General features: G+C 33.0%; 1 protein-coding gene across 1 annotated transcript; it reads right to left on the reverse strand.

Moving 5' to 3' along the window:
* Positions 1-21,500: 21,500 nt before the first annotated feature.
* On the reverse strand, positions 21,501-35,044 carry Phlpp (PH domain leucine-rich repeat protein phosphatase). Its single transcript, XM_075294143.1, has 2 exons — positions 34,894-35,044; positions 21,501-24,797 (listed from the first exon to the last, which is right to left on the reverse strand). The coding sequence occupies exons 1-2, from the start codon at positions 35,012-35,014 to the stop codon at positions 22,204-22,206; spliced, it is 2,715 nt and encodes a 904-aa protein (XP_075150258.1). The 5' UTR covers positions 35,015-35,044; the 3' UTR covers positions 21,501-22,203.
* Between the last annotated feature and the right edge of the window lie 37,045 nt (positions 35,045-72,089).

Below are 72,089 nucleotides of genomic sequence, written 5' to 3' on the forward strand. Positions count from 1 at the left end.
ATATCGCAATTGTCTTTAAATTGTTACCTTTTTGCATCTTGACTACAAAGCAAAAAAGTGTTCAAAAATAGGACATGTTTTTCAAAACTTTATTTTAAAGACGTTATTTACTGGAAGTCGAGTCTGAATGTGAAAATTTATGTTGTCGTTAACAGGTTTGTAAAGGACGTTGATAACATATGAAGAAAAAAAAAACGAACACTTAAAAATTGATTCCTAGAATCAAGTACGCAAAACCTAAAATTAAAAGTGAATTGCGTCTTAAAGGTATCCTTACTTGAATTCTCCGCTTCTTTCGCTCAGAACTAATACTAAAATCATTAGGGTAAAGACAAAATCTTTGGAACCGGGCATGCTTCTTTCAGGGTAAGTTTAGTATTTCACTGTACTTAAAAAAAAGTCGGGCAAATGTAAGGTCCCCTCCCCGACAAAATATCGAAAAAAAGTAGCGGTTCTTTGTCTAGACGCCACCTTCAATCATCTCTGAAAGTTTCACGCCAATCGAAGAATTTTAGGCCAATTTTTAAAAAGGTGGGCAAGGGGGAGGTCCTCTTCCTGGACCACATGTCAAAAACAGATATTATTACATAAGCTTCCACCCACGTCCATTGTAAATTTCAAGGAGTTTCGATTTTCTACTGTACTTAAAAAAGTCGGTCAAAGGGTAGACCCTCTCTACAATCGAATATCAAAAAATAAAGTTGCAGATGTTTTCATAGACCTGAAAATTTCAAGTAAATCGGAAACTAAGGCACAATTTTTAAAAAGTCGGGCAAGGAGTAGACCCCCTCCCCAACTAGGTGTTAAAAATTAGGGACCCAAAGTTTGTCATAAAAATAATACACTTTTCTTCCAAACTAACTTTAGCCTCTTTTAAGTGGAACAAAAATAGAATTATGGCATTACAAAAATCCATCACAAAAAACAAAATAGTACACTGAAAAAAACAGTGAATCCACCAGGAAGAAAACTTTTGGTTAAATTTAGAAAATTTGGAATATTTTTAGAAAATTTTAACTAAACAGTATTACAAACGCTCGCATCACGCCGATATCACAAAAATAAGTAAATATTTTTCGAAAAATTTAAGAAAATTTATTAGACATAAATAATTTTTTTTTTCACTTTGGAAAGAAAATTTTGTAGTTTAAAGGACAAAATTGGAGTTCGAAATTGCAAGAATGTCTTTAGTGACATAGGAAGTTCATGATGGACGCATTTGTAGTAAAATTTACAAATTTAAAGATATAATGAACTATTTTATGAGAAATACGAATTTAATAAATCTTTATGCATAATTTGTATATAATTTTTCCAGTTTTTTTGTTCATTTAACTAACGTACGCAAAAATTATTAAAGTAAAGGAAACTTTCTCCAAACATAATAATTCCATTAACTAAAATAAATTTAAATTTTATTGGTCCTAGATTTAAAGCCAGATAGGTTGCTAAAAATTTCTTTATTTTAAAGAAGCTATATCTTTGGCTCGGAATCAATACCAAAACCCTTAAGGGAAGATCAAAATCTATGTTATGGATCGAAGTAAACTTTTTGTTGAGTGTTGCAAATCTTGTGATACCAATATATCTCCAATACTTGGTTTTACAGAATTAATATACCACCGAAAATTGAGTCCATTATTATAAGAGGAAATCGCTAAATTGAATAAAATGTATGTTTGTCTAAAATTTTTTATGAGAGGAGATTTTTTGTTAACGTAATTATTTATAGAATTATGTCAACCATTATAATTCTCTATAATAATTTTGTTGTTTTTGATTTCAGCTTAAAACCATGCATTATCTAAACTAGAAGTGTAGCTTAACCAACAGAGGAAACGAATGTTTGTCAAATTTATTTGGGCAAAGCCCTATAGACTGCAAGATGGTTGGATGGACACACGTTTCGGAATTACGACATTCCTCATCTGCATCCTCTACTTGCAGCAAAACTATCGACCAATTATCAGAACCTTCCACCAACTTGAACCTTCCGAAAAAAGGTTTATGATAGCCGGCCTTTCCCGAAATAAATTTGTACAAACATATCTCTTTTCCTTTGCCACTGTCAAATCATCGATAATTGGTTGATAGTTTTGCTGCAAGTGGAGGATGCTGATGAGGAATGTGGTAATTCCAAAACGTGGTTTATAGTTTTGCTGCAAGTAGAGGATGCTGATGAGGAATGTGGTAATTCCGAAACGTGCGTCCATCCAACCATCTTGCAGTCTATAGGGCTTTGCCCAACCAAATTTGACAAATATTATTTTCCTCTGTTGGTTAAGCTACACTTGTATTTTAGTCAATGCATGGTTTTAAGCTGAAATTAAAAACAACAAAATGATTGAAGAATAAACCAACAATAACAAAACAAAATTCTCTATAATTTTAAAACCAAGCCTCCAAAACCACAGTGCAAATTTTAGAAATTCACATGGATTTCTTTGCCCCCAAAGATTTGAAGTTTGTTTTCCACAAGTCCTTTGTCAACCATAATAAATCGAAGTTTGAGCAGGTCCTTTGGTCCTAATACGAGTGTGTATCGCAGTCGATACGTCGGCATTGCTCTCATAAAGAAAGTGTATGCATCCATTTCTTTCTCGTTTTTACTCTTTGCCACACAAAAACGATGGATTTTCTCTGTAAACTTTACAATTCAATATTTGTCTTTCATGTTTTCTTCTTCTTCTTCAGATTTTTTTAAATTCACCAAAAAAACACTTGCACGCAGTGCAAAGGAAGTCTCTAAAACGCAGAAAGAAAAATATAAATGTTTTAGCAAATTCAAATTTACACACACACACACATACGGAAATCTATATCAATATGTACACCAGAGATGGGTATTTTAAAAATGTAAACGAAAATTAGAAATGTTCAGTAGGTAAAAGGATGTACTAAGTTCGTGTTGAACAAATGATATTAAATTATTTCGAAACCAAGGCGTTATTAAAGATTACGCAACCTAAATTTTAGGATGCGTAATTTACAAAATATTAAGGACAAATTTCTTTAAAATAACAAAATTTTAGCTTTTAAAGCAACGGTTATACCTAAAAATTTTAAATTTGGAACATCCGTTAAAATCGTATATCTTTGAACAAAGGCAAATATTCCTTAAAGTAAAGAAATACATTTTTGATTCAAAGAAATCGTCTCAAAATTAACTGAATAATTGAATCTTTAGATTTAAGATAAAAACGCTTCAAATATAGGCTAAGACTTATTTTGAGGAATTAGCTCATTTAGAACTCATTTCTTACTTCGCAGTATCCGTTATTATTTAGAATTTTAAATTGACATTTGTTTGTACGTGAATAGCTTTATTAATACAGTAGGTAACAGATATAAGCACATCTCATATAAGAAAAGAACGGATATAAAAAGATGTAACAAAAACACCATCTATTTTTGCTGTGTTTTCGTGCGAAAATTGTTTCATGTAGAAAAAAAAGTGTGGCAATCACATGAAACCAAAATCTCATTATAAAAAGTTCCTATAAGAAACTTTTTATATGTAGTTATTTAATATCATTTATTATTTTAAGATTCTTTTAAATTGTAGTTAAGCAATTAATGAACTTGTGGTATCACAAAAGACTATAAAACAAAGCCCCTTTAAAAAGTACATGTTGCCTGATTTTTTTAAGTATTGTTTATTATACCCACCACCGTTAAATGATGACGGGGGTATAATAAGTTTGTTCAGACTATGTAAAGTATATATATTCTTGATCAGGGAGAAATTCTAAGACGATATAACCATGTGCGTCTGTATGTCTGTTATAATCACGCTACAGTCTTCTATAATGAAGCAATGGTGTTGAAATTTTGCACAAACTCGTCTTTTGTCAGTAGACAGGTGGGCTATATCGGTCCAGGTTTTCATATAGTCCCCATATAAACCGACCTCCCGATTTGGTGTCTTGGGCCTATAGAAATCATAGTTTTTATCCAATTCGCCTGAAATTCGAAAATGATGAGTATCGGTCCATGTTTTAGTATAGCCCCCATATAGACCGATCTCCCTATTTTATGTCTTGGGCTTAAAGAATCCGTAGTTTTTATCCAATTTGCCTGAAATTGGAAATCTAGAGGTATTTTAGGACCATAAAGAGGTGTGCCAAAAATGGTGAGTGTCGGTCCATATTTTAAAGGGTGATACGATCAAAATTTGGTCAAGGGAAAACGCGTGTAAATCGGTGAAATCGTTTATTTAAAAAATCAAATTAAATTTCTTTTTCAAGTTCAATTAGTATAAAATTCAGGAAAAATATTCAGTTAGGCTTTCGCTTTTCCAAATCCGAATTGCCGGGCCTCACGCTTGACACCTGCCATCAGATTTTGTGCAGCCACCTTGTCCACCTTCTTCGCCACAGAAAGCCAGTTTGCCTTGAACTGCTGCTCGTCCTTAGCAGTTTTTTGGTCTTCATTAGGTTCCGCTTGACAATAGCCCAGTATTTCTCAATTGGGCGGAGCTCTGGCGTGTTGGGAGGGTTCTTGTCCTTGGGAACCACCTGCACGTTGTTGGCGTCGTACCACTCCATGGCCTTTTTACCGTAATTGCAAGATGCCAAATCCGGCCAAAACAGTACGGAACAACCGTGTTTCTTCAGGAAAGTCAGCAGACGTTTATTCAAACACTCTTTAACGTAAATTTCTTGGTTGACAGTCCCGGAAGCTATGAAAATGCTGTTTTTCAAGCCACAGGTACAGATGGCTTGCTAAACCAGATATTTCTTTGCGAACTTTCACAGTTTTATGTGCTTGAAAATATCTGCTACCTTTCCCCTTCCTTTTGCCGTATAAAACTCCTGTCCCGGAAGCTGCTTGTAGTCGGCTTTGACGTAGGTTTCGTCGTCCATTACCACGCAGTCAAACTTCGTCAGCATCGTCGTGTACAGCCTCCGGGATCGCGCTTTGGCCGTCGTATTTTGTTTATCATCGCGATTTGGAGTCACTACCTTCTTGTAAGTCGATAGTCCGGCTCGTTTTTTGGCTCGATGCACGGTTGTAGACGATACACCCAGCTTATTTGCGGCATCTCGGAGAGAGAGGTTAGGGTTTCGCTTGAAACTACCGGCAACTCTCTTTGTCGTCTCAGCGGCTTCCGGTTTTCGATTTCCCCCCGATCCAGACTTCCTGGCTGTCGACAAACGTTCCCCAAACACTTTAATTACATTTGTAACGGTTGATTTGGCAACTTTTAGCGATTTTGCCAGCTTTGCGTGCAAGTAGCTCGGATTTTCGCGATGCGCGAGCAAAATTTTGATACGCTGCTCTTTTTGCTTGGACGGCATTTTGACAACTGAAGAGTGAATTCCAAAATCAAAATAGGAGCAACATTCTACAAACACACACCTTCAAAATGAGGGGTGTTCAGGTTTTTTAAATGCAAAATTGAAAGAAATACGTCAAGTTTATATTGACCAAATTTTGACAGTATCACCCTTTAGTATAGCCCCCATATAGACCGATCTCTCGATTTTACTTCTTGGGCTTCTAGAATCAATAGGTTTTATCCAATTTGCCTGAAAGTCGAAATCTAGTGGTATTTTAGGTCCATAAAGAGGTGTGTCAAAAATGGTGTGTATCGGTTCATGTTTTGGGATAGCCCCCATATAGACCGACCTCCCGATTTTATTTCTTGGGCTTATAGAATTCGTAGTTTTTATCCAATTTGCGTGAAATTGTACATCTAGAGGTATTTTAGAACCACAAAGAATGAATTCCAAAATCAAAATAGGAGCAACATTCTACACACACACCTTCAAAATGAGTGGTGTTCAGGTTTTTTAAATGCAAAATTGAAAGAAATACGTCAAGTTTATATTGACTAAATTTTGACCGTATCACCCTTTAGTATAGCCCCCATATAGACCGATCTCTCGATTTTACTTCTTGGGCTTCTAGAATCAATAGGTTCTACCCAATTTGCCTGAAATTCGAAATCTAGAGGTATTTTAGGTCCATAAAGAGGTGTGTCAAAAATGGTGAGTATCAGTTCATGTTTTGGGATAGCCCCCATATAGACCGACCTACCGATTTTATTTCTTGGGCTTATAGAATCCGTAGTTTTTATCCAATTTGCGTGAAATTGTACATCTAGAGGTATTTTAGAACCACAAAGAGGTGTTCCGAAAATTGTGAGTATCGGTCCATGTTTTGCGATAGCTCCCATATAGACCGATCTCCCGATTTTACTTCTTGAGCTTCTAGAATCAATAGGTTTTAACCAATTTGCAGAAATTGGAAATCTAGAGGTATTTTAGAACCATAAAGAGGTGTGCCTAAAATAGTGAATACAGGTCCATGTTTTGGTATAGCCCCCATATAGACCGATCTCCCGATTTTACTTCTCGGGGTGATATAAACCGTAGTTTTTATCCAATTTGCCTGAAATTGGAAATCTAAATGTATTTTAGGACCATAAAAAGGTATGCCGAAAATGATGAGTATCGGTCCATCTTGTGATATAGCCTCCATATAGACCGGTCTCCAGATTTTACTTCTTGGGCATATAAAACCGTAGTTTTTATCCAATTTGCATGAAGTTTGAAATCTAGGATTATTTTAGGTGTAAGTATATGGTGGTTTAATCCGAACATTATTCCCTTCGAAAATGTTTACCACAAAAATATTTATAATTCTGTGCTATTGCAATGAATAAAATGTAAAATGTGTTTTTTCGAAAAAGCTGTCATTCTAACAGAATTAAAAAGATTCAATTATCAGTATATCCATCTCTGATATACAATACTACAGCTTTTTGTGGGGATAGCGACATGTAAAGATGAAATGTGTTTCTTCAAAACAAAAACAACTAAACAAGAAAATACAAGGATTCTTTTTGTTTTTTTTTTTTGCTTTATACTTCTTCATATTCTACTTAACGTTGAGTTCATGAGTGTAACATTTCTACAGAAATTTACTCTACCCCCGCCCATCCCCCTTCAATCCCTTTAATAATATACCGTTATTGCTTGGCGTCGCTCTCTCGCTCTGTCCCTATGTAAGATATGTAAGTATATCACAGAGTTTGTGATAAAGTGTGGGGATTTGCCTGTTACATTTATATTCGAAGATCCCTTTGAACGATGAGTGAGTGTTATCTTGCGTTTAGATGCTTGTGTGTGTATGGGGATATATGGGAACGTGTGTGTGTGTGCTGTGTGTGCAGTATTTATTTCCGTTGTAGTTTCCCGCCTTGGTAGTTGCTGCTGCTGTGTTGTTAGCTAGCTGTATCTGGTGGCCAAGACTGTGACACCTTTTATTCCCAAGTCAACAACAGTAGTTGTGGAGGCTTTATGTTGTGCTTTTAGTTGTTTTGTTGTTGTTGCTGTTCTATTCTGTTTTATTGTTGACTGCCGCTGCTTGCACATGCCAGTCATGCCAACCCACAAAATAAAAACAACAACCGTTTCCATGTTCATCCAGTTACCACCGTTAGACATTTAAAGTCTATAAAAGAAGGGCGGCAATGTACAAAGCCTCCCCCCTCTTGTAGCCACATACATGAAAATCGCTAACCCCAACAACAATAATGCTCAAGAGAGAATAGAAACTGTCATAAACATAATCTGCACAATTCTGCTGCAGATTCTTTACTCTCTCCATACAAATACACAAGCAAATTATAAACTCCTCCCCATTTGCTGCATACTGGAATTGAAGGCAGAAATCCCACCCCGTTTTTCCTTATCTTATCATAACCGGCTGTTAATATGAAACATAGTTGAATTTCCCAAACAATTCCAGCGTCTGCGTGGTTTGTCACTTTGATTTCCCATTTCACTAATAATCCAATGGAATTCAGCACTTAACTGGCATTCACTTTGGCTGAATCTGCAAAGAGTGTTCCGCGTAACCTACCATTCATTGACATATGTTATTCCCTCTCTTTTGGAAGTTTATTTCCTTACTTATTTTCCAATGTGATATTTGCCTGTTACGAATATTCTTCATATTATTGATATACCTTCAAAATTTTATTTATATACGAGAGAATCATTTTTTTTCTCCTTCCTTCCCTTAGACTCTATGCAATTGTGAGAATATCTCCCCCTCATTCATTTACTCAGTTGACTTCTTAATAGCACTAAGTTTAAAAAGTTTGTCCGCCAACAACAGTGTGGATGTTTGTGCGATTTACTAAAATCTGTTTTTAATGTACAGCGATATATTTTTCTTCCTTTTTGGCCAAAGTTTCTAATGTTTACGATGGAGAACGTCGTTCTTTTTCCCTTTCATTTTGATACGAAAACAAAACATCAGGGGGCTCCAGAGGTGAAGGGAAAGTGTATGCACTTAAAAGCAAGACTCTTTTTTATATATATTTAATGTGCGATTTTATTATTTATTTTCAAATGGTTATTGATTTATGTTCAATGGTCTCGGGGGTTACACTCAGGCAAACACTGCTGTTATTAATGGAGAACAAAACTGGTCCACAGAGAGAGAAAAAAAGAGAGAGGTGTTATCTTGAATATTGGGTATGATATTTGTCACTTATTATCACATTCGATCAGAATCAAGGGTACTTTCTGTCGTCTTCCTGTCAAAAGTACAAATGTCATTGTTAAGTTCTTGTAATTTTACAATTCGACAATAGGATAGATGACACGAAGTGTTACCAATTCCAACGACCGCATATTTTTGAATGATTCAAATGACAAAAATGTCTGTCAAATTTGAGAATGTATTTATGTACTATTGTTCGATAGTCGAGGGTAGTCATACCTATTATCATTCCCTATAGCCGGAGGCATGACTTTCCCAGCAAAAAATAATTGTAAATTTGGAAGCAGTTAAATTATAGTGTCCATACTGTAGGCACTACTTTTGCTCATAACATTTGCAGTGCAGAATGCATCGCTTCATTCTACACATATAAGACGAACAACGTACTTAAAATATGTAAATAATGGTGGTGCTGAAATTAGCTGAGTTGCACTAGGGTAAACATGTGCTTCGTCTCTCGCTTACAAGATTGCACTTCTTTAAAAAAATTTGTTTGTGTATTTATCACGACTTCTTAAGCACTATGTGGCAAGTTACGAGTACATGCTCTCCACATCCATATTTTGGGCTTCTAAAGGCGTTGAAATTCATACATAGAAGAAGCGCATTTAACCCATTAACGCCCAAAATGAAACCGCCGGACAAAAATTGATTTTACGGGTTTTTATTAACTCAGTAACGAATAAATAAAAAGATTTATATAAAAAACTGACACTTAAAAAAACGTGTCCCCTTGCAGATTAAGTATGAAATTTTTAAAAAATCTCCAGTTCCTGGAAATAAAATTTTAAACAAAGATAACGGGTAGCTCATAGTTGTTTGACTTTAAAAAGGTGTTATCATATAGGAACAGAGTGCGGTAATGTGTTAAGTGGGACATTTCTTTATAAATTCATCAATGAATTCCTTGCAAGGGTAAGTGCTGCTAGCAAAGCTACTGAAAATGCAGTTTTTGCTGGGTTTTTTGGGGAGGAGTGTCAAGCACAATCACATACCACAGAAAAAATAGCTCAATTTTCTCAAATAGTATAATTGTTGTATTCAATAAAATTATAAAGCCTCATTTCGCAAGTACAATTTTTTAGTAGTTTAACACAAAAAATTTTTTTCTGATTCAATCACGAAATTAATTGATCCAATTAATTTTTTAATTGAAATGTCTTCAATCACAGAAATGATAGTATCAATTAAAAAATTAATTGATAGTCAATTAAAAAATTAATTGGTACCATTAATTTGTGTGATTGATTTTTATTTCAATTAAAAAATTTGTTGATTCGACTAAATTTTTAATTGAATATTTTTTAAAACTCAATTAAGATTTTAATTGGAAAAATTTTCGTGAAATTGTTTTCTGTGTAATGTGTTACATGAACCGCATAATATGCGTGTTTTGATATACCGGAATATAGAAAACGATATGGACTAGGACATAGACTGAAATTAACATATAGATCGTAAGGTCTGTGTGGATACTGCACAAAAATTTGCAATTACTTTAGAACCATTTATAGATACGGTAGACAGTGTTAACGTTGAATATTTGGAAAAAGTCGCACAAAAAGTGTAATTTTCTAAAAAATCGCCGACATTTTTGAATTAGTTTTAAAATCCTTTTTATAACATACCACATGCAATATAACACCACAAAAACATAAAAGTAACACTTCATTACAATTTTGGTTGTGTTTCTAATTTCTTACAAAGGGAAAGTGTAATGATTTTTAACAACTAAGTACACTCTCAGAAGAGTTGGACCCTCCAAAGTTCTCTAAAGCCAATTTAACTCTTTTTTAGTTTACGTAATTTATTATGTTTTAGTTCAAATTTCGTCAATATGACGAATTACATGAGCTATTTAAAAACGAGGAAACAATTAAACGCAAAGGGAGCACAAAGATTCACTAAATTCGCATTTCCCGCAAAACAGTGAAGAATTTCTTAAAATAGTTAAATATTTCCATAGATGTTCCCATCTTGAACTTCATATGGCGCTAAAGGCTTTTTTTGCAATTTTTAACTCAAATTTTTTGCAACCTACGTAATTTTCTTTAACAAGTGAAAAAATATTTATTTCGAAATTATTCATAAATCATCAAAATCGCTTTTTTAAGCCCACACTAAAAAAAAAAGTTTACGTGGATCCAAATATTCTGATTCCGAGCCAAAGATGCGGCTTCACTAAAATAAAGAAATGTTTTAAAAACCTCTCTGGCTTTAAATCTACGAATAAAATTTAAATTAGGATTCAGATCTCATTTATCAAATTTTCATTCTCTTTTCGCGGTTTACTAATACAAATGCCCGTTTAAAAATCCAAATTATAACGGATACTTCAAAGTAAAAAATGTTTTCTTAATTCCAAAAAAAAAACTTTAAACCAACGACGTTAATCCTCAAAATAAGTCTTAGCCTATATTTGAAGAGTTTTTATCTTAAATCTAAAGTTTCAATATTTCAGTTAATTTAAGGACAATTTTTTTAAATCAAAAATGTGTTTCTTTACTTTAGTTCAAAGACATGCGACTTTAACGGAAGGACGCAAATTTACAAAATTTGTGTCCTAAATCTAATGAAAAAAAATTTTGAAGCTAAGATTATAAACTTTATTTTAATTAAAATTTCATTATTTAAAGAAATTTGTCCTTAATATTTTATAAATTTCGCATCCTAAACTGCGTAATCTTTAATATCACGTAAATATTTTCTTCAGTGCATTAAGATCTATATACTCAAAACCCAGTTCCTAAACTAACACTAAATGTTTGGGACACATATATTAATATGTTACAATATATTATGTTTGGGGCATGAATGTTTCATAAAAATAATATGTGTGAATGTAAACAAATATAAATTTACAAATTTCGACTAAACATATATATGTTGTGATATTTTATTCAGAGAGTGACAGAGAGAGAGAGTATAGAGAAAGAAATTGAGATGGAAACCGGGAGGGTTGACGAAAGATATCAACATAACACAGCGAGAGAATCAAAAGAGAGCAATTTCTGTGAAACCGCTTGTATGTTGTTTTATGATAAGGCCAAAAATTTGATATGTTTAAGTCTAAATATTATTTAATTTGAATATTAGAATAAGTATTCGGAGTAAAGAGAATAGGCATTCGGAACCAGGAGAATAGACGTCTGAAAAAAACAACAGCATGTATTTTCGCCTTGAGAGCAGCATTTTATGTATGTGTGGACATGTGTTTTGTTTATCATTTTGGCATTATGGGCACAATTTTTTTCTTGATTCGTTAAAAAAATCAGAACGTACGAGGAGTAAGTCAAAATATTCAGGCAAAAGAAATTTAAAACAAGTATATACGGCCGTAAGTTCGGCCAGGCCGAAGCTTATGTACCCTCCATCATGGATTGCGTAGAAACTTCATCTAAACACTGCCATCCACAATCGAATTACTTAAGTTGCGGTAACGCTTCCCAGCAAAAACACCTATTACCAGGTATGAGTGCAAGTATGCCTGCGCCAAATTGGTAACAACTTCCTCGTACATATATCAGTAGTAATACTTTTACACGGGTATGACATTGGAGGAAAGTACTTCCGTGCAAGCATACCAGCAGTCGATAAATAAGTACTTCTTCGCAAGTATACCAGCTCTTCAAAAATAATATCTTTACCATAAGGATATCCAAAAAGTGCGAACTCACCCCTGTTGTTTTGTAATCCAACACACTATACCACGCTCCACGACATGGTTCTATTCAATGATGTTATTTTGTAATATAAATTATGTACTATACAACTTTAGAAAACAAAGGTATATATTATTGACAATTTTTTTCTGAAATGTAATTTGACATTACTTTTCGCTACTATTAACGGTACCCACTGTAGAGCCGAACCCGGACCTCAAGATATGATTTTGATTACCGGTATTAATAGAAAGAATCAATTTTTGCCTACACAGGTAAGTTATTATTTTTAAATCCCATGTAATACTGCAAGTAGTAACTTTTTGATTACCGGTATTACTGAAAGAATCACTAGTGCTTACCCAGTTTTTGCTGGGTTGCCGATGGCAAGGTATCTTAAAACCTCCTAACACCATCTTCTAAATTGTATGTAAGTGCATACGTGGTATATATTAAATCAAACAAATATACGGCCGTAAGTTCGGCCAGGCCGAAGCTTATGTACCCTCCATCATGGTTTGCGTAGAAACTTCATCTAAACACTGCCATCCACAATCGAATTACTTAAGTTGCGGTGACGCTTGCCGATGGCAAGGTATCTTAAAACCTCCTAACACCATCTTCTAAATTGTATGTAAGTCCATACGTGGTATATATTAAATCAAAAAAGATCGATCCAATACGTATATAATTCAGTTTGACAAAGTAGACATAAAATTTTGACAAAATTTTCTACAGAAATAAAATTTTAACAAAATTTTCTATAGAAATAAAATTTTCACAAAATTTTCTATAGAAATAAAAATTTTGACAAAATTTTCTATAGAAAGAAAATTTTGACAAAAATTTCTAAAGAAATAAAATTTTAACAAAATTTTCTATAGAAATAAAGTTTTGACAAAATTTTCTATAGAAATAAAATCTTGGTAGATTATTTTTGGCTCGAGTGGCAACCGAATAAAATTTGAACAAAATTTTCTATAGAAATAAAATTTTGACAATGATGAAAATTTTGACAAAAATTTCAAAAGAAATAAAATTTTAACAAAATTTTCTATAGAAATAAAATTCTGACAAAATTTTCTATAGAAATAAAATTTTGGTAGATTATTTTTGGCTCTAGTGGCAACCATGATTACGAACCGATATGGACCAATTTTTTTGTGATTGGACCAATTTTGGTATGGTTGTTAGCGACCATATACTAACACCACGTGCCTAATTTGAACCGGATCGGATGAATTTTGCTCCTCCAAGAGGCTCCGGAGGTCAAATCTGGAGAATGTTTTATATGGGGGCTATATATAATTATGAACAGATGTGGACCAATTTTTGCATGGTTGTTAGAGACCATATACCAATATCATGTACCAAATTTCAGGCGGATCGGATGAAATTTGCTTCTCTTTGAGGCTCCGAAATCCAAATCTGGGGATCGGTTTATATGGGCGCCATATATAATTATGGACCGATGTGGACCAATTTTTTCATGACTGTTAGAGACAATATACCAACACCATGTACCAAATTTCAGCCGGATCGGATGAAATATGCTTCTCTTAGAGGCTCCACAAGCTAAATATGGGGATCGGTTTATATGGGGGCTATATATAATTAAGGACCGATATGGACCAATTTTTGCATGGTTGTTAGATATCATATACCAACATCATGTACCAAATTTCAGCCGGATCGGATGAAATTTTCTTCTCTTTGAGGCTCCGCAAGCCAAATCTGGGGATCGGTTTATATGGGGGCTATATATAATTATGGACCGATGTGAACCAATTTTTGCATGGTTGTTAGAGACCATATAGAAACACCATGTACCAAATTTCAGCCGGATCGGATGAAATTTGCTTCTCTCTTAGGCTCCGCAAGCCAAATCTGGAGATCGGTTTATATGGGGGCTATATATAATTATGGACCGATGTGGACCAATTTTTGCATGGTTGTTAGAGACCGTAGACCAACACCATATACCAAATTTCAGCCGGATCGGATGAAATATGCTTCTGTTAGAGGCTCCACAAGCCAAATCTGAGGGCCCTTTATATGGGGGCTATACGTAAAAGTGGACCGATATGGCCCATTTTCAATACCATCCGACCTACATCGATAACAACTACTTGTGCCAAGTTTCAAGTCGATAGCTTGTTTCGTTCGGAAGTTAGCGTGATTTCAACAGACGGACGGACGGACGGACGGACATGCTTAGATCGACTCATAATTTCACCACGACCCAGAATATATATACTTTATGGGGTCTTAGAGCAATATTTCGATGTGTTACAAACGGAATGACAAAGTTAATATACCCCCATCCTATGATGGAGGGTATAAAAAGGTGGAAAATATACAAAAATATACAAAAATTACAAAGGGATCTTCATAAAAATAACGAAACGGCACTTTACTCTTTTAAGACATTAAAATGAAAAAGGAGGAAATAGTGAAAAATTAAGTAGTAAAATGTATAAAAACAAAGTTTAGTTCCTCTTTATTAATAAGTAGTCCAAGAGGAGTGACGGACACTTTCAAATATAAAAGCGGGCATTAAGTTGGAGTTTTACTGCTTGAACAATTGAAAAAGTTTATATTCTTTAACATGAATTATTAAAGAAAAGTGAAAGGCAAACTTAATATCGGCCTTAAGGTAAAAATGAAATTAAGTACAAAACATAAGTTTTAAATGCATTTCAAATGGTGTTAAATGCTAGGAAAAATTGTTCACGCCTAAATACATGTATGTGTATATTATAAAATTATTTATGTATGTTTATACATGACTCCACGTTCTTCTTTTGTTAGAGTTTTTGAATTTCTTCCAAAATTTCAATTTGCAATAAAAAAAATAATATTTTATCCAAAAGCTCAGTCCATTTCGTTTATATTAAGCACTGTTTCTGAGTGTAAATCTTTAATAACCCACATTTCGAAGTTTCATTATAAAAATTTAATATAGTATAAATATAAATATAAATGTGTAAATTAAAAAAAAAATTGGGTTCGGTCGGAGCAGGGATTGAACCCACGACCCTTTGCATGGAAGGCGTGCACATGCTAACCAGTGCTCCACGTAGCCCACAAATTTATGTTTCTGTTAAATAATGTTTTTTGCATCGTCTCGTGGGCGCCGCAGACTATGCTATATAAATAATGGGTGGTTAAATTGTAAGGGCCGATGTTGAATGTGAACCACACCTAAACGCCAAGTTTTTTTCAGAATTTTATTTGACATTTCTCTATTTCAGACTTACTCAATTTGAACCATGGAGAGATACACAATCCAAAAACGTGTTAAATTGTTCCCAGAAATGGCAACAGTGGATGATCAATTTTCGAAGAAAATCATCTTCAGTGATGAGGCACATTTTCACCTCAGTGGATTCGTCAATAAACAGAATTGCCGCATTTGAGCGAATGAGAATCCAAGAGTGATGGTTGAAAAACCAATGCACCCACAAAGAGTGACTGTTTGGTGCGGTTTATGGGCTGGCGGCATCAGCGGGCCGTATTTTTTCCAAAATGAGGCCGGTCAAGGAGTTACTGTGAATGGTGTTCGCTATAGTGAGATGATAACGAACTTTTTATGGCCCGAATTGGAAGATATGGATGTGGACGATATGTGGTTTCAGCAGGACGGTGCCACTTGCCACACAGCTAACGAAACAATGGCTCTTTTGCGCAACAAATTCAATGGCCGTGTTATCTCACGTAATGGCGATGTCAATTGGCCGCCAAGATCATGTGATTTGACACCGTTTGACTTTTTTCTTTGGGGTTATTTGAAAGAAAAGGTGTACGTCGATAAGCCAGCAACAATTCAAGAGCTAAAGGATGAGATAATTCGGCACATTAACGGCATAGAACCTCCATTATGCCTCAGCGTCATCGAAAATTTGGACCATCGGATGAAGGTGTGCCACCGACATCGCGGCGCCCATTTGACCGATATTTTGTTCCATACATAATTGAGTAATACCAATATATTATAATAAAATAAAATTACAATAATTTCCTAAATAGTTTGTGTTTTATTCAAAATCAACATCGGCCCTTGAAATTTTAACCACCCTTTATAACTTACAACGATAATTGTCTATTGATGACCATAACAGCTACGTAGCCCAGTGGATAGTGTGTTGGCTTACAAACTGTATGGCCCTCAGTTCGATTCTCCGTCCAGGCGAAAGGTAAATTTTAAAAAATTTATAAAATTTAATAAATTCTTCAACATTGTTTGTTGTACAGAAAAAGGTGCCAAGAACTAAAAACTTTCGTGGAAGTGAAAATTATGTGAGGGAATGAGCACGATCTTCTTTGGGGAAAATTCTTCCAAACATATAATATTTTTGGGCTCAAAAGGCTTCCAAACATATAATATGTTTATATAAAACAAACATATTAATGTTTAGGCAGTATCCAATAATATTTGTGCTTCCTGCAAAATTTATTTGGAACGTATGTTAGAGAAGCGATTTTTTTTGAGGGTGTATATGTCACGCCGATTTCATAAAAATAAGTAAATATTTTTCAACAAATTCAGGACGGTTTATCACACATAATTTTTTAACTTGTGAAAGAACATTTCGTGGTTTGAAGACAAAAAAAGAGATAACAAATATATTGTTAGTGCCATACGCAGTACAAGATTATTGGTAAAATTTAAAAATTTTACGAAATTCTTAACTATTTTGTGGGAATTGAGCGAATACACAAATTAATCATAAGTATATACTAATTCTTATGCTTAATTTATGTATACATTTGTCTCCGGTTTTAGTTCATTTAACTAACATACGCAAGAAAATATTAAAGTCAAGGGCAATTTCCCAAATATAATATAATAAATGCATGAACTAAAATGGAATTAAATTGGCTTTAGTGACCTACATTCTTAACGCATTAACCGCTTCTTCAGGTGTAGAAAAACGTTAAACTCCTGAACCTAGGTCTATTGGCACCAGAACAGAACGTCTTAGCACATTCAGACGCATACGTCATTGAACACGAAGCGTCAAAATGTAAATTCAAATGTTTATGATATGATTGTAAGGCGTATCATTATATGTATATAACTACACACAAAAAATTTTTTTTCTGATTCAATCACGAAATTAATTAATCCAATTAATTTTTTAATTGAAATGTCTTCAATCACAGAAATGATAGTATCAATTAAAAAATTAATTGACAGTCAATTAAAAAATTAATTGATCCAATTAAATATTTAATTGATACTATTAATTTGTGTGATTGATTTTTATTTCAATTAAAAAATTTGTTGAATCAATTAAATTTTTAATTGAATATATTTTAAAACGCAATTAAAATTTTAATTGGAAAAATTTTCGTGAAATTTTTTTCTGTGTAAATAAAAAATTTAAAATTCTAGTAATTTACCTTCTCAAAAGCAATTCCATGGAAGTGAAAAAGTCAACTGATACACGTTTATCCCCGCGGGTGTGAAGTTTTTAATTTTATTTCCATTATATTTTTACTTTATTGTTAATTTTATATTAATTTTTGCGCCATTTAATTGTCCAATTTTAAAATTTTGACGTTCGACTTTAAACAGCCAAATGGCTTATTTGAAGTTTTTAATTTTATTTCCATTATATTTTTACTTTATTGTTAATTTTATATTAATTTTTGCGCCATTTAATTGTCCAATTTTAAAATTTTGACGTTCGACTTTAAACAGCCAAATGGCTTATTTTCTAAGAAAGGTCGAAAATAACTTTATAGGAAGTGGAAAAACAAGCCGTGATCGATCCCACCAATAAATTGAAATCCATTATTGTGATTTTAGAAGACATTTGAAGTTGTCTTCTAAAATCAAAAACAAAATAAGCCGTTTAAATACGGAAGGCGCAGCAAAATGGCACGCTGCCACGGTTGCCACAATGAAAACTGAAAGATTTTTTCTGTTTGGTAGATTGGTAGAAATCTTGATGTTTTGATAGGTTTTGCAAAATATACGCCTCCAACTAAGGGGAACTTCAATTTTCCAGAGAAATAAAGTATTGGAATACAATGTTGAGAAATTTTTCTGTATAAATATAATTTTGAGAAAATTGTCTATAGAAATAAAATATTGACAAAATTCACCTAAGTGAATAATTGTTCGATTGTTCACCACTTGGGTGAAATTCAACAAATAGCTTCTAAAACTAAATTTCGTGTTGTTGCATTACTGCAGTAACAAAACGAAATAAAAATAAGATTAAGGGAATTGCAGTTATATGAAACAAGTAAGGAAAGTCTAAAGTCGGGCGGGGTCGACTATATTATACTCTGCACCACTTTGTAGATCTAAATTTTCGATACCATATCACATCCGTCAAATGTGTTGGGGGCTATATATAAAGGTTTGTCTCAAATACATACATTTAAATATCACTCGATCTGGACAGAATTTGATAGACTTCTACAAAATCTATAGACTAAAAATTTAAGTCGGTTAATTCACTAAGGTGGAACACAATGTTAGTAAAAAACAAGTATATACAGCACTAAGTTCGGCCGGGCCGAATCTTAAATACCCACCACCATGAACCAAATATTAGGGTTTCCTTTGAAATTTCAGGAGGGCTTGAGGACACTTCCCCAAGATAAATTTAAAGATTTCACCTATGAGGACTATATCGGATCCTGGATTTATAAGAACCATTTTTGTTTGAGTTTTAGAGGAATCATTAACATCTCCTGTAAGTGTGCAAGAAAATTATAAAATAACGTCTTGATTTGAAATTTTAAATCTGTAGAAGTAAAATCTGGAAATTTTACATTGAGTTTCAAGCAATTTTCATGATCAGTGCGCCTTTTCACACCCTCAAGAAGTGAAGTCGGTCTATACGGAGGCATTACCGATAAAAACTTAATCCGATACACGTTTTTGTGAGCCTAAAATACCAGAATATTTACAATTTCAGGCAAATCAGATAAAAACTACGGTTTCTAGAAACCCAAGGAGTTAAATCGGGAGATCGTTCTTATGGGGGCTATACTAAAATATGGACCGATACTCACCTTTTTCGGCACACCTCTTTATGACCCGAAAATACCTCTAGATTTCCAATTTCAGGCAAATAGGATAAAAACTTCGGATTCTAGAAGCCCAAGAAGTAAAATCGGGAAATCGGTCTATACCAAAATATGGACCGATACTCACCATTTTCGGCACACCTCTTTATGGTCAAAAAATACCTCTAGATTTCAAGTTTCAGGCAAATTGGATAAAAACTACGGTTTCTATAAGCCCAAGAAGTAAAATCGGGAGGTCGTTTTATATGGGGACCATACCAAAACATGGACCGATACTCACAATTTTTGGCACACGCATTTGCGGTCCTACAATACCTCTAGATTTCCAATTTCAGGTAAATTGAATAAAAACTGCGTTTTCTATAAGCCCAAGAAGTAAAATCGAGAGATCGGTCTATATGGGGGCTATACCAAAATATGGACCGATACTCACAATTTTTGGCACACGTTTTTGTGGTACTACAATACCTCCAGATTTCCAATTTCAGTTAAATTGAATAAAAACTGCGGTTTCTATAAGCCCAAGAAGTAAAATCGGGAGATCGGTCTATATGGGGGCTATACCAAAACATGGACCGATACTCACCATTTTTGGCACACCTCTTTATGGTCATAAAATACCTCTAGATTTTAAATTTCGGGCAAATTGGATAAAAACTACGATTTCTATAAGCCCAAGACCCCAAATCGGGAGGTAGGTTTATATGGGGACTATATCAAAACCTGGACCGATATAGTCCATCTTCGAACTTGACCTGCCTGCAGACAAAAGACAGAAAAGAGTTTGTGCAAAATTTCAGCATGATTGCTTCATTATTGAAGACTGTAGCGTGATTACAACAGACAGACGGACATCGTTATATCGTCTTAGAATTTCTCCCTGATCAAGAATATATATACTTTATATAGTCGGAAATCGATATTTCGATGCGTTACAAACGGAATGACAAACTTATTATACCCCCGTCACCATTCTATGGTGGTGGGTATAACAAGTGAGTAAAGTAGAAAGTCGGGCGGGGCCAACTATATCATACCCTCAACCACCCCTACTGAATTAGTAAACATAAGAATTTGTGGGGTATCATTGGTATAGGTTTTGGAGAATATAAAGAAGGGTACATGTTTATGGGTGTCTTGTCACAATCTGAGCAGAAATGTCTAATATTAGGAGCTATAGTTTATTATGGGTAATAAATCCAAATTTCTGCAAATAGGGCAATAGGTTTAACAGATTCCACAGTGTGGCGCAGGGTATAAAGATGATATACAGTGGGAGTAAAGATGTTTCAATGTGTAAGAGGAAAATTCCTAGATGTTTTCTCCATAAGGAGTTAGCATAAAGGGCCCAAAATTGAGTTATATATCCCAGCCAGATCTAAACTAAAGGCTGTGAAAAGGTTGATTCGCCTGAACCGAAACATGTACAGTCTAGACGTGTATAGATTTGTATCTGGCGTTTTCTTTTCAATGACTCTATTAATCACGTTCCTTAATCTAAATTTGTGCATAAAGCTCGATTAATAATTGTAAAATTAGATAAAATGCATTTGGACGTTAATTGCCTGTTTCGGTATCAGGCGAACACGAGAAATAAGAAATAAAATGTTGGCAAATTTTTCTAAAAAAAAAATTTTGACAAAATTTTCCATAGAATTAAAATTTTGTGAAAATTTTCTATAAAAATAAAATTTTGTGAAAATTTTCTATAGAAATAAAATTTTGAGAAAATTTTCTATACACACAAAGACAATTTCATTGAAAGTCAGCCAACGAAAAATGTTTATTGATATAACGAAACATTTGCATTAATACAAAGAAAATATTCATTAATAGTACGAAACGTTACGTTGATTGGGAGAAATTTCGTTGTATTAACGAATTTGTTTCATTGGCTGACTTTTAACGACACATTTCGTTAACATAACAAAATTTTTTTATTAGTGTAGAAATAAAATTTTGGGAAAATTTTTTATACAAATAAAATTTTGACAAACATTTCAAATTCAAGGGATATATATGCACCTAAACAATTGTCGGTAACAAGAGGGATCATAATATATAATATTGCAAATGTTGAAATAATAATGAAACATAATTTCTTCCAAAAAAATTTTCATACAAACCACAAAAATTTGAGCAAAAATTCCAAATTAAGATATTTTTTAAATTTGGTAGATTTTTGGTAACATTTGTTTCAAATATTGGTAGATTATTTTAGGCACGAGTGCTAACCGTGCAGCCAGCCCGCTAACAAAACAAAGTATATCTTTCCTTTAATATTTTATTTTTACATACACATATAGTCGAATTGTATTTACATAATATTTTTAGTATATAATATAAGAAATAAATCTAAATTTTCAAAAATACTTAATACATTAAGTCAATTAATAATCGAATAATGTGTGTGTATATACAAACCATGATAAACTATTAAAGGTGGTGTCTTACAATCAGCTGACTTCAGATGATTGGCAAAATATACAACAATAGGGTTGCCAAACATTAAAATTTTGTATGACAATCTTTGAGTTTTCTTTTAAGTAAGTGTAAACAGTGAAACGAAGCAGTGAACAAATACAATTGCCATTGCCGACATAAATTCTCTCTTTCCTCGTCTTTTGTATTCATATTAAAGAACATGCCTGGTGGGTAGTTAAAAAACGGATTCAACTCTATCGAATTTTCTTCCAATTAATTATACTGGATTTTGATTTAACAAAATACCGATGTACGTCACGGTATTCCGTCGCATATTTTAGGCTTCCCATAAGATATATACGTACCGCCTATCGCTCTGGTTGAGTTTACACACCAAGGTCGATACTATATTCGGTTTTCGAAATGTACATGTTCATATTCCCTTAGCCATCGAGACGCCGCCGTTGGCTAAAATTTAGTTTCAGCCCCGCCGTCAAGAATATGTCGCCTCTGATCACAAAATTTATACTATAACCTAGAGAAAACATTACAACTCTGTAGTGGCCACACCCCAATATTTCCGCATACGATTCTCATGCTCATTAAAATCATCATCGTCATCCTCATCCAAATATGTTCGCTCTTGGGTAACGGCAAAATCGTATTCCAGATTATATGGCATAAGACGTTGTAGCGAACCAAAATAGGCAGCATTCGGACCACCACCCAACTTCGAATAGCCAATTCCAGAGGTTAAAGAATCACGACTTTTCGAATCCGAGAAAAAATTATAACCAGCCCCAAAGGATCGAGCACTACCAAAATGCTTAGATAGAAAAGACACCTGTTGTTGTTGTTGTTGCGATACCGCGCCATTGGCCGGCGTATGATGATTGCCAATGTTGCTTTTCTTAACTTCGGAATACAAAAGCTGGGGAGAACTGGTGGATATAAATTTGGGGGTGCTATGTTTCAATAAATTCGATTTGTAATCATAACGCTCAGGTGTTCGATTCAAAGATTTTCTTTCGGCATTGCGATTTTTGGTAAACGACTTGGAGATCGTATTCAATTCTTTGTCGAAAAGTAATTGGGTATTCTGTTCAAGCATATATTCCCAACATTTAAATTGTTCTTCCGAGAGAGCAGAATCGGTTTCATCCAACATTTCCATTTCGGTGGTTTCCTCCAAAACTCGAGCATGGGCCAAAATATAATCATTGTCTCCAATGTCGGCCAGCGATTTACTATTATGACTCACACTGAGAGCTTGATCACTTTGTCCACTGGGCGATGAACGATCACTGCCACCACGAGCTGTTATGGCTGATAATTGACGACCTGCTGTAAAACGGTGACGACAATTCAGATTTCGATCACAACAAGCTCGCTTACAGACATTTGGTAACAGGGCGGAATTCACAGATGTGGCTGCCAAAGTTTGGGGTTTCCTGCGTACCGTTTGTTTCAGCTCTTTTATGAGATGATCCACATCGGTTCCGATATTCTTAAAACGGATCACTATAACACTCAAATTTTCCGTACAACCAAAACTTTGGGCCAAATCTTGCAGACGTTTGGCGGCCAAGACAACATTGTCATCTTTGCGTATCTCACGAGATATACGATCGATATCCAATACCGAACGTATGCCAGGATTACATATCACCAGATATTCATCATCATTACCCAAAATCCATTCAGCCAATGTGGGATCTGTCAAGTTCATGGAAGAGTTCAAGAATTGCTGATGCGACGTTGTGGTCTTCGCTATTAATTCCACATTTGTGGTACGTCGTATTAAATAGGCCCCTATATCACCAATACCGGCCACTCTTAAGATATATCTCTTGGTTTTCTGTGGCCTAACCATATCCTTGGATCTAGAGCTCTCGCGACAGATATGACAAAGCATGGAGGCCAATGGAGGCTTCTCACCAACCTTCTGCTGGGCACTTAAAAGGGTGTACTTCATATAATCGCCTATATTCTCTTTCACTGTTCTCTCCTGTTGCAAAAGTTTCGGAATCATTTGGGCCATTTTGGAGACATGCGTCGCATGATTTGTGGCACTTATGAACATTCCAAATAAAGCCTCCTCATTGCGATATTTACTTTCACGCAATTGTATAACCAATAATTTACGAGACTTCCCAGGCGTCTCAGAGAAACCCAATAGCCAGGGTGGCTTATGCGAGGTATTACCATGGGTTAGAGCATCCTTTGGGTCGGCTGTCTTTTTCGTAGGTAAATTAATGCGATTCTTTCCTGAAACATCTACGAGGCTCCATTTTCGCTGACTTCGACAAACAGTGACCTGATATTCATCCAGCTGTAATTGCAGATTGCAAGACAAATCGAAATATTTGAGATTTTGTGGAACCAAACTCATCAAATCCAAATGATCCAAATGATTATGGGCCAGGTCCAGAACTCTGAGTGATGACAATTTACTTAGACCCGGGGTGAAGAGCAAAAGATTTGAGTGGACCCTTAACACCTGTAGACTTTTAAGTTCGCACACACTTTCTGGTAACTGCTGCAGTAAATTTCCTGACAACATTAACTCCTCCAATTTGTCCAATTTCTCTAGACTTCCATCGGCTATAGCCGATATTTTATTATAGGCTGCATACAACACACGAAGATTTTTGGCCCATTTCAATACTTCAAAAATGCGATCGTCCAAATTATTACTTGTCACCATCAGACATTCCAGCACAAATTCCACTTCTCCTCCCCCATCCATAGGGTCGCGGTCTTGAACGGGTGGCAATATTTGCAATTTATTGCACGATAAATTCAGTGATTTCAACGATCCTTTTGTTATGGCAAACAGATTGTCGGTAAGCAATTGTAACTCATTACTTTGCAATTGCAATGTTTCCAAAAGTCTAAAGCGTTCCGGTAATCGTTCAATGATCCTTAAATTGTTGTACGATAAATTGAGATCACGTATCCGATTTGTTTTGCTGGTCAATATGAAATCGGTAACTTTTTGCAATTGATTGTGTGAAGCATTGAGACTTTCCAGCATTTCACATTCGTTCAACCATTTTGGTAATTCGGTAAAGTAATTCTTGGATATGTTCACATGATAGAGTTTCTGGGGAATCGGTGAAATCTGTATTAGATGGAGACCTTCAAAGATATGGAAAAGAGAGTTATATGAGTTTTTTTTATTCATTTTCTTACTAAATAGTTTGAGGCAACAGAGAAGGCATTTTGAGGCAACAGAGAAGGCATTTATTCCAAAATAGGAAAACAGACATATACACAGAAAAAATGTCACCAAAATATTTCCAATTAAAAAGTTAATTGAAGCTGAAAAGTTTTCCAATTATAACAAGTATATACGGCCGTAAGTTCGGCCAGGCCGAATCTTATGTACCCTCCACCATGGATTGCGTAGAAACTTCTACGAAAGACTGTCATCCACAATCGAATTACTTGGGTTGTGGTATCTTAAAACTTCTTAACAACGTTTTCTAAATTGTGAGTTAGTCCATGGTTGTTGGATACCATATACTAACATCACGTACCAAATTTCAACCGAATGGGAAGAATTTTGCTCTTCCAAGGGGCTCTGGAGGTCAAATCTGGAGATCGGTTTATATGGGGCCCATTAGCGTAGCTAGCCAATTTTCCTAGGGGGGGGCTATAGCCCCCCTAGCTAAAAATTTATATTTCATTTATTTATATTTCAATTAATGTTTTATTTCATAAAAATGAATAAAAAAAATTAGACATCAAAATAACTCGAAAATTAATTTATAATAAAGCAAGTAAAAGTGGTTCCACACATTTCCCAGCAAAAAAATTTGGAAGTTCTTCCAAAGACACAACTTTAAAAGCACTTCCAGAAGATGTACTCCCAATGATGTTCTTTATTTTAACTACTCAGGAAGTTATTTAAATTCAATTTTTATACCCTCCATCATAGGATGGGGGTATATTAACTTTGTCATTCCGTTTGTAACACATCGAAATATTGCTCTAAGACCCCATAAAGTATATATATTCTGGGTCGTGGTGAAATTCTGAGTCGATCTAAGCATGTCCGTCCGTCCGTCCGTCCGTCCGTCTGTTGAAATCACGCTAACTTCCGAACGAAACAAGCTATCGACTTGAAACTTGGCACAAGTAGTTGTTATCGATGTAGGTCGGATGGTATTGAAAATGGGCCATATCGGTCCACTTTTACGTATAGCCCCCATATAAAGGGACCCTCAGATTTGACTTGTGGAGCCTCTAACAGAAGCATATTTCATCCGATCCGGCTGAAATTTGGTACATGGTGTTGGTATATGGTATCTAACAACCATGCAAAAATTGGTCCATATCGGTCCTTAATTATATATAGCCCCCATATAAACCGATCCCCAGATTTGGCTTGTGGAACCTCTAAGAGAAGTATATTTCATCCGATCCGGCTGAAATTTGGTACATGGTGTTGGTATATGGTCTCTAACAATCGTGCAAAAATTGGTCCACATCGGTCCATAATTATATATAGCCCCCATATAAACCGATCCCCAGATTTGGCTTGCGGAGCCTCTAAGAGAAGCAAATTTCATCCGATCCGGTTGAAATTTGGTACATGATGTTGGTATATGGTCTCTAACAACCATGCAAAAATTGGTCCATATCGGTCCTTAATTACATATAGCCCCCATATAAACCGATCCCCAGATTTGGCGTGTGGAGCCTCTAAGAGAAGCATATTTCATCCGATCCGGCTGAAATTTGGTACATGGTGTTAGTATATGGTCTCTAACAATCATGCAAAAATTGGTCCACATCGGTCCATAATTATATATAGCGCACATATAAACCGATCCCCAGATTTGGGTTGCGGAGCCTCTAAGAGAAGCAAATTTCATCCGATCCGGCTGAAATTTGGTACATGGTATTGGTATATGGTCTCTAGCAACCGTGCAAAAATTGGTCCATATCGGTCCATAATTATATATGCCCCCATATAAAACGTTCTCCAGATTTGACCTCCGGAGCCTCTTGGAGGAGCAAAATTCATCCGATCCGGTTCAAATTAGGAACGTGGTGTTAGTATATGGTCGCTAACAACCATATACTAGAGAAAATTTTGTTAAAATATAAATTTATAATAAAATTTTCATCATTGTCAAATTTTTATTTCTATAGAAAATTTTGTTCAAATTTTATTTGGTTCATAATCATGGTTGCCACTCGAGCCAAAAATAATCTACCAAGATTTTATTTCTATAGAAAATTTTGTCAAAAGTCTATTTCTATAGAAAATTTTGTTAAAATTTTATTTCTGTAGACATTTTTGTCAAAATTTTCTTTCTATAGAAAATTTTGTGAAAATTTTATTTCTATAGAAAATTTTGTTTTTTTGATTTTTTGATTTAATATATACCACGTATGGACTTAGATACAATTTAGAAGATGGTGTTAGGATGTTTTAAGATACCTTGCCATCGGCAAGCGTTAACGCAACTTAAGTAATTCGATTGTGGGTGGCAGTGTTTAGAAGAAGTATCTACGCAATCCATGATGGAGGGTACATAAGCTTCGGCCTGGCCGAACTTACGGCCGTATATATTTGTTTATAACTTGGTTTTTTCTTACTTTTAATGGGAAATTTTAACTTTTTTGTTTCAAATACCTTAAAAACGAAGTAAGAATTCATAAAATGGTACAAATAAAAAAATTCTAAATATAATCTGAAAAACTTGTGAATTTTTGAAAATATTTGAGGTCAAATGTTTCCGACAAGCATGAGAATCCATTAAAAATTATAAAAATTATTTATTTGACAAAATATAACAGAATTTTTTAATTTACATTCAAAACATTGAATTCGGATCACACCTAAAGAAGTGATGCAAATTCAGTGCAACGGCTGCTGAAATGGAGGACTTCCGTCCTATGACAAGCCCATGTTAAATTCATCGCTTCTTCGCCAATTTTGCACCACTTCCGGATCCAAAAAGATCATTTTCATTACTTTTTTGGCTGGGCTTGTTTATTTTTTATAAAAATGGAAAATCGTAAATAGGTTTTCAAATTCTGGGGGGGGCTAAAATTTTTCTGGGGGGTCTAAGCCCCCTCCCCAGAGGCCTTCCTACGCTTATGATGGGGCCTATATATAATTATGGACCGATATCGACCAGTTTTTGCATGGTAGTTTGAGGCCATATATTAACACCACGTACCAAATTTCAGCCGGATCGGATGAAATTTGCTTCTCTTAGCGGCCTCGCAAGCCAAATCGGGGGATCGGTTTATATGGGGGCTATATGTAATTATGCGCCGATGTGTACCAATTTTTGCATGGTTGTTGGAGACTATATACTAACTCAATGTACCAAATTTCAGCCGGATCGGATGAAATTTGCTTCTCTTAGAGGCCTCGCAAGCCAAATCGGGGGATCGGTTTATATGGGGGCTATATATAATTATGGACCGATGTGGACCAATTTTTGCATGGTTGTTAGAGACCATATACTAACTCAATGTACCAAATTTCAGCAGGATCGGATGAAATTTGCTTCTCTTAAAGGCCTCGCAAGCCAAATCGGGGGATCGGTTTATATGGGGGCTATATATAATTATGGACCGATGTGGACCAATTTTTGCATGTTTATTAGAGATCATATATTAACACCACGTACCAAATTTCAGCCGGATCGGATGAAATTTGCTTCTCTTAGCGGCCTCGCAAGCCAAATCGGGGGATCGGTTTATATGGGCGCTATATATAATTATGCGCCGATGTGTACCAATTTTTGCATGGTTGTTGGAGACTATATACTAACACCATGTACGAAATTTCAGCCGGATCGGATGAAATTTGCTTCTCTTAGAGGCCTCGCAAGCCAAATTTGGGGGTCCGTTTATATGGGGGCTATACGTAAAAGTGGACCGATATGGCCCATTTGCAATACCATCCGACCTACATCAATAACAACTACTTGTGCCAAGTTTCAAGTCGATAGCTTGTTTCGTTCGGAAGTTAGCGTAATTCAACAGACGGACGGACGGACATGCTCAGATCGAATCAGAATTTCAGCACGACCCAGAATATATATATTTTATGGGGTCTTAGAGCAATATTTCGATGTGTTACAAACGGAATGACAAAGTTAATATACCCCCCATCCTATGGTGGAGGGGTCTTAGAGCAATATTTCGATGTGTTACAAACGGAATGACAAAGTTAATATACCCCCATCCTATGGTGGAGGGTATAAAAACAAGTAAGTAAAGGCTAAAGTCGGGCGGAGCCGACCATATTATACCCTTCACCACTATGTAGACCAACATTTGTGTTACCATCTCAACTACTTCAAATTTGTTGGGAGCTATATAGAGGTTTGCATTTCCAAATACAAATACATACAATGGAGAAAAATTTTTGTACTCCTACAAAATCTCTAGAATTAACATTTTAATCGTCTAACGCCCTGGGATGAAACACAATGTTAGTTATGTTAATATGGGAAATATGAAGCGAGAGAAATTTTTAATGCAATTGTACAAAAGAGCATTTATGATATATCGGGCGATACATATGTATTCGAAATATAAAACAATTTCAGTAATATTTACAATTTATGCTACTCAGCAGTGGCGATTTTACTAGGATATTGGTTAGATCTCGCCAAGATATGTGGGTTGTGATATATTATGTGGCCAAGTCGAGCGACTTGGAGCCTTATTTAAAACTCAACCGTTCTGTGGAAAGTCTTGCATTACAGTGTGTAGGATGTGACTAAAATATGGCGAAATATATGGAGGCTTTATCTAAATCTGAACCAAATTAGATCAAACTTTTGGCACACTTAAATATCATATTAAATATATTCTCTGTGGAAACTATCCAGTCAATTGGAGGAAAATCCCAATGCAAATGGGTTTATAACATGAAACAGTCTACCATATTTCCCCAACTCTGGTGTACATATATATGGGAGCTATATATAATCTGAACCGATTTTGACCAAATTTGACATGCATAGTTAGAATAAAATTCAGCTATCTCTGCAAAATTTCACGTAAATGGGAGTATAAATTTGGCCCCCGTGGTCATATGAGTGTAAATCGGGCAAAAGATATATGGAGCTATATCTAAATCTGAACCGAATTAAACCAAATTAGGCAAGCATATGTCAATTCTACTCCCTGTGCAAAATTTCATTTCATGTAAATCGGAGTAGACTCTGGGTTCTGGCGTCATATAAGTGCATACTGAGCGAAAAATATATATGGGAGCTATACCTAAATCTGAACCGATTTATTCCAAAATTAATAGGGCTCTATTCTGACCCAAAAAAAACATACTTGTGCCAAACACATAAGACTAAGTCAGTTAAAACATGATTGAATTGTATTAAAGGGTGATACGGTCAAAATTTGGTCAATGGAAAACGCGTGTAAATCGGTGAAATCGTTTATTTAAAAAATCAAATTAAATTTCTTTTTCAAGTTCAATTAGTATAAAATTCAGGAAAAATATTCAGTTAGGCTTTCGCTTTTCCAAATCCGAATTGCCGGGCCTCACGCTTGACACCTGCCATCAGATTTTGTACAGCCACCTTGTCCACCTTCTTCGCCGCATAAAGCCAGTTTGCCTTGAACTGCTGCTCGTCCTTAGCAGTTTTTTTAGTCTTCTTTAGGTTTCGCTTGACAATAGCCCAGTATTTCTCAATTGGGCGGAGCTCTGGCGTGTTGGGAGGGTTCTTGTCCTTGGGAACCACCTGCACGTTGTTGGCGGCGTACCACTCCGATTTCCCCCTGATCCAGACTTCCCCAAACACTTTAATTACATTTGTAACGGTTGATTTGGCAACTTTTAGCGATTTTGCCAGCTTTGCGTGCGAGTAGCTCGGATTTTCGCGATGCGCGAGCAAAATTTTGATACGCTGCTCTTTTTGCTTGGACGGCATTTTGACAACTGAAGAGTGAATTCCAAAATCAAAATAGGAGCAACATTCTACACACACACACCTTCAAAATGAGGGGTGTTCAGGTTTTTTAAATGCAAAATTGAAAGAAATACGTCAAGTTTATATTGACCAAATTTTGACCGTATCACCCTTTATGGCGATTTCGATTGGGAAACAAGGTGCAAAATTCTCGAAATTGATTGCTAAATATGAAGGATCCTGTCATAGATTTTTGATCCTGCATCCCTCACATTATTATGAATTAACAATAACTTTGGAATGAAACTATAATTTGGGCGAAAATGCAATGAGGGAAAATGTAGTGTAACACCAAGGCAACATATTTTTTGCGAAACGAAAACGCCCTTAATTTTTAATAAAAATTGATTTATCATTTTTTTTTAATCAAAATAAAAACACAAACTCAATTAAGAAAGTGATTTAAAATTGTTACGTCTTTAATTAAAAACATAACTGATATAATTATTTTTTAATCAAACTAAGAACACACAGTTAGTTAGAAAAAAAATTTTGAGGTTTTTATTGAACAGTTAATTGTTCCAATTAACATCAACATCAATAAAATGTTTAATTGAATCAATTAACAAATTAATTGAAATTTTCAAATTAAAGCAATGAATTTTTTAATCAATATGTTTTTATACTCAATTAAAACTGTGTGATCATTTTCGTGATTGAAGACATTTCAATTAAAAAATTAATTGGCTCAATTAATTTCGTGATTGAATCAGAAAAAATGTTTTTATGTACGGCGGCAGGGACAAATCTTAAATCTCCCTAGAGGAACCAGTGGGGTTTGCTCGATTTTAAAAACCCGAACTATTTTCCCTAATCGAAAATGGGCGAAGAAAACGATAACCATAAATAGCACCAAACAGTCACACGTTGAGGATGGAGAATTTTCTCAAAAATAACTCTTGGATATTCCAAGGCGCAAATGTGACAATTTTGCTATATATAAGCTTATTGACATAGCCACCACGGTGGAAATCGGTCTCATCAGTCAAGATGATTTTTCGCGTACTGAACCGGCAAGAATTTTACTATACCCAACCTAAATGAATTTTAATAATTTCAATTTATTGTTAAAACACGTACATAAAATGGTACGGTACTTTTAGTAACTAACAGGGTAATTTAAACTTGTTTAAAGTTCAAAAATAAATGGTTAAAAAGTGCCGGCTACGAAAATACCGAGTGATTCAATATAACTCATCTTGTTGCTAAACCCTATAGCCTAAGTAAGAGTTTCCATTAGAAAAATACTCTGATGGAATGATGTGGTATTTGTCTACAGGAATTTATCTTCTGTGAAATTACACACATATAACTACCCAGCAAAAAAATTTGGAAGTTCTTCCAAAGGCACAACTTTAAAATCACTTCCAGAATATGGACTCCCAATGATGTTCTTTATTTTAACTACCCAGGAAGTTCTTTTAATTCAATTTTTATGCCCTCCACCATAGGATGGGGGGGTGTATTAACTTTGTCATTCCGTTTGTAACACATCGAAATATTGCTCTAAGACCCCATAAAGTATATATTCTGGGTCGTGGTGAAATTCTGAGTCGATCTAAGCATGTCCGTCCGTCTGTTGAAATCACTTGCTAACGAAACAAGCTATCGACTTGAAACTTGGCACAAGTAGTTGTTATTGATGTAGGTCGGATGGTATTGAAAATGGGCCATATCGGTTCACTTTTACGTATAGCCCCCATATAAACGGATTTGGCTTGCGGAGCCTCTAAGAGAAGCATATTTCATCCGATCTGGCTGAAATTTGGTACATGGTGTTGGTATATGGTATCTAACAACCATGCAAAAATTGGTCCACATCGGTCCATAATTATATATAGCCCCCATATAAACCGATCCCCAGATTTGGCTTGCGGAGCCTCAAAGAGAAGCAAATTTCATCCGATCCGGCTGAAATTTGGTACATGGTGTAAGTATATGGTATCTAAAAACTATGCACAAATTGGTCCACATCGGTCCATAATTATTTATAACCCCCATATAAACCGATCCCCAGATTTTACCTCCGGATTGGTCGAAATCGGTCCATAATTATATATAGCCCCATATAAACCGATCCATTGATTTGACCTCCGGAGCCCCTCGGAAGAGCAAAATTCATCCGATTCGGTTGAAATTTGGTACGTGATATTAGTATATGGTCTCTAACAACCATGCAGGAATTGGGCCATACCGGTCTATAATTATATATAGCCCCCATATAAACCGATCCCCAGATTTTACCTCCGGTGCCTTTTGGAATATATGGCCGTTAACAACTATGCTTAACTAGGCCCATATCGGTCTATAGATATATATAGCACTCAGATAAATCGATTCCCAATCACACAAAAAATGGTCCATACCGGTTCATAATTGTATATAGCACCCATATAAAGCGACCGCCATATTTCAATTCTGGCTATCTAGACTTACCATATATATACCTTTTTATACCCTCCACCACAGGATCGAAATATTGATCTAAGACCCCATAAAGTATATATATTCTGGGTCGTGGTGAAGGTCTGAGTCGATCTGAGCATGTCCGTCCGTCCGTCCGTCCGTCTGTTGAAATCAGCTAACTTCCGAACGAAACAAGCTATCGATTTGAAACTTGACACAAGTAGTTGTTATTGATGTAGGTCAGATGGTATTGCAAATGGGCCATATCAGTCCACTTTTACGTATAGCCCTCATATAAACGGACCCCCAAATTTAGCTTGCGAGGCCTCTAAGAGAAGCAAATTTCATCCGATCCGGCTGAAATTTGGTACATGGTGTTAGTATATGGTCTCTAACAACCATGCAAAAATTGTTTCACATCGGTCCATAATTATATATAGCCCCGATATAAACCGATCCCCAGATTTTACCTCCGGAGCCTCGTGGAAGAGCAAAATTCATCTGATTCAGTTGAAATTTGGTACGTGATGTCAATATATGGCCTCAAACACCCAAGCAAAAATTGGTCGATATCGGTCCATAATTATATATAGCCCCCATATAAACCGATCCCCAGATTTGACCTCCCGAGCCCCTTGGAAGAGCAAAATTCTTCCCATTCGGTTGAAATTTGGTACGTGATGTTAGTATATGTTATCCAACATCTATGCAGGAATTGGTTCCTATCAGTCCATAATTATATATAGCTCCCATATAAACCGATCGCCAGATTTGACCTCCGGTGCCTTTTGGAGAAGCAAAATTCATCCGATCTGGTTGAAATTTGGTACGTGGTGGTAGTATATGATATTTAACAACCATGCCAAAAGTGGTCCATATCAGTCTATAATCATTTATAGCCCCCATATAAACCGATCCCGAGATTTGGTTTTGGAGCCTCTTGGTGGAGTAAATTTCATCCGAGTGAGTTGAAATTTGTGGATGACAGTCTTTCGTAGAAGTTTCTGCGCAATCCATGGTGGAGGGTATATAAGATTCGGCCTGGCCGAACTTACGGCTGTATATACTTGTTTTGTCTAATATATACCACGTATGTACTAACTTACAATTTAGAAGACGATGTTAAGAAGTTTTAAGATACCTTACCATCGGTAAGTATTACCACAACCCAAGTAATTCGATTGTGGATGACAGTCTTTCGTAAAAGTTTCTACGCAATCCATGGTGGAGGGTGCATAAGATTCGGCCTGGCCGAATTTACGGCAGTATATACTTGTTTATAACTTGGTTTTTTTCATACTTTTAATGGATAATTTTAATTTTTTTTGTTTCAAATACGTTAAAAACGGAGTAAGAATTCATAAAATGGTACAAATCATTTTAATTTTGTCGAAAAAAATGCAAAATCTTATCTGAAAAAATTGTGAATTTTTGAAAATATTTGAGGTCAAAGGTTCCCGACAAGCGTTAGAATCCATTAAAAATTATAAAAAATTATTAAAATTATTTATTTGACAAAATATCACAGAATCACACCTAAAGAAGTGATGCAAATGTGTAACGTGTAAAGTGTAACGGCTGTTGAAATGGAGGACTTCCGTCCTATGACAAGCCCATGTTAAATTCATCGCTTCTGCGTCAATTTTGCACCACTTCTTGACATTTTCATTACTTTTTTGGCGACGCTTTTTTGCTGGGTATGATAATATTGCATTAAAAATTGTACCTTTATTTTCAACTTTTACCTTTAATGACCGCCTATTACAAAATTTCACAGTCTCAATGTTCCAATAAATGTTCAAAAGAAGCACATTTAAGAATCATATGCACATCAGTCCAACATAGACTTTCATACTTACAATTCGAATCGGCAACCAATGATGTTAAATTACTGCCATTTATCATAAGTTCCAACAATTTATTATGGCTGCATTTTAAGGTCTCCAATTGTGCTAAAGTACTTAGATCCAAGACTTCCATTTCGTTTTCACTAACCTCCAATTGGGTCAAATACTGAAAGACAGATATACACAACACAATGTGAGTTATGGAGATATTAACAATAAAGAGGGTTAATAGATTGCAAGGGAAATCGCATAGTAGCAGTAATTCATTAGAACCAGATGATGTTCCTAGTGATTGTTCTACAGAATTAGTAAATTTGTATAAAAAAGTCGAGAATCGACTGATAATTTTATAGTGAATTGGTAAGGTTTCTTTAACTTTCTTTTAACCAGAATATTTAGTTTTTTATTTTATTATATATAATACGAATTTTTTGGAAACCAATTTAATGTTTTTATTTAATGTAAAAAAAATATTTAATTTCAGAGTAATCCTAAATGAATTTGAATTTTTTTTTTTTGAAATTTCCCTCAGCGTATAATTTAATAGAGAATTGATAAGTTTTCTTTCAAATTTTTGGCTTTCTTTTAATTAGAATATTTAGTGTTTCTACACCCTCAAAAAAAATCGCTTCTCTAACATATGTTCCAAACATTAATATGTTTGTTTTATGTGAACATATTATATGTTTGGAAGCATTTTGAGCCCAAAAATATTATATGCTTGGAAGAACTTTCCCCAAAGAAGATTCACTTCCACGAAATTTTTAGTTCTTGGTACCTATTTCTGTAATACAAATAATGTTGAAGAAATTATTCAATTTTATGAATTTTTTAAATTTTACCTTTCGCCTGGACGGAGAATCGAACCGAGAACCATACAGTTTGTAAGCCAACACACTATCCACTGGGCTACGTAGCAGTTATAGTCACCAGTAGACAATTATCGTTATAAGTTACATTTATATAGCATAGTTTGCAGCGCCCACGAGCCCATGCAAACATAACATTATTTAAAAGAAAAATACATTTGTTGGCCACGTGGAGCAGTGGTTAGCATGTCTGCCTTGCATGCAAAGGGTCGTGGGTTCAATTCCTGCTCCGACCGAACCAATTTTTTTTTTGTAATTTAGACATTTATACTATATTACATTTTTATAATGAAACTTCGAAATGTGGGTTATTAAAGATTTACAGTCAGAAACAGTGCTTGATATAAACGAAATGGCTTTTGAATAAAATATTATTTTTTTATTGCAATGTGAGTTATGGAGATATTAACAATAAAGAGGGTTAATAGATTGCAAGGGAAATCGCATAGTAGCAGTAGTTCATTAGAACCAGATGATGTTCCTAGTGATTGTTCTACAGAATTAGTAAATTTGTATAAAAAAGTCGAGAATCGACTGATAATTTTATAGTGAATTGGTAAGGTTTCTTTAACTTTCTTTTAACCAGAATATTTAGTTTTTTATTTTATTATATATAATACGAATTTTTTGGAAACCAATTTAATGTTTTTATTTAATGTAAAAAAAATATTTAATTTCAGAGTAATCCTAAATGAATTTGAAAAATTTTTTTTTGAAATTTCCCTCAGCGTATAATTTAATAGAGAATTGATAAGTTTTCTTTCAAATTTTTGGCTTTCTTTTAATTAGAATATTTAGTGATTCTACACCCTCAAAAAAAAATCGCTTCTCTAACATATGTTCCAAACATTAATATGTTTGTTTTATGTGAACATATTATATGTTTGGAAGCATTTTGAGCAAAAAATATTATATGCTTGGAAGAACTTTCCCCAAAGAAGATTCACTTCCACGAAATTTTTAGTTCTTGGTACCTTTTTCTGTAATACAAATAATGTTGAAGAAATTATTCAATTTTATAAATTTTTTAAATTTTACCTTTCGCCTTGACGGAGAATCGAACCGAGGACCATACAGTTTGTAAGCCAACACACTATCCACTGGGCTACGTAGCAGTTATAGTCACCAGTAGACAATTATCGTTATAAGTTACATTTATATAGCATAGTTTGCAGCGCCCACGAGCCCATGCAAACATAACATTATTTAAAAGAAACATACATTTGTTGGCCACGTGGAGCAGTGGTTAGCATGTCTGCCTTTTATACCAAAAAACTATTTTTGGTATAAAAGTTTGAAATTTTGGAAGAAAATCAAAAACTCTAACAAAAGAAGAGTATAAACATACATAAATAATTTTTTAATGTACACATAAATTTATTTAGGCGTGACCCGTTTTTTACTAGCATTTAACACCATTTTATGTTAAATGCCTTTAAAACTTATCGTGTTTTGTACTTAATTTCATTTATACCTTTAAGGACGTTAAAAAATGTGTGTCCATAATACCAAAATGATAAACAAAACACTTGTCCACACATACATAAAATTCTCCTCTCAAGGCGAAAACGCATGCTGTTTTTTTCAAATCTCTATGCTCTTGGTTCCGAGTGTCTATTCTCTTTACTTCGAATACTCGTTCTAATATTCAAATTAAATAATATTTAGACTTAAGCATATCAAATTTTTGGCCTTGTCATAAAGCAGTTTTCCGAAACAACATACAACCGTTTCACAGAAATTGTAAACATATATATGTTTACTCGAAATTTGTAAATTTATATATGTTTACATTCAACATATTATTTTTATGAAACATTCATGCCCCAAACAAAATATATTTTAACATATTAACATATGTGTGCCAAACATTTAGTGTTAGTTTAGGAACATTACATGTTGGCACTTAAATATATTGTGTTTAAAAATTGTGCCCGAAACACATTTTGTTTATATCGGAACATATGAAAAACATATTTTTCTAACAGTGTATGTCCTTCACATCAACAACACAGTTTTTTGAGTGAAAATAGCTTAATTCATTTCATTACTTCTCTAATTATTTCACACTCAAAAAAAAGTGAACTCTCTATTTCACTAAAGCCATATTAACTTTATATTAGTTCATAGAATCATTATGTTTGGAAAAAGTATATTTTAGTCAAATAATTTTTTGCGTATGTTAGTTAAATGAACTAAAAAACGGGAAAAAGTTATACACAAATAAAGCATAAAGATTTCCTAATTTCGTATTTCTTACAAAATAGTTCATTATTTCTTTAAATTTGTAAATTTTACCAAAAATGTGTCCATCATGAACTTCGTATGTCACTAAAGACATTCTTGCAATTTTGAACTCCAAGATTTCTCTGAAAACTACAAAATTTTCTTTAACTACTGAAAAAATTTAGTTATGTCTAATAAATTTTCTTGAATTTGTCGAAAAATATTTACTTATTCTTGCCATATCGGAGTGATGCCAGCGCTTGTAATACCGTTTAGTTAAAACTTTCTAAAAAAGTTCAAAATTTTCTAAAATTAATCGAAAGTTATCTTTCCTGGTGGGTTCACTGTTTTTTCAGTGCAGGTACAAATTTTATGAGATACGTTTACCAAAGAAAAGTTGAATTCCTTATACCATTTTATAAAATGCTCGCAAAAATGGTAAAAATTAAAAGCTATAATTTATAACTTTTTAAAATATTTTTCATTACTCTTCCATTTTTTTCAGCAAGATGTTTGAAAAATATACTTACAATAAAGAACTAAGGATAAGTCAAAATGTTCAAAAGGCGAGTTTAAACAAACTACTGTCTTGTTCCACGTGGCCATAATTTTTATTCACAAAAACCATTGTATTAAGAACTTTCTTCATAAGTTTTTACAATAAAGTACGTTTGCTTAAAGAAAGTTTACTTTTAATGTATGAATATTTTCATAATAGTATAGCGGTTTGTTTTTCCTTTAATTATTTAATTTCTCTGTATTTTGGAAAGATCTATTTTAAAATAGTTTATTCGTCGAAATTTTAAAGAGAATGTTAACGAAATGTTATTATCGGGTTTCCCCAAAAATTGTCAAGTTAACCAAATTAATACAGGTCTTTTAACTTGGTAGGGGTATATATATCGTATGATGGTGTAAAATTGAACTAAAATACAATGCCATAGATGAACTAACATTAAAGAGAATTTTAAACTAGACAAGCAGAAAAAAATCTTAAGGGCTAAATCATGGTCAATATTACTACAGTTTAGTTCATTTTGAAATGGAAAAGGGTTCACTGTTTTTTCAGTGCATAGAAAGAAAATGATGACCAAATTTTCTATAGAAAGAAAATTTTGCAAAAATTTTGTATAGAAATAAAATTTTTACGAAAATTTTTTTAGAAATAAAATTAAAAAAAAAATCTACAGAAATAAAATTTTATTTGTTGTTTTGATTTCAGGTTAAAACTTTTGCGTTGAATAAGAAACAAGAGTAGTTTAACCAACAGAGGAAAAATATATTTGTCAAATTTATTTAGGCAAAGCCCTATAGACTGCAAGACGGTAGAATGGACAGCCGTTTCGGAATTACCATATTCCTTATCAACATCAACAACTTGCAGCAAAACTATCTACCAATTATCAGAATTAATTCGGGTAATTCACTAAACCCAATGTAAATTACACTTGAACCTCCCGAAAAAAGGTTTGACAAAATTTTCTATAGAAATAAAATTTTTACAAAATTTTCTATAGAAACAAAATTTTGACAAAATTTTCTATAAAAATAAAATTTTGACAAAATTTTCTATAGAAATAAAATGTTGACAAAATTTCTTATCGAAATTAAATTTTCACACAATTTTCTATAGGAATAAAATTTTGGCACAATTTTCTATAGAAATAAAATGTTTACAAAATTTTCTATAGAATTAACATTTTGACAAAATATTCTACAGAAATAAAATTTTCACAAAATATTCTATAGAAAAAAAATATTGACAAATTTTTTTATATAAATAAAATTTTGACAAAATTTTCTATAAAAATAAAATATTTTTTGAAATAAAGTTTTGACAAAATTTTACATAGAAATAAAATTTTGACCAAATTTTCTATAGAAATAAAACTTTGACAAAATTTCCTATTGAAATAACATTTTGACAAAACTTTCTATAGAAATAAAATTTTGACACAATTTTTTATAGAATTAAAATTAATCATTTAAATTTTGTCGAAAAAAAATGCAAAATCCAATCTGAAAAAATTGTGAATTTTTGAAAATATTTGAGGTCAAATATCTATAGAAAATTTTTTTTATAGAATTAAAATTAAATTGACCTCGAGCTGGAATTTACAAAAAGAAAACAGAAGGTAATAAACAAAAAGGTAAAAAACAAAAACAACAAACTTACATTAAATTTTTTTATAGAATTCAAATTTTGACAAAATATTCTATAGAAATAAAATTTTGACAACATTTTCTATAGAAGTAAAATTTTGACCAAATTTTCTATATTTTAACAAAATTTTGCCGATCGAAAGGTATAGTTTTGTTTCTTAACATTTTCTTCTAAATTGTAAGTTAGATCATATCGATGCCCTCTTTCCAGAGTTTGCTGTTTTTTATTCGGATTGATGTGAATTGCATCCTGTCAAAAGTTCGAATTTATTGGACATTTCTATCAAAAGTTATGATTAATATTGTACTTAGCCTGTGACTAAAGTTTTAAAAAATGTCCAATCCAAAAGGGGCAAAAAGCTTTGTTTGGTCTAAAGTGGTCTAAGTCATTTTTAGCCATGTTCTATTATCACTATTTTGAGTTCGTACTTACTAAAAAAAGTTATAAAAAAACAAGTAAGGAACGTCTAAAGTCGGGCGGGGCCGACTATATTATACCCTGCACCACTTTGTAGATCTAAATTTTCGATACCATATCACATCCGTCAAATGTGTTGGGGGCTATATATAAAGGCTTGTCCCAAATACATACATTTAAATATCACTCGATTTGGACAGAATTTGATAGACTTCTACCAAATCTATAGACTAAAAATTTAAGTTGGCTAATGTACTAGGATGGAACACAATTTTAGTAAAAAAAATTGTGGAAACATTTAAATCTGAAGCAATTTTAAGGAAACTTGGCAAACGTTTATTTATGATTTATCGCTCGATATATATGTATTAGAAGTTTAGGAAAATTAGAGTCATTTTTACAACTTTTCGACTAAGCAGTGGCGATTTAACAAGGAAAATGTTGGTATTTTGACCATTTTTGTCGAAATCAGAAAAACATATATATGGGAGCTATATCTAAATCTGAACCGATGTCAACCAAATTTGGCATGCATAGCTACAATGCTAATTCTACTCCCTGTGCAAAATTTCAACTAAATCGCAGTTAAAAATTGGCCTCTGTGGTCATATGAGTGTAAATCAGGCGAAAGCTATATATGGGAGCTATATCTAAATCTGAACCGATTTCAACCAAATTTGGCACACATAGCTACAATGCTAATTCTACTCCCTGTGCAAAATGTCAACTAAATCGGATTTAAAAATTGGCCTCTGTGGTCATTTGAGGGTAAATCGGGCGAAAGCTATATCTAAATCTGAACCGATTTCAACCAAATTTGACACGCATAGCTATAATGCTAATTCTACTCCCTGTGCAAAATTTCAACTAAATCGGACCAAAAATTGGCCTCTGTGGGCAAATGAGTGTAAATCGGGCGAAAGCTACATATGGGAGCTATATCTAAATCTGAACCGATTTGGCTGATATTTTGCAAGTTTTTCGAGACTCACAAAATATTCGGATGTACGGAATTTGAGGAAGATCGGTTGATATGCACGCCAATTATGACCACATCGGTGAAAAATCAATAGGGATCGCCTTTGAGCCGCAGCAGGACCCTATACCAAATTTTAGGATCGGACTAAAACTGCGGCTGTACTTTGCACACAAAAATACACCAACAGACAGACAGGCGGACATCGCTAAATCGACTCATTAATTCTAAGCCGATCCGTATACTAAAAGGTTGGTCTATGATTACTCCTTCTTGGCGTTACATACAAATGCACAAACTTATTATACCCTGTACCACAGTAGTGGTGAAGGGTATAAATATGATTTTAAGACCGGAAAAAGGGAATTTCTATCTTATACGGGTTTTGAGAAATTTCAAAAACAAACTTTGAACTTGTTTCCTGTAAAATTCACTTTTTAGACTTAGCGTACTTTGGAATGTAGACATCGATATGGAGTCTATGTTAGATAAAAAAACAGATTAACTACCTATTTACGCCTATTTAGTTCTTGACCAGTATATATCGGGGAGTGTATAAATAATTAATTAAAAAAAGCCATACGTGAAATAGGGAGCTATATATAATTATGAACCGATATGGGCAAATTTTTGCGTGATTATTACCAAATTTTAGCGGGATCAGATGAAATTTTGTTCAAGAAGTACAATCTCTTCGGAAGTCAAATCTGGAGATTTATATGGGGGCTATATATAATTACGGGTCTATATGAATTTTTCGTGGTTCTTAGAAGACATATATTAATATCATTAATATCAGATAATATGAAATTTGCTCTTCCAGGAGACTCCGGAATTCAAATCTGGGAATGGCTACACCTAAAAGAGGTCCGATATAGCCCATTTGCACTACCACCCGACTTACATTAATAACAACTACAACATTAATAATAACAAAACAAACATAGGATAGGTTAGGTATAGTGCAATCCGATATGTCAGGCTCACTTAGACTCTTCAGTTCATTGTTATCGAAAAATATCGAAATCGAAAAACAGTGGCAAAAAGTCAAATTTTCAAAATGAAAAATTATTGGATTTTCCAATTGAGGAAAAAGTTGTCAATGTTCATCAAAATTTATACAAGAAAAGCAAAAATTGAAAAATTTCGTGCTTAATTTTTTTTCGCAATAAAAGTGAATAAAGAAAACTTTTAAATGTGGATTCTAAGAGGAGGATTAGTAGTTCAAAATGTTGTAAACACTTTAAAAAATATTTTTGTTTTTGAACTTGAATTTATGGTTTCAATAGTGCTGTTTATTTGTGAAAATTTTAGGACATACGAGGGCGGTTCGGAAACTTCTTAGCCTATCAATGAAAGAGAATAGTAAGTTTTTCAAAAATATTTTTATTTTTCACTATTATCTCCTGAAACTACAATGCACTTAGTCCAACGCTTTTTTCGCAATTCTATCCTTTGATTAAAATAGTTTTCCTACTATTTCCTCAAAATAGTGGTAAACGTGTAAAACGCTGGCAAGCAATTTTTTAAGATTTGGGAACAAGTAAAAGTCACTGGGAGCTAAATCAGAAGAATAAGGTGGGTGGTCAAGCAACTCGTACTTTAATTCGTTGATTTTAGCCATTGTTAAAACACTCTTGTGCGCTGGTACTCTGAATTTATTGTTTTACCCTTTTGCAGATAGTCAATCAATAAAATACCTTTGAAGTCCCAAAAAACTGTTGCCATAACCTTACCAGCCGCTTGAATTGTTTTTGCTTTCTTTTCTTTCTTTCTTTGGGGCACTTCCTCCAGCTTCAGTACATTGTTTGGATTGTTCCTTTGTCTCTGGAGTATAGTGGTGGATTCATGTCTCATCAACAGTTATGAAACGACGCTTCAAATCTATTTTATTTCGCTTAAAACGATCCAAAAACATAAAAATGCTATATTTACTTCCTGGAAAAGTTAAATACCACATAAAATCGACGACGAATTAAGCAAATTAATTAAAACACAAACAATTATATTGAAAGGAAGTGTGAAAGCCACAAGAGAACCATTTAAGGGTCCTATGGGCTAAATTGGGAAAATTGGGCGATACATATATATGGGAGTTATATCTAAATCTGAACCGATTTCGATGATTTTCTGCAGGTATAGTTAGTACTATACTATTACATTCTGCCAAATTTGATGAACACTTTAAGGTTCATATAAAAAATTATTTGTGTTCAATTTGAAGACAATCGGATAGAAAATAAGCGCAGTATGATTTCATTTGTCGAAATCTTGCGATGCATACGCTTCGGAGACGGTTCACTGGTCGCTGTCCACTCAGCCGACTGTCGATTGGACTCAGGACTGTACACGCAAAGAAAAAAACGTTTGGAAAACGCGTACCGAAAACGTTTTTCTTTTGTTAGAGTTTTTTGAATTGCTTCGAAAAGTATACACTTTTATCACCAAAAAAATTCGTGGGCGCCGCAAGCTATGCTATATTAATATAACTTATATGGATAATTAGCTATTGATGACAATAACAGCTATGTAGCTCAGTGGATAGTGTGCTGCCTTACAAGTTGCATGGTCCGCGGTTCGATTCTCAGTCCAGGCGAAAGGTTAAAAAATTTAAAAATTTATAAAATCGTATAATTTCTTCTACATTGTTTGTATTACAGAAAAAGGTGCTAAGAACTAAAAAACTTCGTGGAAGTGAGAAAGATGTGAGGGAAAATGCAATTAGCCAGAAAAAAATTTTTTTGAGTTAGTCTTTATGAAATTGCTTTTACATCCTGGAAAAGAATAAACGTTTATCACAAAAAGTATATACTTTTCTTCCAAATACACTTCCTTTCAACGAAAAGCAAATGAGAAACGAACTTTGTTTGTCTAAAATTTCGTTTGGGAGGAAAGAATTATTTTTTTGCGTGTAGTGATGGAGCCATGTTTCATCCATTGTCACATATCGACGGAAAAACTCGGGTGTATTACGAGTTAACTGCTTAACTGCGGCAAACACCGCTCAGAATCATCAACACGTTGTTGTTTTTGGTCAAATGTGAGCTCGCGCAGCACCCATTTTGCACAGAGCTTCCGCATATCCAAATATTGATGAATGATATGACCAACACGTTCCTTTGATATCCTTAAGGCCTCTGCTATCTCGATCAACTCCATTTTACGGTCATTCAAAATCATTTTGTGGATTTTTTTGATGTTTTCGTCGGTAATCACGTCTTTCGGGCGTCCACTGCGTTCACCGTCCTCCGTGCTCATTTCACCACGCTTGAATTTTGCATACCAATCAATTATTGTTGATTTCCCTGGGACAGAGTCCGGAAACTCATTATCAAGCCAAGTTTTTGCTTCCACCGTATTTTTTCCCTTCAGAAAACAGTATTTTATCAAAACACGAAATTCCTTTTTTTCAATTTTTTTTTTTTCAAAATAACAAAAGTTGCTTCACAAAAGACGCTCTATCTCACAAACTAATTGACTTACAGACGTCAAATTTTGACACGACTCATTTGAAGGTTGGTACTATATAAAAATAATATGCATTATGCATAATAAAATAAATGTAATAAAATGACAACTGGTGTATACTATTTACATCAACTTCTGGGGACAAGGCGCTTTCTTAATATGGAAAATAAGCAAGTATAAAATAAACTTATCTATGACTATATTCTATAGTATTCCAAGTGGAATTACAATTTCGACCCCTCTATAGTAACGCTCCTGGAATAAGGGGGATTGACTCCCTTTTTGTTGGTAACATTTGATTTTGATAAGAAATATCGATATACAATGTTTGGAGATACTAGATTGATTGTAAATAATTTTTGCCGCAAATTTTCAATTTCCGCCCATAGTTCAGTGGTGTGGTGAACTTCTCTCTTATCAGTGAGTGCTGCCCGATTCTATGTTATGCTCAATGACAGGGGACCTCCTTTTTATAGACGATTCCGAACGGTGTTCCATATTGCAGTGAAACCACTTAGAGAAGCTTTGTAACACACAGAAATGTCACCAGCATTACTGAGAGGAGATAATCCACCGCTGAAAAACTTTTTGGTGTTTGGTTTGAACACACCAGCATGTGTATGCAAGGCGGGCATGCTAACCATTGCACCACGGTGTGGACAAACATAAATACAATGAAATGCTTCATTAATATAATGAATTTTTCATATTATTTATGGACATTTTCATTGTCTTGATAAAAAAAATGTTCATTATGTCAATGTAAAAGTTCCTTTGGCTCAACTTTAATGAATTTCTATTTGTGTATAGGGTCGATCGTATAATAATGTTTATATAATCTAACTAGATCATCACGTTTCTCTTTTTGCGAAATTTGAATCTTTCGATTTATTCATTCATTTCAAAATTGTCTCTAATGTTATTAGCGTATCCACTTACATTATAATTTCCAATTAAAATACTACCACTCAGCTGATTTCCCTTCAAGCTAAACTTCTTCAAAGGTTGTTGATCGACGATCGTTGACGTTCCGGAAACTAGTGAACCAGAACCAACACCAGAACTGCAAACAAGTGCTTCGTCATTTTGTTGATCAGGGGATGATGGATTTTCATTGGATTTCATTTTTAATTTGGTCTTATACAAATCCGTTGAAGGTTTCTTTAGCATTTTACTAGCTTTAATCATATTTCTTTTTATTTATTTACTGCTCGCTATCAAGGTGATATAGGTGGTGGAGGAGGGTCGGGTGTCAAGTAGGGTGTAGGGTCTACCACCTTCGCTGTGGAAATACTTGAACGGTTATAGAGCGTTTTGCGCAAGATCGCCGTTCTGCATGAGCGATCCTTTGAAATACGATTGTTGTAGTTGAACTTTATGCATTTTTAATCGCATACTATAGCCAATTTTAATTCGTTGTCGGAAGTTCAATTAGAAAACACGGAGCACAAGTCATTAACACAATATCCTCTTTTTATGAAATTTCTAAATTCTTTTTCTTTAAGTTAGAATTTTTGTTTGCACCTATGTTGTAATCTCAAAAATTTTTCTTTATATTTGCTCTAGTTTTTATCTATTTTTTGCAACTTTATGTCGGTTTTAACAAAGCTCGTCTTCAACTTTACGCATTCAATTTAAAACTGAACAATTTCAACAGTAACAACTTGTTACGCCTCAGAGATTTTTTTTGCCTCGTCTTTCTTGGAGTAAGAAGACATGATTTCTTCTAAGCCACCACCACTAACTACCATGACTACCAAACAACACTGGGTGCATGGGGGTTAATTTCAAATTTGTTTAAAAACAATAATTTTTTGTAAGCCATCAAACACATATGAATTTGTCATATATAAGGGAAAAAACATCACCCAAAATGTTCAAATTACAATTTTAAAATTAAATTATAAAAACAAATACAAATAAAGAATTATTTGATTCGGTTTATTTAAGTAAACCCAAAAAATTAGTTTCAATTGGAACAATTATTTTATTTTAATTGGCATTTGTGATTGATAACAGGTTGACTGATAAGTCCCCGGTCTGACACATAGATGGCGTCGCTAGTATTAAATGCATATTATTTTTATATAGTACCAACCTTCAAATGATTCGTGCCAAAATTTGACGTCTTTAAGGCAATTAGTTTGTGAGATAGAGCGTCTTTTGTGAAGCAACTTTATTTATTGTGAAAAAATGGAAAAAAAGTAATTTCGTGTTTTGATAAAATACTGTTTTCTGAAGGGAAAAAATAGGGTGGAAGCAAAAACTTGGCTTGATACACCCAGAAAAAAGGGGCTCTAATGCCAACTGAACTTTATTTTAGTTCATGAAGATTAGTTGATTTTAGTTAAATTTTGCACAATATGACTAAATGTTCCCTATTTGAATAATTTTTTGGTAACTTTAATGACGTGAACTAAAAATAAGAAAAAAAGTTGTATACAAATATAGTGCACAATTTTACTAAAAACTAAAATAATAAAAAATTAATTATTTTTAATAAATTTTCTTAAATTTGACAAAAAGTATTAACTTATTTGTAACATGTTGCAATTAGAAAACTATTTTAGTTAAAATTTTCTAAAATAAACCTACATTTTCTTCCACAGTGGGTTCACTTTTTTTGGGTGTAATGAGTTTCCGGACTCTGCCCCAGGGAAATCAACAATAATTGATTGGTATGCAAAATTCAAGCGTGGTGAAATGAGCACGGAGGACGGTGAACGCAGAGGTGGTTACCGACGAAAACATCAAAAAATCCACAAAATGATTTTGAATGACCGTAAAATGAAGTTGATCGAGATAGCAGAGGCCTTAAAGATATTAAAGGAACGTGTTGGTCATATCATTCTTCAATAGTTGGATATGCGGAAGCTCTGTGCAAAATGGGTGCCGCTCGAGCTCACATTTGACCAAAAGCAACAACGTGTTTATGATTCTGAGCGGTGTTTGCAGCTGTTAACTCGTAATACACCCGAGTTTTTCCGTCGATATGTGACAATGGATGAAACATGGCTCCATCACTACACTCCTGAGTCCAATCGACAGTCGGCTGAGTGGACAGCGACCGGTGAACCGTCTCCGAAGCGTGGAAAGACTCAAGTCCGCTGGCAAAGTAATGGCCTCTGGTTTTTGGGATGCGCATGGAATAATTTTTATCGATTATCTTGAGAAGGGAAAAAACATCAACAGTGACTATTATATGGCGTTATTGGAGCGTTTGAAGGTCGAAATCGCGGCAAAACGGCCCCATATGAAGAAGAAAAAAATGTTGTTCCACCAAGACAACGCACCGTGCCACAAGTCATTGAGAACGATGACAAAAATTCATGAATTGGGCTTCGAATTGATTCCCCACCCACCGTATTCTCCAGATCTGGCCCCCAGCGACTTTTTCTTGTTCTCAGACCTCAAAAGGATGCTCGCAGAGAAAAAATTTGGCTGCAATGAAGAGGTGATCGCCGAAACTGAGGCCTATTTTGAGGCACAACCGAAGGAGTACTACCAAAATGGTATCAAAAAATTGGAAGGTCGTTATAATCGTTGTATCGCTCTTGAAGGGAACTATGTTGAATAATAAAAACGAATTTTGACAAAAAAATGTGTTTTTCTTTGTTAGACCGGGGACTTATCAGCAAACCTGTTATTATTATTTCTGCGATTGAAGAAGATTCAATTAAATGTTACTATAACCAATAAATTTCGTGTTTGAACACAAAAAAATGTTTGTGTAATCCCGATATAAAGAGAGAGAGAGAGAGAGAGAGGAATCGAGAGTATGAGGGAGAAAACATAGTTTACACTAAAAAATAAAGTTGTCCTCCCAAATGGAATTTTAGACCAATGAGCATTGTCCAAAAATTTTTGTTTGGAGGAACTCTTAAACTATGAAGACTACCTAAAAATATTTTTTTTCACGTCAGCAGTGACAGCTCATTTTATTATTTACAAGTTTACAAAAGCATTTTGATTTATTGCAATCAGAAATAAAGTTATTCGCAATGTAATTCAAGCGTGGAAAACCACAAGTGGCTATCGTTAGAGCTAAAATAATCAAAAAAACCGGTTTTTTGAAAATCGGGGTTTTTAGTTTTGAAAAAAAAAATCAAATTTCATTGTGACCAAAAATCAACGAAAAATGGTAATTCGATATTGTGTTTCGGAGTTCATTTTAAAAATACTTTTAATAATAGGTCTGTTCGAGTACTTTTCCAGTAAAAACTAGAAAGAGAGTAATTGTGTACTTTACTCTCTTTGCTAAAAGTACGCGAACGGCATTCAGTAATAATTTGTACATTCAAAATTTTAGCTTCGATAATGTATTTCGGAGTTCATTTTAAAATTTTTTTTTTAATAATAGGTCTGTTCGCGTACTTTTCCAGTAAAAACTAGCAAGAGAGTAAAAGTGTATTTTACTCTCTTTGTTAAAATTGCTGAAAAGTACGCGAACAGCATCCAGTAACTATTTGCACATTCAAAATTTTAGCTTCTAAAACATTAAAAATAAATCACGAATACTGTTTTTTAACTTCCATCTGTAGTTGCGGAACATGTACATTGTACAGGTGCTTTTTTTGATATCAACAACCAGCTGCTATATACGTTGCCAGCTTTACAAAATTTTACTGGGAAAAAAATATCTAGCAAAAACTTGCAATTTCTCTATCTGATAACTGTCAAATATAATCTCTCTCCGGCTCTGTTTTTCTGGTTGTTTGGTGTAAACGAACGACTTCCAGTAAAAATTTTAATAATGAACAAAAATTATCGGGTTATCGAACGGAGCTAATATTAGCAAATATCTTACCGCAAACTCCACGTGTGCCAACATTTGGATCGGTATACTTTTCAAATATTTTTTGAAAATTCCCGAAAACTGCGTAAAACAAAGATTTCTAATAAATCACACCACAAGAACATTTTTTGAAATGAAAATTAAGTCGATCTTTAGAAGCACATTTTTGAATGTACATTAAAAGTAATAACTCAAGAAGAATTTAAACATTTTTTGGTGGGATAATAATACACCTGAATATTTTTTATGGCGAACACTTCTTAATCAAATTCTCATTTCATAGCCTATCCATTGAGAGACAGTCTAATAAACTATTTTCGCTGAAAGAGTCTAAATACTAGGCATCAATGGCAAAATGTTCACATTGATTCCACTGTGCAACTACTACCACCACCACTTCTACAATTCACCTGTTGGGCTCTTTTACCCCTCTTTTACCAGACTTTTATGTGATAACACTTGTTCCATGCATTTTTGTTGTTGTATGTTTTCCGTTTTGGAATCGCTCTCTTACATGAGCAGAGATATAGCGATACGGACGAATTAGCGTGAGCTATGATTGCGAGTGTTAACCGGCGATCATGTTGAGCAAGTGTTTTTGGGCATTGAATGAAGTGCTACAAGACGAGGGTGAATTGAGAAAAAGAGTGAATAACAGGTGACAAAAAACACTAAAGCTCATACGTATGTATGTATATATTTCACCGTGAATTAATATCTCGACACTGCCGTAGAATATCTTTAATAATTTAAATATGGGACCAACAAGTTAACAAAAAATTACATCTCCGTTTGCAGTTCTAAGTCAGGACCACAATACGTTCTTCCATAGTCAAAAAGTTGAAACATCAGTATGTATAAATAAAAAAAGAATCCAATATGAACCTTTCAAAATTTGGCTTGAGATCATAAAGCAACGAATATTGGTCCGTTATTTATACTTTTTCACAAATATGAAATATATTGTGCAATAATGAGATACTGAACATTTAATGAGAATGAAGCCGCCGATTTCATTTGCCGTAGACCATTTTTGGCCAGTCGACGCCGAATATGTCGACTCAAATTTAGCCGCCAATTAATTAAAAGTATGAAATCAATTCAGAAAAATGTATTTGTAATTGTCATATTTTTTTCAAAATTTTGAACCTTCCACCCACAATCAATAATTTTCAAACTGCTACAATAATTTTGAAAAAAATTAGCTCAGAAAATTTGAATGAAATGTAATTTTGATTGTAAGATTGGTTGTACAACTAATCTCATTACCATTCGAATAAATCCAAATTGATTTTATAATGAATAATTGTCCGCCGCCGAAAAGACAAATTTATATCGGCTTAGTCGTCAAGACGCCGCCGCCGGAGACAAAAATTTAGAGTCCGCCGACAAAAATGGGTCTAAAAACTAACTTTTTCTCTCCACTCACAAAAAGTCTACTTAATCCAGAAGAATTTTGGTACTAATTCCGAGTTAAAAAATAGTAAAAAAATATTTTTATAAAGCTTAAATCTACGCGCAAAAAATAATTCTTTCCTCCCATGCGTTTCCAATTTGCTTTTCACTTTATGGAAGTTTGTTTGGAAGAAAAGTATATACTTTTGTCATAAGCGTTGATTCTTTTACAGGATATAAAGGCAATATAGCCATAATAAAGACGAACTCCAAAAAAAAAATTTTTCTGGCTAATTGCATCTTCCCTCACATTTTTCTCACGTTCACAAGTTTTTTTTAGTTCTTAGCAACTTTTTCTGTAACACAAACAATGTTGAAAAATTACTTGAATTTACATGTTTTTTTTTGTTTTAATTTTACCTTTCGCCTGGACAAAGAAACGAACCGCGGACCATACAGTTTGTAAGCCAGTGTGTTATCGTTACCTATCAATGAACAAGCAATGCATACGGTCAACCAGTTATATTTATAGAGCATAGTTTTTGCCCACGAGCCGATGTAAAGGAACTTTATTTAACCGAAACATGCCTTTAGTTGGCCACGTTCTTAAAAATACAACTTTTGGAAACGGAAATAATACATTTTTACATATATTCCAAAAATGTTCGCAAGATTCCGAATAGATGTTCGGCATTACATCATAGTATGTTATATTAAATTTTTAGAGATTTTGGAACAAAAATTTTTTTTATTGCAAACATAATTTTTTAACAATTTTTTTTATAAGCATACCAGCTCTCCAAAAATAATAGCTTTACCATAAATATACTCTAAAAGAGCTCTCATGTCTATTTGAAGATTTTATTCTCTCTTATTCTTTTTCTACCTCTTTTTCTCCCTCTGTTTATGTTAATGGTACAAAAGTTGTACTTTTAAAATCTCTATGTCGCCAGGAGGAATCGAACTCAGAGCTGTTGTTTTGTAATCCAACACACTATACCCTACTCCACGGCATGGATTTATTCAATGATGTAATTTTGCAATATAAATTGTACTATACAACTTGAGAAAACGAGGGTATATTTTATTGGCATTATTAATTAATATGTTGCAATTTTTTTCTGAAATGTAATTTGTATTATTTTTCGCTATTATAGGGTATTCTATTTAAAAATGTTAAGGAAAAACAAATTTTGAAGAAAATTTTAATTTATTAATAAGAATAAAAAAAAACAAGTAAGTAAAGTCTAAAGTCGGACCAAAATTTGTGTTACCATATCAACTCCTTCAAATTTATTGGGAGTTATTATCAAAATTTATATTCCTACATACAAATATTTATATCTGAAACGATTTGGAGACAATTTTTTGTACTTTTACAAAATCACTAGAATTAAAAATTAAATCGGCTAACACCTTGGGATGAAACATATACATATATATATGTATTCGATATAGAGGACAATTTGAGTAATATTTAAAATTTTTGCTACTCAGCAGTGGCGATTTTACAAGGATATTGGTCAAATCTCGCCAAGATATGTTATCAATTGTGGGTTATGATATATTATTTGGCCAATTCAGGTAATATTTCCACAAGCCGGAGCTTTATTTAAAATTCGTGAAAAGTTTGGCATTACAGTGTGTAGAATATGACTACGATATGGCGAAATCATCATTGAATTTTGTGTAAAATGTGGGTATTTTGGCCATATTAGATTAAGATGACACACTTAAATAGCATATTAAATGTATTCTCTGTGGAAACTATCGAGTCAATTGGAGGAAACTCCCATTGAAAATGGGTCTAAAATATGAAACATTCTACCATATTTCCCCTACTCTGGCGTACATATACATGGGAGCTACATCTCAATATGAACCGATAATGACCAAATTTGTCAGGCATAGTTAGAATAATATTCCTGCAATCTCAGCAAAAAACGTAAATGGGAGAATAATTTTGGCCTCCGTGATCATATGGGTGTAAATATATATGGGAGCTATATCTAAATCTGAACCGATTTCAACCAAATTTGGCACACTTAACGATATTATTAAACGTACTCCTTATGCAAAATTTGAAGCAACGCAAGGCAAAACTTTTGAAGCCATATAAGTGCAAATCGGACAAAAGATATATGGGAGCTATATCTAAATCTGAACCTATTTCAACCAAATTCAGCACAATTAACAATACTATTAAACGTACTTCTTGTGCAAAATTTGAAGCAAATCAGGACAAAACTCTGTCTTTTGAGGCCATATAAGTTCAAATCGGACGAAAGATATATATATGGGAGCTATATCTAAATCTGAACCGATTTGGCTGATAGTTTTCATATCTTATGAAAGCCCCAAAATATTTGGCTGCGCGAAATTTTGAGAAAATACGTTTATAAATACGTCAATTATGACCAGATAGGTGATAAATATATATAGCAGCTATATCTAAATCTGAACCGATTTTTTTCAAAATCCATAGCGATTGTCTTTAAGCCAATGTAAACCTCTGTGCCAAATTTGAGGACGATCAGACTTAAACTGCGAGCTGTACTTTGCACACAAAATTACATATACAGACAGACGGACGGACAGACGGACATCGCTAAATCGACTCAGAATTTAATTCTAAGACGATCGGTATACTAAACGATGGGTCTCAGACTTTTCTTTCTTGGCGTTACATACAAATGCACAAACTTATTACACCCTGTACCACAGTAGTGGTGAAGGGTATAAAAACAAAAAAAAATTATTTTAAAAATTGAGGATACACAGGTAAGTTATTATTTTTAAATCCCACACACAAAAAATTTTTTTTTCTGATTCAATCACGAAATTAATTGATCCAATTAATTTTTAATTGAAATGTCTTCAATCACAGAACTGATAGTATCAATTAAAAAATTAATTGAAGGTCAATTAAAAAGTTAATTGATCCAATTAAAAAATTAATTGCTACTATTATTATACCCTCCATCATAGGATGGGGGTATATTAACTTTGTCATTCCGTTTGTAACACATCGAAATATTGCTCTAAGACCCCATAAAGTATATATATTCTGGGTCGTGGTGAAATTCTGAGTCGATCTAAGCATGTCCGTCCGTCCGTCCGTCCGTCCGTCCGTCCGTCCGTCCGTCCGTCCGTCCGTCTGTTGAAATCACGCTAACTTCCGAACGAAACAAGCTATCGACTTGAAACTTGGCACAAGGAGTTGTTATCGATGTAGGTCGGATGGTATTGAAAATGGGCCATATCGGTCCACTTTTACGTATAGCCCCCATATAAAGGGACCCTCGTATTTGGCTTGTGGAGCCTCTAACAGAAGCATATTTCATCCGATCCGGCTGAAATTTGGTACATGGTGTTGGTATATGGTCTCTAACAACCATGCAAAAATTGGTCCACATCGGTCCATAATTATATATAGCCCCCATATAAACCGATTCCCAGATTTGGCTTGCGGAGCCTAAAACAGAACCAAATTTCATCCGATCCGGCTGAAATTTGGTACATGGTGTTGGTATATGGTCTCTAACAACCATGCAAAAAGTGGTCCACATCGGTCCATAATTATATATAGCCCCCATATAAACCGATCCCCAGATTTGGCTTGCGGAGCCTAAAAGAGAAGCAAATTTCATCCGATCCGGCTGAAATTTGGTACATGGTGTTGGTATATGGTCTCTAACAACCATGCAAAAATTGGTCCACATCGGTCCATAATTATATATAAGCCCCATATAAACTGATCCCCAGATTTGGCTTGCGGAGCCTCAAAAGAAGCAAATTTCATCCGATCCGGCTGAAGTTTGGTAAATGATGTTGGTATATAGTCTCTAACAACCATGAAAAAATTGGTCCACATCGGTTCATAATTATATATAGCCCCCATATAAACCGATCCCCAGATTTGGCTTGCGAAGTCTCCAAGAGAAGCAAATTTCATCCAAGCCGGTTATAATTTGGAACATGGTGTTAGTATATGATCTTTAACAACCGTGCCAGAATTGGTCCATATCGGTCCACAATTATATATAGCCCCCATATAAAACGTTCTCCAGATTTGACCTCCGGAGCCTCTTGGAGGAGCAAAATTCATCCGATCCGGTTCAAATTAGGAACGTGGTGTTAGTATATGGTCGCTAACAACCATACCAAAATTGGTCCCATCACACAAAAATTGGTCCATATCGGTTCATGATCATGGTTGCCACGAGAGCCAAAAATAATCTACCAAAATTTTATTTCTATAGAAAATTTTGTCAAAATTTTATTTCTATAGAAAATTTTGTCAAAATTTTATTTCTATAGAAAATTTTGTCAAAATTTTATTTCTAGAGAAAATGTTGTTAAAATTTTATTCGTTTCATAATAAAATTTTCATCATTTTCAAAATTTTATTTCTATAGAAAATTTTGTGAAAATTTTATTTCGATAGAAAATTTTGTTCAAATTTTATTCGGTTCATAATCATGGTTGCCACTCGAGCCACAAATAATCTACCAAGATTTTATTTCTATAGAAAATTTTGTCAAAAGTTTATTTCTATAGAAAATTTTGTTAAAATTTTATTTCTGTAGAAATTTTTGTCAAAATTTTCTTTCTATAGAATATTTTGTCAACATTTTTATTTCTATAGAAAATTTTGTGAAAATTTTATTTCTATAGAAAATTTTGTTAAAATTTTATTTATGTAGAAAATTTTGTCAAACTTTTATGTCTACCACCTTGCCATTGGCAAGCGTTACCGCAACTTAAGTAATTCGATTGTGGATGGCAGTGTTTAGAAGAAGTTTCTACGCAATCCATGATGGAGGGTACATAAGCTTCGGCCTGGCCGAACTTACGGCCGTATATACTTGTTGTGATTGATTTTTATTTCATTTAAAAAATTTTTTGAATCAATTAAATTTTTAATTGAATATTTTTTAAAACTCAATTAAAATTTTAATTGGAGAAATTTTCGTGAAATTTTTTTGTGTGCAGGTAATACTACAAGTAGTAAGTTTTTGATGACCGGTATTACTGCAAGAATCACTAGTGCTTACCCAGTTTTTGCTGGGTTTTTTCAAACACGTTGAACTAAAGATGCAGAATCCTCAAAACAAATCTTAGCCTTTATTTGAAGGCATTTTGTATTTAGTTCAAAGATTTAATATATCAGTTAGTTTAAGTATGAATTCTTTAAATCAAAGATTGTTTTCTTTACTTTAAGGAAAATTTAACTAACTTCAAAGACGGAGAGACGTATATTTCAAAGATTCGTTTTTTTTTTTTAATTTAATGCATTACTTTTAAGCAAAGAGTATATATTTTTATAAAAATGCTAAAAAATGCTAAATATGATAAAAAGTATAATAAAATACAAAACATAATGCTAAGTTTTAACAGTATTCTTAAAAGGATAAGAGTGAGTTATTCTATCAATATCATATACATCTTTATAACGGTTTTTATCATATCGTTGTTAATCTGTGACAACTTTCATTTCATTTCATTTCATGTTATTTAATTTCTTAGTTTTTAAACGGTTTCCAATAGAAACAACTTTTGAGTCCTGAAGGAAGAATTTTCTTTTCTGAGGAACGATAAACGACGTTTTCTTTTGATGATAAAGTTTTTCTTTTAAAAAGCAAATATAATAAATGTCTTTTTTACAAAAATAAAGTTCTGAGATATTTAAATTTTTTCGAGAAAATTATGCTAAAAATGCTGAATTAATAATTACAAAATGCTAAAAATAATGCCAAATGAAAATTTTGCGGCTAAATACAAATACTAAATATAACTGCAAAAATTCTAAAAGGCCACACTGATTAAAATATATTTTTTTTAAGAAAATTTGCCTCAATGTTGTAAATTCCATGTCCCAAATTGTATGTTGTTATTAGGGTTTCCACATGGATAATTTTCAAAAGAGAACATTCGCTTTAAAAAAAGAGAACATTTTAACTAAAAGAGTTTACAATAAAAAATTCTTTATTAAATAATTAATAATTTTATTGATGTTAAAATTAAAATAATAATAGTTTCTAATGATAGAAACAACGAAATAAATACATAATAAAACAATAAAAAACAAAAAGAATCACATTTTCTTAAAAAATAAACAGAATAAATTCAAAAATACGCTGTCAAAAATAAAACACACATGTTCCTATGAACTCGCCCACAATTGACGACGACAACGTATTGGCGTATTTACGTCGTACGTTCAATTACATCTATTTTACGCGGTACGTAGAAACGTCGCAATTGTGTTCCGGCCTTTAATTTGTCAACAGATTTAACCCAGTAAACAATTAGTGGCCAACAATTGTGACGAATTCCTACTAAATAAATAAAATTCCATCAATCTAGGATTTTTTTTGAAATAGAGAACATAAAGAGCACTGTTGGACATAAAAATTCGGCACCAAAAAATGAGAGTGAACAAAAAGTTACGAACACAAAAAGAGAACATGTTCTCTTTAAAAGAGATGTAATGGACAGCCTAGTTGTTATACTGGTAGTCATTTTCTTTGTGTATCTAAAGAAACTTTTTCTTTGCTTACTATCCTCGTATTGTACTAACTCTCACTTTTTTTCTCATTTGTTCTCTCCCACCTACAATTGGGAGAGAATTATCAATGAATTTATGCCAACTGAATTGTTGTTTATGATCGCTTATTTAACTCCCCCACTTTTTCTACAGCGAGAAGACTTTGGTCGCTCTTGTTGAGAGTTACAGCTATGTTGCGTTTCTGTTGCCACTTTTGTCGTTTGTTTTTTATTTTTGTTTTATTTTTTTTATAACTGGCATTTAACAAGGTTTATGTTGCCTTAGTTTTAATTTCCGTAATTAATGCATAAACCAACACCAAGAGTTTTAAGTCGCATAAATTGCAGCAATAGATATGATGAATTACATATGATTGCTGAAGTTAGTTCTTTACTTTATTATGGTGACGACTACTACGATTGTTGTTACAACGGCATGGAAATGGTAACCGTTGAAGGCAAACGTTCCGATAAGAAATATGAAAGCGTTATTGTTTAATTTAGCGATAATCTACAAGTATATAAACAATAATTTATTACAATGTCCTTGTCTATGGATTTTTTTTTTGTTAGATACCATAAATAGCATCATTGGGATGTATTGAGTCTTTATTGGAATTTAATCTCATTATCGGAGGGCTAAGTAAAACAATAAGATGGTTATGGACGTATAATGTCGACTATATAAAGTATATATTCTTGATCAGAATTTCTAAGACGATATAACAATCATCTTCTCTCTGTCTGCTGTTAATAATAATTAATAATCACGGTTCAGCATTGAATAATGGAGTTACCGTTCTGAAATTTAGCACAGATGTAGAGTGATCAAAAACCCGGGCTTTTTGAAAGTCTGTTTTCGTCGGTTTTAAAAAACCGGCTTTTTTCCAAAACCGTTGGACGGTGGTTTTTGAAACAACCGGTTCAACCGGGTTTCATAAAAGCACCTAATTTTGAAAGGAAAAACTAATTTTATTGTCACAAAAAATCAGCGGAAAAAATAAGTCGATAATTTATTAAAAGTTGGACACATTTTTGCACCGATTCACGAAAGCCGACAATCGGTGCAAAAAGATGAACCGGTCCACCGGTTTTTATTCAACGGTTTTGATCACACTACACAAATGTAAGTATGTCAAGTTCGAAGATGGGCTATATCGGTCCATCTTTTGATATAGCCCCCATATAGGCCTGGGCTTCTAGACACCACAGTTTGTATATAAAGACCGATCTCTCGATTTGATTTCTTGGTCTATGTATGGGGTGCATCGGCCCATGTTTTGGTGTAGCCCCCATATAGACCGATTTCTCGATTATATTTCTTGAGCTTCTAGAAACCACAATTTTTATCCGATTTGGCCGAAATAGAAAATCAATAGGTTGGTTCATTTTTGACTACTTCCGTGGTATTAAAGATTACGCAGCCTAAATTTTAGAATGACCAATTTACACAATATTATGGACAAATTTCTTTAAAATAATGAAATTTTAATTAAAAGAAAGTTTATAATCTTAGAATATTTTGTTTTTTTAAATTTAGGACACTATTTTTGAAAATTTGCATCCATCCGTTAAAGCCGTATGTCATTGAACTAAGGCTAATTTTCCTTAAAGTAAAGAAACACATTTTTAATTTAAAGAAATCGTGATTAAATTAACTAACCAATGTAAATCAGTAACTAATCAAGTTTCTCGAGAGTTTGCTATTGATTTATGTTTAACTATTGAATCTTTAGATTAAAGCAAAAAACCCTTCTAATATAGGTTAAGACTTATTTCGGCTACGCTGTGTTTTTTGGCACAAGGACGAACCCTATTGAATTTAGAAAAAAACATTTTTGAGGCAAAAATCGGAAAATCGGCATTTTCTATTTTTTTTTTAATAAATAAAAATTAAAAAAAAAGAAAAAATGGTGATAAATTGACAGACCTGATAGTGACAAACAAATGCTCAAAAAAATCTACAAATGTTCAGTTAAAGCTACACACAATTTTTTTTTTTCTAATTCAATCACGAAATTAATTTATCCAATTAATTTGTTAATTGAAATGTCATCAATCACGAAAATTATAGCGTCAATCACAGTTTTAATTGAACATTAAAATAATACTTGATTAAAAAATAATAATTGATTTCATTAGCAAATTTCAATTATTTTTTTGATTGGTTCAATTAAAAATGTTTTTGATGTTGATTGCAAAACTCAATTAATTTTTTAATTAAAAAAGTTAACTGTTTTCAATTACAATATGAATTGGCTTAGTCTTTTTAGTTTGATTACCAATTGATTGTTTGAAATTAATTTTTAAATGAAAATTAAAAAATGTTCATCACTTTATAGAAGAAGGAGCAATCATAGACCAACCTTTTAGTATACGGATCGGCTTAGAATTAAATTCTGAGTCGATTTAGCGATGTCCGTCTGTCTGTCTGTCTGTTGGTGTATTTTTGTGTGCAAAGTACAGCTCGCAGCTTTAGTCCGATTGTCCTAAAATTTGGTATAGGGTCCTGTTTCGGCTCAAAGATGATCCCTATTGATTTTGGAAAAAAATCGGTTCAGATTTAGATATAGCTGCCATATATATTTTTCACCGATCTGGTCATAATTGGCGTGTATATCAACCGATCTTCCTCAAATTCCGTACATCCGAATATTTTATGAGTCTCGAAAAACTTGCAAAATATCAGCCATATCGGTTCAGATTTAGATATAGCTCCCATACATAGCTTTCGCCCGATTTACACTCATTTGCCCACAGAGGCCAATTTTTTGCTCCGATTTAGTGGAAATTTTGCATAGGGAGTAGAATTAGCATTGTAAATATGCGTGCCAAATTTGGTTGAAATCGGTTCAGATTTAAATATAGCTCCCATATATAGCTTTCGCCCGATTTGCACTCATATGACTACAGAGGCCAATTTTTAACTCCGATTTAGTGCAAATTTTGCACAGGGAGTAGAATTAGTATTGTAGCTATGCGTGCCAAATTTGGTTGAAATCGGTTCAGATTTAGATATATCTCCCATATATAGCTTTCGCCCGATTTACACTCACATGACCACAGAGGCCAATTTTTTGCTCCGATTTAGTTGAAATTTTGCACAGGGAGTAGAATTAGCATTGTAGCTATGCGTGCCAAATTTGGTTGAAATCGGTTCAGATTTAGATATATCTCCCATATATAGCTTTCGCCCGATTTACACTCATATGACCACAGAGGCCAATTTTTAACTCCGATTTAGTTGAAATTTTGCACAAAGAGTAGAATTAGCATTGTAGCTATGCGTGCCAAATTTGGTTGAAATCGGTTCAGATTTAGATATAGTTCCCATATATATGTTTTTCTGATTTCGACAAAAATGGTCAAAATGCAAACAGTTTCCTTGTAAAATCGCCACTGCTTAGTCGAAAAGTTGTAAAAATTACTCTTATTTTCCTAAACTTCTAATACATATATATCGAGCGATAAATCATAAATAAACTTTTGTAAAGTTTCCTTAAAATTGCTTCAGACTTAAATGTTTCCCATATTTTTTACTAACATTGTGTTCCACCCTAGTGCATTAGCCAACTTAAATTTTGAGTCTATAGATTTTGTAGAAGTCTATCAAATTCTATCCAGATCGAGTGATATTTAAATGTATGTATTTGGGACAAACATGTATATATAGCCTCCAACACATTTGACGGATGTGATATGCACAGAAAAAATTTTTTTTCTGATTCAATCACCAAATTAATTGATCCAATTAATTTTTTAACTGAAATGTCTTCAATCACGAAAATGATAGTATCAATCACAGTTTTAATTGGGCATAGAAAAAATTCTTGATTAAAAAATTATTTGATTTTTTCAGCAAATTTCAATTAATTTTTTAATTGATTCAATTAAAAATTTAATTGATGTTGATTGCAAAACTCAATTAATTTATTAATTAAAAAAGGTAACTATTTTTAATTACTTCCTGAATTGGCTTAGAGTTTTTATTTGGATTAACAAATGATTGTTTGAAATACTTTTTTAATTAAAAATTTAAAACAAATCAGCACTTTTTTTAACTGAATTAGTCTTCCGAATTAGATTAAAAAGTTAATTGTATCAATTAATTTTTTAATTACAAATTTTAAAATTTTCAATCATTGACTTAATTAACTTAATGTTTCTATCATGATTAAAAAGTTAATTGTATCAATTAATTTATTAATTGAAAAAATTTTCAACTTCAATTAACTTTTTAATTGGAAATATTTTGGTGATACTTTTTTCTGTGTGGTATCGAAAATTTAGATCTACAAAGTGGTGCAGGGTAAATATAGTCGGCCCCGCCCGACTTTAGACTTTCCTTAACTTTTTTTAACTGACTTATGCTATGGTCACACTGGGTAAATATTTGACAGAAATCAAAAAAGAATCCGTCGCCACAGCCAAACCAGCAAACATTTTTAGCTCATATTGTATATATAACATCATGGTAGTATTATTTTCCAAAACCCGTATCCAGATATTTAAAAAATGCTCCTGGAAAAAGTTTGACTCTCCTTTTTTGCAAATATTTGCCTAGTGTGACCATACCCTTAGTCTTCCGAAATCGATTAAAAAGTTAATTGTATCAATTAATTTTTTAATTAAAAATTTAAAAAATTTCAATCATTGACTTAATTAAATTTATGTGTCTATCTTGATTAAAAAGTTAATTGTATCAATTAATTTATTAATTGAAAAAATGTTCAACTTCAATTAACTTTTTAATTGAAAATATTTTGGTGATATTTTTTCTGTGTCCATGATCTTTCACAAAAGCAAAATAATCGACTCGAAAGAACCAATGCGCTAATGATATTTTTTACCTTAAATAATTTCTTTCTTTTATGAGAATAAGTAATCCGTAAATTGTAATTAATTGACAAACAATGTTAAAGAAATATAGTTTATTTTTTTAGTGTAGTAGACATAGTCGAAGTCGAATATTAATTAATTGCAATAAAACAAAATGTCTGTGTATATATAAGACAATTTTTATTATTAATATTTTTATTTTTTGTGTAATACATAGACTATATAAATAGCTTTTGTTTTTTTTTTTCTAAAAATTATTCAAGATTTCCCGTTTATTGATTTTTTCTTTTTGTGTGTATATGTTTTGTTTTATTCTTTCGTGTGTTTAAAACTTAAACAAATGTAACGAATACTTTTATAATATTTATATTTCTTGTGATAATTTGTAACCACATAAATTGACAAAATATACATATATGAAAAATAGTAAACTTAAATCTTTTTTTTAAACTGATAAAATAATAATAAATTATTCTAAATTTAAATTTAGGCTAAGATCCCTTTAGTGGCTAAAGTATTTTCTAGAGTTATAGAGACAAATCGTTTGAGACAAATGTGTCTACAGTCCTTCAATTTTATTCGTCCTTAAATAAAATGTTTTAATGTTTTAATGACTAAAGGTAACTTTGTTTGGTTTGAATTAAATATATTTATTTTTTGTAGTGTGCACATATTACATTCTTCCTAAGAATTGTCTGTACTAGAAAAGATAATTTAAAAAGTCCTTTTTCCAGTGAATTAATTTTTCTACCAAAATAAATACTCATTTATTTATTTTTTAATTATAAAACGCTTGCTGTCATAGGGAGTAGTGGCGGCATATATAATTATGTATACAGGACTCTCTGCATTATTTTGAAATTTTAGCATTTGCCCTATTCTCTATAAAATGTTGAATAACTTTGTTTCACATTGATACGAAAGTTTTAAAAAATAGCGGTGGGGAAGGAACTCTTTCTTGTTTTTTTTTTTTTTGAGTTTAATGTTGTAAGCACAAATTTATAATAACTATTTACAATCATATATAAAACAATATTTATTAAGAATGTTTTTCTATTGTAGTTTATTTAATCATTTATTTATAATATTTATAACCATAATAAATTATAAATATAAATAATGACAGAAAGTAGGGTACTAACTACAAAGGTTTTCGACCCACTATTGTAGTTTATTCCTATACAATCAGGGTAAATTTTACATTTTATTAAAAATATAAATGAATTCATATTTAATTACACTCTAGTTTAATCTTTATTTGTTCTCTTAAATTTTCTATTTATAAATTCAATTATTTGTTTTAATTTAAATTTATATAATAGTTATTTTTTCTTATCCTAAATTCATGTTAGACATTTTTTATTTCGTTTTTGTTTTTTTTATATCTGTATCTTTTAGATAACTATTAACTCTAATATAATTTTAATTTTCTTATATTTTTTATTTTGCATTCATTTTTTTATAATTTTTAAAATTTTTTTTATACAAAATTAAAAACTATTATTATTTTTGTGTTGCTCGCCTCCTTCTGCAGCAAACTCAAAAGTCAAAAACAATGCGAAATTTTCATTTCATCAACTGAGTCTATACAGATTGTAAACAGAATTAAAAAGTGGGCTATTCGGTTTTTGGAAGTTTTCAAAATTAGGAATACATTTTTTAAAATTTGAAAAAACACTTTTTTAATTAGGCATTTTTTCTGGGATACAATTTTTTCCTTAAAGGTGGGTATTAAGTTCGAGTTTAGCCGCTAAAGTGAAAACTAAATCAGTAAAAAATGCATACAATTATACATATTTGTTTCAAATTTTATTATAACTTAATGGGGAATAGGCCAAAGCAAGTTTTCTCAAAATGGATTATTAAAGAAAAGTAATCGTGAAAAAATGACGATTTTAGCGGCTAAACTCGAACTTATGTTAATACCCACCTCAAAATAACATAATATACACTGAAAAAACAGTGAACCCACCACACGCTCACAAAAAATCGCTTCTGTAACATATACTCCCAAACATATTTTGCTTCAAGCATATACATTTTTGGGTATTGCCCAAATTCAATAATGTTGTCTTCCAAAAAACAATATGTTATTATGTGAACATATAATATGTTCGGAAGCATTTTGCACCCAAAAATATTATATGCTTAAAAAAAATTCTCCCAAACAATATTGTGCTCAAAATTTTATTCATTTATTTATATATTTACAATACAAACATTGTAGAAGAAATTATTCAATTGTATGATTTTTTTTTATTTTAATTTTACCTTTTGCCGGACGGGGATTCGAACAGCGGACCACACAGTTTGTAAGGATCAAAGAAGTAGCTGATCAATTGCCCAAGGAAAAATAAAATGTTAATTTTGTAATAACAAGCAACAACCACCAACTTAATTCAATATCGCTCCCTGTTAAATAGCGCTCCAAGCTACTAAACACATATATGTTTATAGGCTATTTCTAAATTAATATATGTTTGCATCCAAGCATATTATATTTACAAACATTTTATGTCCCAAACATAATATGTTCTAACATATTAACATATATGTCCTAAACATGTTATGCTAGTTTCTGAACATTATATGCTTGCACTCAAAAATATTGTGTTTAAAAATTTGTGTTCCAAACATATAATGTTTATAGACAAACATATGAAAAACAGTCTTTTTCATCCGTGCAGGAAGAAAAACTTTGGTTATTACACGGATGAAAAAGACTGTTTTTCATATGTTTGTTGATTTGTAATGAAAAAAATATATTCATACGAAAATATATGCCGAAAATAAAAAATAAAAAGGATGCATAACATAAAAAAAATAATTTTTTTGAAAAATATTTGATACAAAAATTGCCGCTGGTGAGATTTGAACCTGCGTTTCTTATTTGTTCGTTCATACTAATAAAGAACTTCTCGAGAAGCAATTAGAATGTTATTCCTTGGTGTCGTATTACGAACATATCACACACATTTGAATTGACCTTACGACGCTTTATATTCAATGGCGTTTGTGGCTGAGTGTGCTAAGGCGTTCTGTTATGGTGCCAGCAAACCCAGGTTCAACCCCTGGTCGGAGCGAAAAAGTTTTTCAAATTGTAAAAATTAGATAGTAGGAAAATAATAGTGTAATAAAACATATGGTTGAAAAAAAAAGTGAAATTGGTTGAAAAAAATTTTTTTTTGCTTTTTAAATTTCTTCATTCAAATTAACTTCCAGGGCACAACTTGTAAAGTAATGCAAAGGATCCAAAAAGGGAGTACTTCCGTCCTATGACAAGCCCGTGTAAAATTCATTGGAGATGATCCAAGTTTGCACTACTTCCGGATCACAGATTGGGGATCCAAACTACTTTTTTGGAAGCTCTTTTTTTGCTGGGTAGTAAAACTTTTACACTGTTTTGAACGGTGAAATACGAAATTAGTACCGTTATGTTAGAAATTCAGTGTTATTGCTTGTGCAAATTAGTAATGCGAGATTGACAACAGATGGCGTTCTTCGAGATATATATTCATGTCACAACCTCATTCCTTGTCTTTCATTTTCAGTATGTGTCATTTCCCCGGAGTGTAAACAACATAATTTTTTGTGCTCTCAATATATTAACGAAAAGTTTTTTGCATTATTACCCGCTCAAAAAAGTAGTTTGGATCCCAATTTGTGATCCGGAGTTGGTGCAAACCTGTATCCTCTCCAATAAATTTTACATGGGCTTGCCATAAGACGGAAGTACTTCGTTTTCGGATTCTTTCCATTGCTTCAGAAGTTGTGCCTTGGAAGTTCATTTCAATGAAGCAATTTAAAAAAAATTAAAAATCGCCAATTTATTACCAAAATGCGTACTCTGTTAAGATATTTCTTCGCGCCTTAAATATCGCCAAAATATTTCCAATTTAAATGTTGATTGAAGTTGAAAACATAATCAATTAAAAAATAACTAATACAATTAACTTTTTAATCAAATTAGAATTAGAAAATAAATTCAATTAAGAAAATGATTGAAAATGTTTATATTTTTAATCAAAATATTAATAATAACATTTTCATTAAATAAATTAAATATTTTCAGATAAAACTCAAATATATGCCCATGTTCCCAAATCCACTTCCAGGTGAATGTGAATCAATTCCACGATTTTCGTGTCCAATCCACAATCCACTTTCACCGGAATTTTCGTGAAATCAATTCACTTGCAAAAGTCTTGGTGAAAGTTGAATTATGTCCAAGATGGGTGTATTTCCGGTTAAAAAAAGTACTCGCGTAAAAAATTTGAAATGTTTTATATGATATACATGAGTTTTATTAAATCTGCGTCATTTTTAATTAAAAAAAATAATAAATTATAATAAGTCTATTGATTCCACTTATTTTGATTTTCGCCTTAGTGAATTTTTGGGTGATTTGTGCAACCCACCTGGTTACTGAAAAGTTCAAAAAAGAACGTGGAATTAAGAACACCAAATTTTCACGTTCGTGGATTTGACGTGAATAGTGGAAGTGGAATTGAAGTGGATATCGGAACATGGGTGATAATCGGTAAATATATAAGAAAGTATAAACTCTTGTAAAATTACAAGAAAATTTTTTTATTAGATAATTTGATTTTATTCGATCTTTTCTATTTGATTATTTCAACTAAATTAAAAATAATTTTAAATAAATAAACAATAATACTATAAATAACACAAGGAAACAAAATTGAAATTTTTTGTGTTGATTTGAAATTTATAGCAAATCCAAATCTACATTTGGTTTTTTTCTATCAGCTCGACTTTTAGAGATATACCGTTATGTTCAAATTTAAGCCACTTCCGATATATATATTGGAATAACTTGGAAACGGTTCGCCATATTTAAATAAAAAAAATCCGAAACTCACAAACAATATTCTCTTTAAGACATGCTTAGATTGTTTCTCAATTTTCCAAGTAGTTTTAGATATATCGTTCAAGTGCAGATTTGGATTCAGCGTCCCAAATAACCTTAAAAACAACATTCTGTTCTTAATCAACAGAACCATTGTTCACTTGTGTAATTGATTGTCTTATTTAAAAAATTAATTGAGTTTTCCAACAAAAATCAATTAATTTTTTAATTAAACCAATAAAAAATTAAATGAAATCGTCTGAAGATAAAAATTAATTTTTTAATTAAGTATATTTTCATTTCTAATTAATTTTGCGATTGGTTCTATCATTTTCGTGATTGAAGCAATTAAATCAAAAAATTAATTGGATCAATTGATTGAATCAGAAAAAAATTTTTCAGTGTGTATTTTTTTTAGAGCTATGTTAACGATCATGGCTATACAGACAAACCCGCTTCAATTGACGCATTTGATTTTTACTTCGAAGTATCCGTCATAATTTGGATTTTTAATCTAGCATTTGTTTGTACGTGAATGAATACCGGAAAAATAGAATAAAAAATCGATAAATGAGATCTGTATCCAAATTTTAATTTTATAGATCCTAGATTTAAAGCCAGATGGTCGAAAAAATTCCTTATTTTAAAGAACCCGCATCTTTGACTCGGAATCAATACCAAAATCCGTAAAGCAAGGTCAAAATCTTTGGATCCAAGTAAAATTTTTTTGAGTGCACGTTTTTAAATTTCACTCCTTAAAAAATATATTTTTGGTACTCTGAAGGGAACTAATAAAAACTAATAAGTTCCATATACCAGTGAAAATAAGATGTTAATACCTACCTTTATGCTTTGAACTAAATCGTTTTGCTTATTTAATGACATTTTTGCGAATATGTCACGGTGATTATGAGCTGAAATCAAAAAAACGTATCCATGTCCAAAACTTCATCCGGGTCGTCAATTAAGATCATCCAAAAACAAAAATATCGTATACAACAAAAAGTCTTTTACGGCATTATAAGATCTCTACAATACCAAGTAGCTTCGTAGTATGGATTGTTATCAGAATCAAAATAGCGATTTTTCGATTTTCAAAATTTTAAAGTCAATTTTGCGACTCTTTAACATTTTAAAAATGTCGTCTTTCGAATTATACGATTATTTAAACTCTACTTTTTACTCTCGACTTTTTGATAAATTTTCGGCATAAAAAGACCCGCATCCCATTTTCCTATTAATATAAATTCGACTTTTCGATTTTTTCACTAAAATTCGATGAGTCGATTATGGTCAATACAAAATTTCGATTAGTCGATTTGGCTCTATTTTAAAAATATTGACCGAATTTGACCAATACAAAAAGTCGACTTCAACTTTTTTTTGACAAAAAGTCTTTTTTTCGACTATTAGATTCCTACTTCGGCCCGCTCAAGATTAGTTTCTGGACTGGATATGAGCAAATATGGAACCATTCGCATCTATGGATTATGGACAAGCAAAAAAGGTTTCAATGCCCTCCTTTTTTACAAAAGATTTTTTTTCTGGTAATCTCAAATCAAATTTTTAAATTAATATCCAAAAACTTACCTATTTATTGTCATATCGTTGCAGTTGTTGAAAGAGAAATATAAGTGAGGAAATATAATTTGCATTGATCCGAGAATTATTGCTTTGTACTTGAAATTTTCATAACTCAGATAGCAATTTCCTTATAGCATTTTCCGGTCGTATTCAGTTTTATTGAGGATATCGAAATTGAAAATTTTTGAATATGTTAGGATAACTTCGTGTTCAGATTTCTTCAGTAATTTCAAGCTAGCTTCAAATAAATCAGTGGCACTAAACTGTTTACAAATTTTAAATATAGACTTCTTTTGAGTACGAAAAAACACCAGAGCTCCGAAGCAAAAACCAGTGGAAACTAAAACCCAGAATTGTTAAGCAGGTCTATGTTTTCAAAAAGGACTCTTTTGCGAAAGCCGGTTTTTTAACATTAACTCTTTATTAAAATTATGATAATAAGGTTCGAGTTTTGGTATTATTGGAGAGTCGATTTCTGACCTCGCAACTTTCGAATCTTTGATGAATTTTCGTAACAAAGAGCATCACATTCCCCTCCAATTTAAATTCAATGTTTTCCTTCAATTTCGATTAGTCAAGATTGGACATTGTAAAAATTCAGTAAAACAAATTCATTATATCGCTTTCATCTGATTTTAGCTCCCGTCTTACAAACTCAAGCGACGTTTTGAGCCAATTGAAAGTGAATACCTATACTGGCATTTGCGGAAATTAACTTTATTAACTGTTGCGAGAATCGGAAAAAAACTTTGGCATAAATGTATTGCAGCCGTGAGGGTTAATTTGAGGAGGAAGATTGCCAGAATAACCGAAGAATTTTAAAATTTACTATTTTTTCCAACATTATTATTTTTATTGAGACCCAATCGTTTTTATGCACGTGAGTGATATTTAATTAACTCTTGATGGAAAATTGTTATACCAAATATTTATGCTAGGTCTCATGCTCACGGGAAAAATCTACTTTAGCACAATTGGAAAAACAATTTTTTGGCACAGGAAAAGGCATTTTAAAGACCTTTTAAGACCTCTCCGTGTCCATGGTTATGAAATTTTTATACCTTCCACCATAGGTAACACATCGAAATATTACTCTAAGACCCCATAAAGTATATATGTATATTCTGGGTCGTGGTGAAATTCTGAGTCGATCTAAGCATGTCCGTCCGTCCGTCCGTTGAAATCACGCTAACTTCCGAACGAAACAAGCTATTGACTTGAAACATGGCACAAGTAGTTGTTATTGATGTAGGTCGGATGGTATTGCAAATGGGCCATATCGGGCCATTTTACGTATAGCCCCCATATAAACCGATCCCCAGATTTGGCTTGCGGAGCCTCTAAGAGAAGCAAATTTCATCCGATCCGGTTGAAATTTCGTACGTGGTGTTAGTATATGGTCTCTAACAACCATGCAAAACTTGGTCCACATCGGTCCATAATTGTATATAGATTCCATATAAACCGATCCCCAGATTTGGTTTGCGGATCCTCTAAGAGAAGCAAATTTCATTCGATCCGGCTGAAATTTGGTACATGGTGTAAGTATATGGTATCTAACAACCATGCAAAAATTGCGGACCCTCTAAGATAAGCAAATTTCATCCGAATCGGTTGAAATTTGGTACGTGGTGTTAGGTTAGGTTAGATAAGGTGGCAACCCGATGTATCAAGCTCACTTAGACTATTCAGTCCATTGTCATACCACATTGGTGAACTTCTCTCTTATCATTGAGTGTTGCCCGATTCCATGTTAAGCTCAATGACAATGGACCTCCTTTTTATAGCCGAGTCCGAACGGCGTTCCACATTGCAGTGAAACTACTTCGAGAAGCTTTGAAGCCTCAGAAATGTCACCAGTATTACTGAGGTGGGATAATCCACAGCTGAAAAACTTTTTGGTGTTCGGTCGAAGCAGGAATCGAACCCACGACCTTGTATATGCAAGGCGGGCATGCTAACCATTGCACCACGGTACGTGGTGTTAGTATGTGGTCTCTAACAACCATGCAAAAATTAGTCCGTATCGGTCCATAATCATATATAGTGCCCATATAAACCAATCCCAAGATTTGGTTTTGGAGCCTCTTGGAGGAGCAAATTTCATCCGATCCGGTTGAAATTTGGTACGTGGTGTTAGTTTTTGGTTTCTAACAACCATGCAAAAATTGGTTCATACCGGTCTTAATATATATAACTCCCATTTAAACCGATCCCCAGATTTGACCTCCACAGCTCTTGGAGGAGCAAAATTCATCCGATCCGGTTGAAATTTGGCACATTGCGCTAGTATATGGTCGCTAACAACCATGCCAAAATTGGTCCATATCGGTCTATAGTTATATATAGCTGATCCCCAAAAATAATCTACCAAAATTTTATTTCTCTCAAAATTTTATTACTATAGAAAATTTTGTCAAGATTTTATTTCTATAGAAAATTTTGTCAAAATTTTATTTCTATAGGAAATTTTGTAAAAATTTTATTATTATACAAAATGTTGTCAAGATTTTATTTCTATAGAAAATTTTGTCAAGATTTTATTTTTATAGAAAATTTTCCCAAAATTGTATTTCTATAGAAAATTTTGTCAACATTTTATTTCTATGGACAAGTTTGTCACACTGAATTACATACGTATTTAATCGGCTTTTTTTGTTATTTATACACCGTATGGACTAACTTACATTTGAGAAGATGGTGTTAAGAAGTTTTAAGATACCTTGTCATCGGCAAGTGTTACCGCAACCCAAGTAATTCGATTGTGGATGACAGTCTTTAGTACAAGTTTCTATCCGTGGTGGAGGGTACATAAGATTTGGCCTGGCCGAACTTACGGCCGTATATACTTGTATTATATGTATTCTAAATATATTACATTTAGTATGAAATCCAATATACATGAAATTGGAAACTTTACGGGCACGTAACTCCGAAAATAGTCCTTTCCGACAAAAAACGGTCTTGGCGTTTTGTGTTTAGAATCGAAAAGTCTATACGATGACCAAAATTGGACCAATCGGACAAGTAGATTAAAGCCCTTTTATTTATTTACA

Source organism: Haematobia irritans, chromosome 2 (genome assembly GCF_050003625.1).
Source record: "Haematobia irritans isolate KBUSLIRL chromosome 2, ASM5000362v1, whole genome shotgun sequence".
NCBI classification, from domain to species: Eukaryota; Metazoa; Arthropoda; class Insecta; order Diptera; family Muscidae; genus Haematobia; species Haematobia irritans.

Coding starts and splice junctions, on each gene's coding strand:
- Phlpp (XM_075294143.1), bottom strand. CDS start 35,014: ATGGAAGTCTTGGATCTAAGTACTTTAGCACAATTGGAGACCTTAAAA. Junction 24,798..34,893: donor ATTGGTTGCCGATTCGAATT/GTAAGTATGAAA, acceptor ATATCTTTGAAG/GTCTCCATCTAATACAGATT.